General features: G+C 32.4%; 4 protein-coding genes, 1 long non-coding RNA gene and 1 pseudogene across 41 annotated transcripts in view; 3 read left to right on the plus strand and 3 right to left on the minus strand.

The window, feature by feature from the left end:
• Nucleotides 1-11423: 11423 nt before the first annotated feature.
• Nucleotides 11424-22087, plus strand: LOC112741618 (protein ERD1 homolog 1). Of its 37 annotated transcripts, none has more exons than XR_011870685.1 (14): nt 11865-12186; nt 12307-12379; nt 12874-12913; nt 13030-13082; nt 13222-13289; nt 13399-13436; nt 14584-14637; nt 14766-14813; nt 15221-15371; nt 15696-15861; nt 16765-16845; nt 21350-21482; nt 21662-21701; nt 21777-22087. XR_011870685.1 is itself a non-coding variant. In XM_072213806.1 (13 exons), the coding sequence occupies exons 7-13, from the start codon at nt 14629-14631 to the stop codon at nt 21816-21818; spliced, it is 537 nt and encodes a 178-aa protein (XP_072069907.1). In that variant the 5' UTR covers nt 11865-12186; nt 12307-12379; nt 12874-12913; nt 13030-13082; nt 13197-13289; nt 13399-13436; nt 14584-14628; the 3' UTR covers nt 21819-22087. The 37 variants fall into 37 exon arrangements, 10 of the variants coding, with proteins under 10 accessions (XP_072069903.1, XP_072069901.1, XP_072069907.1 ...); XR_011870667.1 differs by lacking the exons at nt 21350-21482; nt 21662-21701; nt 21777-22087 and adding exons at nt 17456-18370; nt 18482-18594; nt 21022-21211 and having other exon boundaries at nt 13180-13289; XR_011870669.1 differs by lacking the exons at nt 21350-21482; nt 21662-21701; nt 21777-22087 and adding exons at nt 17456-18370; nt 18482-18594; nt 21022-21211 and having other exon boundaries at nt 13183-13289.
• A 6113-nt stretch (nt 22088-28200) lies between these two features.
• LOC112741619 (ferritin-like catalase Nec2) lies at nt 28201-31296 on the plus strand. The gene is made up of 3 exons (XM_025790653.2): nt 28201-28590; nt 29322-29547; nt 30707-31296. The coding sequence occupies exons 1-3, from the start codon at nt 28226-28228 to the stop codon at nt 31082-31084; spliced, it is 969 nt and encodes a 322-aa protein (XP_025646438.1). The 5' UTR covers nt 28201-28225; the 3' UTR covers nt 31085-31296.
• A 6555-nt stretch (nt 31297-37851) lies between these two features.
• Nucleotides 37852-40333, minus strand: LOC112740276 (uncharacterized). The gene is made up of 5 exons (XR_003171067.2): nt 40052-40333; nt 39659-39804; nt 38540-38692; nt 38341-38456; nt 37852-38240 (listed from the first exon to the last, which is right to left on the minus strand). It is a non-coding gene; the product is annotated as an uncharacterized lncRNA (long non-coding RNA).
• Nucleotides 40334-51904: 11571 nt separating this feature from the next.
• LOC140178487 (uncharacterized) lies at nt 51905-53588 on the minus strand (annotated as a pseudogene).
• A 92-nt stretch (nt 53589-53680) lies between these two features.
• LOC140178488 (uncharacterized) lies at nt 53681-54444 on the minus strand. The gene is made up of 3 exons (XM_072215583.1): nt 54157-54444; nt 53957-54058; nt 53681-53842 (listed from the first exon to the last, which is right to left on the minus strand). The coding sequence occupies exons 1-3, from the start codon at nt 54442-54444 to the stop codon at nt 53681-53683; spliced, it is 552 nt and encodes a 183-aa protein (XP_072071684.1).
• Nucleotides 54445-70222: 15778 nt separating this feature from the next.
• The window catches only part of LOC140178489 (uncharacterized), a 7287-nt gene continuing 5420 nt past the window's right edge, over nt 70223-72089 (plus strand). Inside the window, exons 1-2 of the mRNA XM_072215584.1 lie at nt 70223-71985; nt 72089. The exon at nt 72089 is cut by the window's right edge and continues 296 nt beyond it. Coding sequence (XP_072071685.1) covers nt 70223-71985; nt 72089 — 1764 coding nt within the window. The remainder of the gene's footprint in view (nt 71986-72088) is intronic.

Here is a 72089-nt window from a genome sequence, read left to right on the forward strand (position 1 = left end):
TTATACATTTTATTTTAGAAATAATTAATAAATATAAATTAAAATAATTTTAAATTAATATAAATTAAGTTTTATACTAAATATTTTTTATTCTACTATATAGGTTAAACCCGTATTTCAAACCTAGGTGCGTTTACAAAAATGCCAACATTGCTAAGCCTCATGGTACAGGTGGCATTTTTGAAAGGGTGATATTCAATTATTCAAATATAGAAAAAGGGTAATTTATTCAGATAAAATAAATAAAATTTAAAATTATGTAAATATTATACTTCTTATTTTAAATATTTTTATATAAATCGAATTAAATTGATTCGATTTACATTATTTATATATAAATTAAATTAGCTTGATTCGATTTATTATGTATGTATATGCCATATAAGTAGTAAATCGAATCAAAACAAATAAGAATAGAAATTTAATTTTTTGTTGTTAATTCAAATTTCAAATAATTTACATTTTTATAAACTTATAAAATCAAAATGGAACAATAAATTATTTTTAAAAATTCATTAAAAATCATTCTTTGACTCGTTAGTTTCTAAATAATCATTATCGAAATTTTTTATGTTGAAAAAATTATTATAAGGTATAGCCCTCTAAGATGGCATAAGAGTTAAAATTTGGATTTTTTCAGAATCAGAAGTAACAATTAGTTATACAATATAAAAAGATGAGTAAATGGTCAAATTAGTCTCCGAAAAATTACTTATTCTCCAAATTAGTCCCCAAAAGATTTTTTTAATCAAATTCGTCTTTCAAACATTTTAAGTTAGTCATTTTAGTCTTTTTGTCACTTCCATTGCTAAAAGCATCAAAATTTGTTTAAGTGATGTAACACCCTAATTACCCAAAACCTTACCTCGCGTCGTAAAGCAAAGGTTAATCAAAGGTTACGACAAGTCTAAGGCTTATACATATAATATATAGAAGAAGTAATATATTTGAGAAGCCCGATGAATGATACAGCTCAAAAACAGAATTCGAAAAGCGCAAACCGTACACACGAAGCTACAAACTTAACTCACAAGAAATAGATATAATATAACAAAATATAAGATTATGATAGTATAAAGATCTAGCCACGGCTCGCGGAGTCTAAGCCGGCTAGCTATACACAGACAGTACAGAATTCTGAAAGTTAAAACAGCTTATACAAGTTTTCTCTCTCAAAGTAAGCCTCTAGACAAAATAAATACAAAAGTGAGAGATTGATACAAAATAATAAAAAAGGACTCCAAAACATATCCAGGATCCTCCGCTCTGTCACCATCGAAACAACTCACTGAGGTGGGTTGCGACCTACATCTGAAAAATAACAACAAGGTATGGAATGAGAACCGGAGGTTCTCAGTATAGTAATAGTACCCAGTAATGTAAGATATAAGACTCTTGGACGCCAAAGGCAATCCTAGAGCTTCATACCAACCAGATATTCAAGCTTAATGAAATAAATAACTTAAACCGTAAATAATAAACAAAGGTATCTAATCTTAGGGGATTTATAACTAAAACTAGTGACCGCTGTCCCACATCCTTCACCAACCTACCCTCCGAGCGACCTTATCGCCACCGCCTACCTAACGTCCTCAACACCAGACAATGACAGCTCAACATCAATAATGCATCCTCATGCAACATTAACTCAAAATCGACACCATCCAATATCATCACCAACAACAAGATTCAAAATCCACAATCATCATCATAATATATCATCACACATCATAATCATCAATATCCTTCAACAAGTATCATAAACATATGTTATGCATTCCATCATTCCCTATAATCCTCTGCATCATACAACATAATTTCATAAATAATTAGGCATACACCAACATCATTCAATCCTATCTTATGGTTCACTAGTCTAAGTTTCCAGAAATATTATATATTACATAGAGGAAACCAAAACCATACTTTGGCTGATTATCCTCCACGCACGAAACCACCAAAAAGCCAAGATAACTCCAAAAGCACCAAAGCTCAAACTTGTCAAAAGGAGATTGGGGCAAAGCCCAACGATTACCCGCTACTAGAGATCACCTAAACAACCAAAATCACAAAATCTACTCAAAAACTATAACAAAAAATGCACAGAAAACTGGAGCTTGAGACGCAATTTCTTACCCAATTTGCTTAGATAGAAACGAAGAACTCGATGATAACTTCGTGTGGCTACAAACGGCTCGTCAATCAGAACTCCATAGCTCAAGTTATGGCTCCCGGAAGGTGATGATGAATAGTAACATCACCATCTTCTCCTCTCTTCTCTATGCAGCGCCCCCTTCCTTATTTTGGGGTGGAAATGAGCTGAAATGCTCATTTAATGAGCATATATATGTTGGGCCTTAAGCCCGGTTTGGTTCCTGCAATAGTCCAGACCACCCGCTAGCACGATATTGTCCGCTTTGGCACACAAGGCCTCACGGTTTTGCCTTTGACGATAGGAATGATAGCTGAAGTCCCCCACACTCACTCGTCAAAACGCGTCATACTAGGGAGAGGTATCCACACCCTTATAAGGCATGCTTTGTTCCCCTCTCCAACCGATATAGGACCTTACAATCCACCCCCCTAAGGGAGCCCAGCGCTCTCGCTGGCACATCGATCCGGGCTCCGGCTCTGATACCATCTGTAACAACCCAGACCACCCGCTAGCATGATATTGTCCGCTTTGGCACACAAGGCCTCACGGTTTTGCCTTTGACGATAGGGATGATAGGCGAAGTCCCCCACACTCACTCGTCAAAATGCGTCATACTAGGGAGAGGTATCCACACCCTTATAAGGTATGCTTCGTTCCCCTCTCCAACCGATGTGGGACCTTACAGGTCCGGTCCAACCCGTTAGTGTTTTTGGTCTGTTTGGCCCACTTTGGGACAAATCTTTTAAGATTAGTGTTTTGTTTTCAATTCTAAATCATTTTTATCCTTTCAAAATAATAAATCAATTTTAAAAATCTTATTTTCCAAAATACGCAGTACTAGACAGACTAGAGCCAGTACTGCTGGCTTTAGCGCCAGTACGCATTTTTACAAAATTTTTCGAAAAAGATATGTTTTCCAACTCAGAAAAATCCATTGAATTCAAATTTCACCTTTATAATTTCAAATTAAAACTTTTAAATTTTGAATCTACTTCGGGCACTTAAAAATTATTTTATTAAAATGGTTTTACGTAAAAAACTCTGGTTCTTACATTCTCCCCTCGTAAAAAAAAATTTTGCCCTCGAAAATTCGAATTACTCAATATATCCTCCTTGAAGCATTCTACCGTGTCGATATTGCCTCTCTCCTTCCGCTGCGTCACTCTGATTATCGTAACTAAGAATCTGAATTACTCGGCTACATGCATCAAAAGTCTGCTTCTCTTGGTCCCTCCAACAAATTTTTAAGTTCGACCAAACTTACGACAACCTTCCCTAAGATAAAACTATGCCAACTAGGTCCTAATAACATATCACAACAACTTTATGTGCTTACCTCTCATCAGCGGATCTGATTCCGTCGCCTCTACTCCTGCATCTGTAGTGAAAACTCGGCCTGGTTGTTGACTCCTGCTCACATCTCGGTTCCTCCCACGGTGGCAGTACTTGGATATGTGTCCAGACTTTCCACAAGTAAAACACAGACGACCTCCCCTCAAATGGTGAAACTGAGCATCGTTGTCCCTTCCGAAGTTCCCATTTCCTTTAAAGCTTTGTCCCCTCGGTGCAAGGTAATCATCACGTTCCCTATTAGTGTTTCCTCCACGAGTGTCCCTCGACGAGGCTACGGTCTTCGCACATTCCTCAATAACTCTCATCTTGTTCACAAGATCGGAGAATATCCAAATCTCCAAAGGAGCCACAGTAGTCATGATGTTATCCTTCAAGCCCCTTTGATACTTAATGCATTTCCAACTTTCATAAGTCTCTAGGGCACCCTGACACACCCTAGAGAACCTACAGAGCTCCTCAAATCAGCTAGTATAGTCCGCCACAGATAAGGAACATTGCTTCAACTGCATAAGCTCCAACTTCTTCGCTTTCCTTGCCGATACAGGAAAGTACTTCTTGTAGAAATCCGTTTGGAATACATCCCAAGAAATGTCGGCATTCTGAAGCTGTAGCAAGCGGCATTCTCCTTGCCACCAATGCTGAGCCTCTCCCAAAAGCTGATATGCAACAAACTCTACATACTGGTTGTTCGGAACATGCTGTGCTTGTAACACACGCTCCATGGCCTGGAACCAATTATCCACTTCCGTAGGATTGGTTGAACCTATGAAACTTGGTGGATGTACCTTGAAAAAGGTAGCCAAAGTCATCGGAGCACCTCCCATGTTATCACCATTTCCTTCCACATTCTTATTCCCGTTTCCAGCTGGTTGACCTAATCTCTGCACAGCTTGCAGAGTCACAGCAGCATTCGCCTCCATGGTATTCGCAAGATTAGCCATTGCCACTATGAACTCGGCATGGTTATCGGCCGGTTGCCCATTTCTATCCTCTCCTCGTGAACGCGTACGACCTCATTTGCGAGTAGCCATTAGGGTTTCCGTCTACACCAAACAATCGATATCAAGGTGATCAGTCTCAATATCAAAAGCCTAGTGCTTCAATTATCCCAAAAAGGTACTCACAAACAAGCATGCTATGCAATATCAAAAAGATAACCTAATAGAATCACAGAAAAAAGACACAGAGTATGCATTGAAGCACAATCGGTCCATCCCTCAGGCTCATGAGGATGAACCTCTAATACCACTAAATGTAACACCCTAATTACCCTAAGCCTTACCTCGTGTCGTAAAGCAAAGGTTAATCAAAGGTTACGACAATTTTAAGGCTTATACATATAATATATAGAAGAAGTAATATATTTGAGAAGCCCGATGAAGGATACAGCTCAAAAACAGGATTCGAAAAGCGCAAACCGTACACACAAAGCTACAAACTTAACTCACAAGAAATAGATATAATATAATAAAAATAAGAGTATGATAGTATAAAGATCTAGCCACGGCTCACGGAGTCTAAGCCGGCTAGCTATACACAGACAGTACAGAATTCTGAAAGTTAAAACAGCTTATACAAGTTTTCTCTTTCAAAGTAAGCCTCTAGGAAAAATAAATACAAAAGTGAGAGATTAATACAAAATAATAAAAAAGGACTCCAAAACATATCCAGGATCCTTCGCTTTGTCACCATCGAAACAACTCACCGAGATGGGTTGCGACCTACATCTGAAAAATAACAACAACGTATGGAATGAGAACCAAAGGTTCTCAGTATGGTAACAATGCCCAGTAATGTAAGATATAAGACTCCTGGACACCAGAGGCAATCCTAGAGCTTCATACCAACCAGATATTCAAGCTTAATGAAATAAATAACTTAAACCATAAATAATAAACAAAGGTATCTAATCTGAGGGAATTTCTAACTAAAACTAGTCACCGCTGTCTCACATCCTTCACCAACCTACCCTTCGAGCGACCTCATTGCCACCGCCTACCTAACATCCTCAACACCAGACAATCACAGCTCAACATCAATAATGCATCCTCATGCAACATTAACTCAAAATCGATACCATCCAATATCATCACCAATCACAAGATTCAAAACCCACAACCATCATCATAATATATCATCACACATCATAATCATCAATATCCTTCAACAAGTATCATAAACATATGTTATGCATTCCATCATTCTCTATAATCTTCTTCATCATACAATATAATTTCATAATAATTAGGCATACACCAACATCATTCAATCCTATCTTATGGTTCACTAGCCTAAGTTTCCAGAAATATTATATATTACATAGAGGAAACCGAAACCATACCTTGGCCGATTATCCTCCACGCACGAAACCACCAAAAAGCCAAGATAACTCTAAAGCACCAAAGCTCAAACTTGTCAAAAGGGGATTGGGGCAAAGCCCAACGATTACCCGCTATTAAAGATCACCTCAACAACCAAAATCACAAAATCGAAACAACTCACCGAGATGGGTTGCGACCTGCATCTGAAAAACAACAACAACATATGGAATGAGAACCAAAGGTTTTCAGTATGGTAACAATGCCCAGTAATGTAAGATATAAGACTCCTGGACGCCAGAGGCAATCCTAGAGCTTCATACCAACCAGATATTCAAGCTTAATGAAATAAATAACTTAAACCGTAAATAATAAACAAAGGTATCTAATCTGAGGGGATTTCTAACTAAAACTAGTCACCGCTGTCTCACATCCTTCACCAACCTACCCTCCGAGCGACCTCATCGCCATCGCCTACCTAACGTCCTCAGCACCAGACAATTACAGCTCAACATCAATAATGCATCCTCATGCAACATTAACTCAAAATCGGCACCATCCAATATCATCACCAATCACAAGATTCAAAACCCACAACCATCATCATAATATATCATCACACATCATAATCATCAATATCCTTCAACAAGTATCATAAACATATGTTATGCATTCCATCATTCTCTATAATCTTCTTCATCATACAATATAATTTCATAAATAATTAGGCATACACCAACATCATTCAATCCTATCTTATGGTTCACTAGCCTAAGTTTCCAGAAATATTATATATTACATAGAGGAAACCGAAACCATACCTTGGCCGATTATCCTCCACGCACGAAACCACCAAAAAGCCAAGATAACTCTAAGAGCACCAAAGCTCAAACTTGTCAAAAGAGGATTGGGGCAAAGCCCAACGATTACCCGCTATTAAAGATCATCTAAACAACCAAAATCACAAAATCTACTAAAAAACTATAACAAAAAATGCACAGAAACTAGGGTAGAAAACTGGAGCTTGAGATACAATTTCTTACCAGATTTTCTTAGATAAAACAAAGAGTTCGATGAGAGCTTTATGTGGCCGCAAACGGCTCGTCAATCGGAGCTCCGTAGCTCAAGTTATGGCTCCCGGAAGGTAATGATGAATAGTAACATCACCTTCTTCTCCTCTCTTCTCTATGCAGCGCCCCCTTTCTTATTTTGGGGTGAAAATGAGCTGAAATGCTCATTTAATAAGCATATATATGTTGGGCCTTGGGTACGGTTTGGGTCCGATCCAACCCGTTAGCGTTTTTGGTCCGTTTGGTCCACTTTGGGCCAAAATCTTTTAAGATTAGTGTCCGGTTTTCAATTCTAAATCATTTTTATCCTTTCAAAATAATAAATCAATTTTCAAAATCTTATTTTCCGAAATACGTGGTACTGGACAGACTAGAGCCGGTACTGCTAGCTTAAGCGCCAGTACGCATTTTTACAAAACTTTTCGAAAAAGATACGTTTTCCAACTCAGAAAAATCTATTGAATTCAAATTTCACCTTTATAATTTCAAATTAAAACTTATAAATTTTGAATCTACTTCGAGCACTTAAAAATTATTTTATTAAAATGGTTTTACGTGAAAAACTCCGATTCTTACAAGTGACACTATAGCACACACCTAGTAGTCCTAATTGCAGCTAACATGATAAATTTATGAAATTAGATTAACCCCAAATTGAAAAATTCTAATACTTCAAGTTCTCCCCTCAATTAGATTTTTATTTGATCTAATTTCATAAATTTATCATGCTAATAGTCAATTAAGACTTCTGTGTTTGGCGCTGTCAACAAAGAATATGATAGAAAAACTAATTCGATTAATTTAAAATTTTTGAAGGACGAATTTGATTAAAAAAATTTTTAGGGACTAATTTAAAGAACGTGTGATCTTTTAGATTACTAGACTAAAAGAACTAGACTAAAAGAATTGAGTTGATGGCTAAGTGATGGCAAAAAATAATAAATTCTGATGATCTCTAGCATTTTTTTCGTAAAAGTGACATCCTTCCTATCTCTTTAGACTTAAATTTGACAAAACTTTTATTTTTTAAAAGTTGTAACATCTATATTTGATAAATTAACAGAACAGGATCAAGCTAGCCAACCAAAGAAACTATTTTTAACACTGATGGCAAAAGAACTTTTAAGAAGGCTCTAATAATGAACCAAAATATTGAGCTAAATCCCATTAAGGGATTAAGTGTACAAGACAGAGAAATTGTAATGGTCGCAGGAGAAGTAAAAGGGAAGGTCAATCAGGATATGGTAGAGAAACTTGAAAAAAGTATCGTTGGAGAGTCTGTCATTTCATTGAAGGCGAAAGAAACCATCCCAAGCTTTTCTATGACTGGCACATGCTCATTTGTGTTAAATATTTGGGATCGTTTAAAATAATTTTTACATTTGACTCAATTGAAAACATGAATGAAACTCTCAAATCATTTTTTCTCCTTAATCATTTTGGAAAGGTAAAAAGATGATTCACAGAGGAATCTAATAGGATGAGAAGAGTTTGGGTGGAGGTTTTTGGAGTTTTCTTACATGCATGGTGTGAAAAAAATTTCTCTAAAATTGCAGGGATGTGAAAAAATTATAAAATTTGATAAAAATTTGAGAAAGGTGGAAACTTTAATTTCGTCAAAGTGTTGGTGGATATTAACTAAGCTCATCATATCAATGATTTGATACATTTGGATCTGAATAGAGAAAAATATGATATTTTTGTGAAGAAAACAGGCATAGAGAATAAAAATATAGGGAGTTTGAAAGGTAAAAGTCATAATACGGAAGAAGAAGACAATGATGTGGCAACACTTTTAATGCGCACTAAGAACAATAAGATAGACGTCATGTACGAAGATCTTTTATCGACTCATAGAGAGGTAGACAAGCAGGTGGAGAGGCAAGATCCTCTCGACTTACAAATGATAGAAAACTTAACCTCCACAAAAGGTTTAATATCAACTAAGTGCATCTATAATGATAATAACTCTGAAGAAATAATACAAGAGACACCACTAGACTTACAAGGGATAAAAAAAGAAGCAAATCTTTTGAAAGCAAATAAGGCAAGACAAGGAAGACAAATTTATTTTAGGACCTTTATTTTCACCTGATTTTGAAGATATTACAGAAAAAAATCTGGCACAAGCCAGATTGGAAGAAAGTAAGAGGTTACATAAAAAATCTGGTGATAAAAAAGTGATTCAAGTGGAGAAAACAAGTTCTAAAAAGGAAGGAAGCAAAATTAAGAAAAGAAAAATAAGAGAACTCATCACAAAAAATAGGGAAGCGGCCACACATCTATTAAGAAGGAAAAGCATAAAAAAAAATAACAAAAAAATACCAAACAAAGAAGAAGAAAAGTGTACAAGATTCAAAGAGAAGAGAAAAAAAATGATCCTATAACAAGTGATGATAGTGATATAAATGACTTAAAGAAAGAAGCAAGAAGAACCTGAAATTTGGGATCTCAACTAGGTTTACAATGTAGTGATGAAAAAGTTGTGATGGAACATTTATGTAACCAGGGACGGAAAAAATATCAACATGGTCAAAGACGGATCTATATGCATTGTAGTGGGGACAAGTGCCTTCACTACAATTTGAAAATTTTTTAAGTAGTATATGATAATAATATTTATTTGTTCCTATTAAATTATTAAATTTGACCCCACAATAATTTTTTACTCAACTTTTGGTACTTAATAGTCAGTTTAAGAATTTCATAATTAGATGTTTATTAGAATGATTAATTCTCAATTTAAATAAAGTTAGTATTCTTTCATAAAAATGAACTCAAAATATATTATTTATCTTTTTTTAAGATTAGTTTTAGTTTTTTTCTGTAACAACTATATTAATTGAAAGAATTTTTTAATTATAAATATAACTGAGAATTGGCTTTTGATTGTATGAGAAGTGAATTTCTAAATAATTATTTAGTAATATATATAAAAAAAAGAGACATTTCGATTGTATTCTTAAAAAAAAGATTACTCAATTTTTTTAAAAATATGAAACTTAAAAAATAGAATTATAAATTATATATTATTATTTAAATTATTATTTTAGTATTTTAATTTGTAAATTATATATTTTGAAGACTAATCATATTTTACAATAACAAAAATAATTATAACAATAATTATGCTATATGTACATAAAAAGTAACTACCTGTATAGAATACATATTGAAATACAAAATACATATTGAAAATTAATTAAACAATAAATATATTTACACACAAATACATAATGGTTAATGAACAATTTTATAGCTGACTTTTATGCAATATAATATTTTTATTATAAAAATTATTAGAATTTATTTATCTTGTGTCCTAAAAGTATATATTAAGATTAAAAATTGAGAATATTTTTATTGGAAATACAAAAAACTTAACTTTTAATGTATTTATTTTATAGTTATTAAATGAAAAATTTAAAATCTTCCACTAATACTAAGTTTGTCATGTGTCTTTAGGACACATATTAGCTAAACCCAAATTATTATTATTATGTTATATATATTTTGCCTTCACTATCAAAATTTATTGAATTTGTCACTAAACATGATTGATACTTGATAGTACAATCAGAAAAAGAACCAGAAGAAGGCGGAGAACAGCACAAAACTAGAACTAGTTTCATTTATACGAAGTAATGTGTATAAGGTATCTTTTGAAGAGTTAGTGTTAGTGCTATGGTGTTTGATACCGTGTTTTGGTTATTTTGTAGGTTGTTGGGCTTGAGTTTTTGGTCTTAATCGATTAGGAGATGTGTATTTGTTTTGGTTTTTGTTTGTGTTGGGTGTTTTGTCGTGCCTTTTGTTAGGATGAGACTTGTTGTTTTGATAGCTCAACTTATCTGTTTCGTTGAGCTTTTAATTTTTGCTCTCCGTTTGTGGTCGAACAACCCAATTAAAGATCGAAAAATAACTTTTAATAAGTATAAGCAATAACAAGTATATTTAGTAAATAGTTTTTAAAATTTAAAAATATTATAATAATAGACAATAATATAAGAATTAAATTTAGATATTAATTACCATATGATGTTATATTAAATTTTTTAATTTTTATAAACATTAACCAATTTTAAATTTCTTTTTCTTAAATGCTTTTAAAAACTCTTATTTTTAAAAAATTACAAATACAAACACATAAATTTTTTAATTTATCAAATACAAAACGAAATACTTAAATCTTTTAAAAAGTACATGCAATTCTTTAAAAAAATTTACCAAAAAAATATTAATTTCTCCACTAAAAAACTATCACTATCATCTATTTTTTCACTCTACAACACTCCATGTTCGTTAGTCCGAACTATTTATACCTTCGACTTATTTTCTATACAAACATAAATAGTTGGCTTTTCTCCGGTTTTGACTTTTTCTCGAGTAAATCGTGGGATATATATATATATATATAGGTTTAATCTCCTGGTTGAATAAATCGTGATTTCATCCTTTGGTCTTTGGGTGCATGATTTTCTGGCCATAAATCGTGGTATAAGAAATTGGTTTATGTGTAGTTTAAAATCTGGACATTAACAATGATTTACTCTTTTTGTTAATCATAAATAGTGGTCTCTTTTTAGGTTTTATATTTTTTTTTTATAAAACTAATAAGATAGCAACTGTTTATATATAAAAAAACTGAAGTATTATTTTAGTCTCTAACATTTAGAGTGAATTTTATTTTAGTCTTTAACGTTTTAATTATCTTATTTTTATCTCAAAATATTTACAATGACATCAATATTATCCTACCATCAAATCTCTTACTAATATATAATGAAATTGATGTACTGTTAATAATATTATTGAGTTTAGAAATTTAAATAACAAAATTGATAATGACAAACATATTGAATTCGAGTTAATAACCCAAGTAGATTTGATAATGTTAATTTAGTGTGCAAGCCCAAACTCTTTATTGCAACCCAAATCTATGAAACCAAATGATCTGAAGCAACTGAATGAAAAATGAATGGGTTGGTTGAGTGGTCAGCTCACTTGCCCGTTTAAACAAGTGTCGAGGGTTCGAATCCTGCCATTACTAAAAAATTAGCTATTACAGACGGAATTTCAGAGAGATTTTTTGTCGAAAAATAAAAAAAATGAATTAGCATAAATTACAGACGGAAAACATTGCAGGAGCTTCTTTCACCGCCGCCGCTCTCTCCATCGCTCCGTCCATGAAGAAGCTCCATCGCTTACAAGCTCCATTTTCTTGCTTCTGTTTGAGCTGTGTTTCAGTCCCCTCCATTTAGATCTGCGCTTCTGAATTTCAGATCGCATTCTGGTAACCTCTATTTCTCTTTTCTTTTTCTGTATTCTCTCTTCGAATTCTTCATTCACTTGCCCTCACTGCACATTCTTCTCATCTCACGCTCTGATCTCATGGCTCCTAACACTGTTACAGACTTTTTTTTCTTGTTAGATTCAATTTGAGACAATAATCACTTCCGTCATTTCAAAGATCGAACGCAGACATGGTAATCCTTTTGTTTCCTCACAATCCCGCACTTCGATATTTATTTTAGGCTTCTCTATCAGCTACAATTTTGATATGTGCATGTAATTTGAATCTGTGATACATTTACATGGGCTTTGTGTTGTGTAATTGTACACACTTGCCTTATAATTGAGATCTATTCATGATGAGGTTTGTATTTGAATGTTCTTCAAGATTACAGTTGGATCTTCTGATTTAGCTTATGATACCTGGTGTTATTTTCTTTCTCCTCAAATTTAGCTATGATAGGTTGTTGTAAATTCTATTTCGTACAAAATTGGTGATGAATTAGATTATATGCAAGTTACTTGCCCATTGAGCGTAGCCAAAATTGTGAGGTTGGGGCAGTGCTGGATTCCTTTGCAAAATGATGCATTTAACTGGATTGGGGAATACTTCAGTCTTTCTTTCTATTTGCTTGAATTATCTTATACAACTTTGAATTTATGTTCTAAATTTTTTTCACCTATATAGGTTGTACTTGCTGCATCCATTGTGGGCAAATCTGGTAAAGGTGAGTTTTCAGATCATGGCTACGTCTTGAATTGATGCTCAGTTATGTGGTGCCTAAATCAATATGGATTAGAAATTGCTGTTGCACTGACAAGGGCTTCTTTCTTTTGGATGCAGTTCTGGTTTCTAGGCAGTTTGTTGATAATGTTGCGCAGATATGTGTACTAGAGGTATATTGTATTCACATTCTAGTTGTAATTGCTTTGCCTAGTTCAATTTCTGTATCCTTATTTATCTTAAATGTTCACTCCTTTATTAATTATTTAGTAGTTCTGTGAAGACAGCTTACCTCTCCAAATTTATGTGAAGACAGAAAGTTATGAGAAGACAGCTTACCTCTCCAAATTTTCTGGATATGAATTGTAGCATTTCTCAAGGTGATAAACTCTTTTCTTGCTAAATGTATACGGATTTGTTTCCGTATGAGTCTTGCTGCTTTGGCTAAGACTTCAGCTCTTCGCGCATCTAATTCGGCCATCTGTCTAGCTCTCCCCATCTGATCAAAAGTGACATTACATGGCGAGGTAAAATGAATTAGAGCTTATAACTTATAAGTTACTAGCAATTTTTTTTGGGATAATTGTGCCTTTTTATTGAATCTCACATGTTAGGGAATGTATATACTTACTTGATAGCCTTTTAATCCCATCTTATCACATATGGCAATAGCTCCCTTTTTCTCATCCGACCTGCACAGAAGAAAAACTCACTTATCATGAGGTTTTATATGTAAAGACTTAACAATATATATTTGTTTGAGTTAAGACTTAACAATGAGAACAATAGGCTTATGCTTTTATTTCAAATCAGTCTCAATTGATTTTCTGATATTTATATTTGTAATTGATTTGCTTTTATTTCAAAGCTTGTCTCTCTAGTATTCCACTCTTTCTTATGTTTCTTGAGTTTTAACACATGCATTAGTTAGTTTATTCCTATCTAATGAAATAAAACCTTTTGCTCATTTTGCATTTGAAAGAACTATAAATACCAGTTCATGAAATGCAATATGCTAAGTATATAGATTGAAATTACTCTGTGACTGATTAGAATGAGATTAACAGCAATAATTTTGTGCCCTATCAATATCGTAAACCATTTCATAAATATGATTACTTTGGCAAATATCAGTTGATGTTAATATTTTACTCCATTTCTTGCATGTGTTAAATTCTGATTTGCAAAGCATTTTTGATATCACAATTATTGCTTTGTATTTAAAAGACTCCTCAACACTCTTATTTCTTGATGAACCAACAAGTGGACTTGACACTGCTGCCTCTTACTATGTCATGAAAAGAATTAAATCCCTTGATCATAAAGATGCCATTCAAAATAAAAAACCAATTGTCAGTTGTCAATCAATAACATTGTCAGTTACACAAAATACACTATTATGTGGACAAGAAAAAAGTAAAAAAACCCTTGAAGAGGCATTGCCACATTGGTTTGAAACTTGTCCTCTCCTTCCTCAGAGATACTTGGGAACTATTGATGTTAAGCTTTAGAAAATTATATTTTTTTCTTTCTTTTTTTTTTAGATTCTTAGGAATTTCATATGTGAGCGTAAACTTTAGCAAACTTCATATTATTCCTTAACCAATTTTTTATTTTATATTTTGTTGGAACTATGTTTGAATATATGATATTTTTGTATTTTCATGTAAACAGGCAATATCATTCTCTGATTTCTTCTTGGCTGATATTTTCACTTCCATGGCAAAGGTCTGCTTTGCTTTTGAAGATATGTTTCTCTAGGAAATTTAGAATCAACATATTTGTTTATCTAAATTTTGGTTTCTAACTTTTTATTAATTCACTCCTTCATTTATTTAGATTATGATTTTATGCAGGTTTTTTCTGATCTGGAGCATTCTATATGTAGGATGGTACATCGGCAGGTTTGGTTCTGATTGGTTGATGTTAATGCCTTTTTCTATTTAGAGTTAACTTTTTGTGATTTTATGTAACTTATGGGACTCCTATTTTGATTATGGCAGAATGTTGTCAAGTTTATGCATATGATTTATATATATACACAAATATATAGCACTGAAGTCATGGAACAAGTTTCCTTGATTTTGTTCAAAATATTCTCGAGAAAAAAACAGCACTGTGGACTCTATATAATATTGATATTTGTAATTTGTCTACAGATTTAAACATTCTTACCATTCTCCTTTTCCATAGAGCTTGTTCATTAATAGTTAAAATTTTTAGTTTCTAGACTTGTATCTTTTGTTCTTGGCTCTCAAGATGCTTGATTGACTTCTCTAATTAGGGGATCCATTTTCTAAAATCTTTGTAGATTGCCACAATTGCTTGGTTGGAAGCTGATTCTGTGTGTGGCAGTCACTCTGTTGCAATCCCTTTAGTGCTTGTCTTGCTTTATCTTTTCCATCTAAACCAATGTCTCCGTCAGTACAAAGATACCGGGGAGAAAACTTGTCTTTTGAATGGTAAGAGCTATTTATTGCCTTAAATCATGCTGTCTTTTTGTTTCCTATTCAGAACTTTTTTTAGTTATCAATTGTTGGTCTAAATTTTGCAGGTTTAGAAAATTGATGTAATACATTATTCTTCTATCTTAGGCTTATAATATGTTAAGAATATTGGTTTTAATGTTGGAGTCTTTTATACTGTTTTAGTTAATCATGTTCTTTTATTTGTAATTTAATTGATGGTTTTCTACGTTCTTTCTTTTATTGATTGAGTTCTTTAATCATTAATGATCAACCTATCATGTTTTCAACTCATCTTTTGTCTTTTGGTTATGGTTTCAGCTTTAAAATATTCAACCGCAGTGCCAGTTATCTTTCTCTCGGCCCTTAAATATCACGTCTTCCCTGATAAGTGGACAAACTTTTATAGGCCTCTCTGGCTTCTGTCAAGTGTTGTGAACTCATCGTACTCTTTATACTGGGATGTGAATAGAGATTGGGACCTAAGGTTTGCCTAATATTTGTTTACCATGCATCTCTAAAATATAGATAGAGACTGTAAAATCTTTAAGAAAATATGAGATGAACTTCTTGCATTGTAATTAAGTCTTTGTAATCTCTCAAAGATAGAATGAAAAACATAACACAAATGAAAAGAAAAAAGAAAGATAGACACCTCAAAGATAAAGGAAGTACATGAAAATTGTGAACAAATTGCAGTACCCTTTTATGCCTTCATTTATTTTCTGATCAATAGATTCTTTATCTGCATAATCTCCAAATCTCTTATGTCTTCTTCTAGATAGAGAAGTTATATGAAAAAAAAGTGGGTGAAGATGATTCTTTTGTTGATTGATGATACATTTTGTGCATGTGTTGAATAAGAGAAAAAAAATTTTGTGGGTCTCTCTAATTATAGTTTTGCATTAGAAAGTTGTAAACAGTATTTTTCCATGATTTCAATGTTTCTGTTTAGTTTAGATTAGGAATTATGAATTTGGTTTATTTAGCAGGTGGAGTGGGACTGATTCAACACAATAGATCACAGTATTATTTATTTATTTGTATATTATTGCACATGAATACTAAAGTAATTAGTGCCACTCATTGCTGTTCCCACTAGTTCATGACCCATTCTTCCACTAATTCTCACACATACAAAATATAGAGTATTTGATGTTAAAATTCAATCTATTAAAAAAATAATATGATTAACACGTGTAGTGAGGTGTGAAGTTTTTCATATTCCTTTGGACTAATTCATTACACCATATTGTCCAATCATGTATCCAATTGGAGCTATCTGATTATGGTTAGTATCTCATACATTCATTTCATGAGTAAAGTAGATTGCTGAACATGATTCAGGCTCAGCTATCTAAATTTGTAAACGATGCTTTATTCTCATCAGTTTCATGCAAGCTGCCTTCCCAGTCACCTCCTCTCATGGTGCCCATTACTGTTATCAATGGAGCTACTGCCAAAAGAGCTGGTACCTACTGTTTCCTCTCTCTAATGACAAAGCTTATCTAGTTTATTGTGAAACGAAATTAGTGTCTCAAATGCTTCAAAATTGATTATTAAGCTTTATATTTTCTTGTGCTACATTTGCAATGTAAGACCCAGAACCTTTGAAAACTCTTTTTATGCGTAAGTCTCAAATCATATAGTTATTTATAGCCTTAATTTCAGAAATTATTTTATTAAAGATAATTAAGGCAATTCTTGATTTATTGGATTTGAGACGAGTTATGATTATTATCCAATTTTATAATTATTGGATTATTTTCTATATTTAAATCATATAGTTGGTAGTTGTGAAATAAAAAGGATTTTTATATGATTTTGGACTAAATAATTGATATTTTAGAATATTGATATTACTATTTTGGAAAATGAAGAAATTAAGTATATTATTTCTAATTTTTGGATTTGAACATTTTATTGAAAATAAAGTGTGAAATTGATGAGCAAATAGTATTTTTATACATTATTATTGTTGGATTAGAATTTATTTCTAATTACTATATTATCCCTATTTTTAAGTGAAATTATCAATTTACCCCTAACCCTAATTTTAAAAAATGAAAACCCTAACCCAGTGACCCGACCCGGTTTCCCCACAACCCAGCAGCTGTACAGCCTTTCCCCAAAATCACGCAGCACCTTCATCCTCCCTCAGCATAGCAACACACACAAGCATGGAGGAAAAGATCGGAGAAGAGGATGGGGGAAATCGGAGAGGGAGGGACGGCGTCACAGCAAGGGCCCGCTGCCATCGCCGTCGAGTCTCCTGCGATCAGCCTCGCCGTCCGTTCTGCTCTCCGTCAAGTCCGCCCTGTTGCTGATGTCGCCGAACCAGGCTGAGAGAGAGAGAGAGAGAGAGAGAGAGAGAGAGAGAGAGAGAGAGAGATCAAAACGAGCCATGAGAGGGGGTGACGAGCGCGAGCCAGGACTGGGAAGGAGAAGCCGCCGCCACTCCCGCCACGAGCTCGCCATCGCGGTGAGGACTGAACGCCTTCGAGGTTCCCGCCGCCACCTTGAAGCCGCGTCGTTGTCGCTACCAGGGTCCCCTCCGTCGCCGTCCTTGGCGGCTCATGAACAGAGAGCACACACGCGGGGTGGAGGGAGGTGCTGCTGTCGCCGCCGTCGTTCGTGCCTCCTCCTGCCGCCAGATCTGCCCACTGAACCCCAGAGCTCCCCATTGCCTTTGCCGTCTGGGGCCGCGCCACCATGCCTGTCTGCCGGAAACCGCCACTGAAGCGGTGTCGTTTGGAGTTACGCGAGTTGCTGCCGCCGGAGCCACCGTTGGAGGTTCTGGTTACTTTTGCCGGTAAGGGTATTATTTGAGATTTCTATTCTTTTTGAATTCAGAGGTTACTATGGTCACTGCCTGCTGGTTTCAGTCGTCGTGATTGGAATTCGTCACCGCTGCCGCTTGAGGTGGCTACCGGGCTTCCGTCGAGCCGGTTTGGAGACCGCCGCTGTTTCGGTTTAGCCGTTCCTTCTTCGGTTCGGTAAGCGTTTCGATCTGAAAGCCCTTTCGTTATTGTTCTGTTATCTCACGCTGAGGTTTGTGGCGTTAATTGCTATAAGATTGAGTTTCACTTGTTGTATGTTGCGATTAGAGTCGTTGAGATTGTTGAGAAAGCAAGTGGAGCCGAGTTGTTGGTTGCCGTCACTTCGCGTTGAGGCGAAAGGGACTCCGTGAGACGTTTGGGTAATGGAATTGCGTTTTGAGGTAGGGGCGCTTTCCGAAAACTAGAGTTTATTATTGGAATTATTACATATGGGTACTGATGTGAGATATTGTGTATTTGGTGATTGTATCTGCCTTATGTATTATTTGATTGACTCGAATGACTATGGATGTTGGTTTGGCTGAATTGTTGTGTGGCTTATGAAATGTAATGTTTGAAGTTGATTCTTTAAAGATTTGAAATGAGTTTAATCCGTCGAGGATTGGTTTGGATTGAGTCAATTATTTTGATGATGTGAAAGATAGAATACTCTCAAAATTCAGCCTGGGTTGCCTTAACTGATTTGGTTTTGATAAATGATTTATTGCTGAACCGATTCTTTAAAGCTTTAGAAATGAGTTAAATCGGTTGATTTCTGAAATGGTTTCCTTGAGATATGCCACTGAGGAGACTGTTGGATTTAGCTTGCTTTTGAATTGATTTTTGGTTTTGAACTGTTGAAAAGGAATGAGAAACGGTTTAGTTGGGACCCGAATCGGGTGCAAAAGTCCAAGTTTTAGGGGGGTGCTGCCGAAATTTCTATAAAATCCGAGTCTTTATTGAAATGTTGTCTGGAAAATGATGAGTTAAAGACTTCTACTATTTTATTTGAATTATCGAGAAAAGGATGATTCATGCTTTCGAAATGAATTATTAAAGAGGAAATTGTGATTTAGTCTTGCTTCTTAAGAAATGCATTGTATCTCTTTCAGGAGAAAGTTATTTAGATGAAACTTGTGTTTTAAAGCTATTTGAATGTGAAAAGGGTTTATGCCTTTGAATTTGACTTGGGGGTTTCAATTAAAGAGTTTTAATGATTTTGAAAAGACCTGACTGTCTATTGACAAGTTTCATTTTGAAATGTTTTGAGAAAGGTTTTAAGTACTCCTTGAATTCTGAATTCTTGCAAGACTAAAACAAACCTTGAACAGTTGAAACGTTCTAGAATTTATCATGGGGATTGAAGTTGGTTTTGCTTAAGTAAAGGAAACGGCTTTGAAAGAAGTAAATGATTACGTGACTCGGTTTGGCTTAGATCCTATTTTCCTACTCAAATCGGAAAGCCAATGTTTTAATGATTTTAAATGAATTTGGTGAAATGAGTTATGTTATTCTCCCCTAAAGACTTGGGACTCTGCCGAGAAATTTTGTTATAAAATTCCATTGTGGAATGGGTGATTTTGATTGTTCCCAAATTGAATCTTTAACTTTCCATGGTTTTGGAAGTCTTGGAAAGAGGATGTCGAGAGTGGCTTTGTTTTAAAAAGGGAACTCACTTTGAGTAAACTTGGCTTATGAGCCTGAGATGATTTGAGAAATGAGATTTCTGAAGCCAATGCTGAAAAGAGTTGAAACTTGATTTCAAAGTAAAGCGATTTGAGAAAAAGTGATTTATGGCTTAAATGCCGGTTTATGAATTTGATGATGTTGGATGGTGGAAGTGCTGTTTTGTTATGGGCCAGAATGGCTGTGTATGATATTGATTTATGGCTGATTGCCGAATGAGTTATGGGCCGTATGGCTGACTATGAATTATGAACTTAAGCCGGATGGCTGAGATGGATGTTGATCCATGACTGGGACTGAATGAATATATACTTGAGATACCTGGGTAGTAGCAAGGGTTGTGGTTCGTCCCACTTGCTCCAGGTCAGAGACTGTGACGCCTGGGTAGTAGCGGTAGTAGTGGTGATTCCACTCGCTCCAGGTTGAGCTGTTAAACACCCGCCTGGGTAGTAGCCGCAGTAGTGGTTATTCCACTGGCTCTGGGTTGAGCGGGTAGTAGCAATTGGGTTGTAGCTCAAACCTACTTGCTCCGCGGTGGGTGTTTCTGTCCATGGTTAGCTACCAGGACGTGTCGGGTTGGCTATATAACCGATAGATGATATCATCAGCCACTAGGGACAGGCATGTATCATATGCATCTATGTGACATTGTTTGGGTGTGTATATTATACTTGGTGTGCCTATGTGATTAATTGCTAATTGTTCTACTTGCAATAACTGTTTGTTTGTGCTTGCATCTTCCTATTTGTGTTTGCTACTGGGACTCTGTTGGACTGTGGTGATTGGTTGATGGTTGGATTGTTTGGGCCTAGGGCCGTGGTTGAAATGAGATGAACCGACGGTTGGTTTTGGTTTTGTGTGTCTCTGGTTTGGAAAAAAATATGAAAGGCTATTTTGGTTCAGCATAGATAAATCCTTTTGAATGGCTTTTGAGTTTTTGAGAATTGAAAGGTTCCTCTTTCAGAAAAGATTTCCGACTTTACTTTCATTGTAAATCGTTGTTTTTGAAAAGAGGCATGAGACGGTTATTAATCACTGGTGCGGTTATCTTCATGTATCCTATTACAGTAATTCCCAAAAACCCTCTACTGAGAACCCTTTCGAGGATGATGTTCTCACCCCCTACATTTTTCCCCTTTCAGGATATGGGCGTAGAAGTTACGAAGAGCTTATTTAGTTGTTGTTGAGAACTCTGTATTGCTTTAGTATATTTTGTACCCTCGCCTTTATCTTGATATGTTCTGTAAGAGGGATAGGAATTGTATTGGATAATGCTTATAATATTATCTATGTATATAAGTGTATATATGTATGTACTCTTTATGAGTTTTTGTAAGTTGTATGGTATCTATGGATGTACGTTATCGAACGAAAGTATTTTTAGGAGCGGTATTGCGGTTTAAAGTTTCAAACAGGCTCATATTTTAGTATTAAATAATATAAGTGTCGTCGTAATGTCCGAGCTATCAGAGTCGCGTAGCCGGAAGCATGAGCTTTGGTAGTTAGGGTGTTACATGCAGTATGTTTGGATGGAACATTGCCTGCCTATCACTTTCATCCTGGATCCGGATCAGGAGCCAATAGTTGGCTCATTGACTTAGAGGTACATTCAAAAAATATATACACTTGATTTCAGCATCTTTTGCCAGTTCTATTTTGAGTCTGGTATGTTATTTTTAGCTTATAATGATGGCTGCATATCAAATGTAATTGAATGTAATAATTATTTGGTCTCTCTCTGACTAACCCATGGTCATATTATTTCTCCTATTAAATTTGCAGCCCCAAATCGAAAGTCATTGGAACTAGACCAGATGTTGAGGTGAGCTTCACTTATTCATCTCAAGAATACATTGTATATAGATTATGTTATCACTATTTTTTTTATTTTTGTTAGAATTTGATACTTGGGAAACAGATGAGAAATAGAAAAATATAAGGAGGCAGAGAAGCCTGAGGCAGAGGATCAATTCATGACCCCACTGTTAGTTTGAATCAATGGACACAATAATGATTAATGGTTTCTGTACAGATGAAGTTCCAATTTTAGAGCCTAATTAAGCAACCTTATTGTATATTTTGACTTAATTAGAGGACAATAGTTGATGTATCAATACACTTTGTTGATGTATGGTTGTTACTTGTTATTATAATTGATGTATCAACACTTTGTTTATATTTTGAATTATATTGACTTGTTTGTTTATAGTACTTTTCTTTTAGTTTGATAATACGATGAATTTGTTTATTTTTTGAAATATTATAAATATTCGAATACAAATTAGATAAAAATTTGTGTTAAATTTATATTTATTTTGTATGAAAATAAGTTTATTTTGTAACTGGAAAAAAAATATTTTACTTTATTGACGGATTTACAGACGGATTTTCTGTCTATAATCAGAGTGTGAGATGATTTTTCAAGGTTCAAATTACAGATGAAAAATCTGTTGGAAAATCCGTCTATAATTACAGACAAAAAAATCGTCGAAAAATCCGTCTGTAATTACAGACGGAAAATCCGTCGAAAAATCTGTCTGTAATACAGATGAAAAATCCATCAAAAAATCCGTCAGTAATTACAGACGAAAAATTTGTCGAAAAGTTCGTCGACTTCAGGAAATAGATGGAGAATTTACAGAGGGAAAATCCGTCGGTAACTGGTAAAAATCTGTCAGTAATTTTCCAACAGAAAAAATCCGTCGGTAAATAATTTCCGATGGGGCTTTTACAAAGGGACAAAATCCGTCGGTAATTTTCTCGGCAACCAAAAATCCGTCTATAACAAAGACTAAATCTGTTTGTAAATCTGTCTGTATTAATCCATTTTCTAGTTGTGCGCCTTGTGCATACAGCAACCCATTGGCCAGCAGCAGACCCTTAAATGGAGCTCAGATCCGCGACGGATTAGTCCTTGACCTGTCGGGTTGGGGGATACCGTGGAAAACTAAAAAAAAATGAATCACAAACCCAGCCCATTAGCAGCCTTCAAACAAAAGCAAAGCAACCCTAAGTTAAGTCTCAGCGTGTGTTTATTTCAGGTGTTGGTCAGACATGGAAGAGAAGTTTACTTTTCAATTCAAAATCAAAGTAGAAGAAAGGGAAAGCTATAATAAAAAAAGCTAATGTCAAATCAAGTGAATCAAAAGTAAGCTAAGAAGAGTTTAGAGAAGTTAAAGGCAATTAGTTTCCTTTAATATGCAAGTTAATTGCTTCACATTTTCTCCTTCTCCTGCACCATTATTTCGGGCAAAATAAAAAAAGTGGTGACAAAATTTTTCTATTATGAATCATTGGTTGAAAATATTTCTTAGAGCTAAAGTACAAATCTAAAAGATTGGATTTGGGATTTTCATTGAGCAAGTAAGTTGTTGCTGTACCTACTTCCTCGGTTAAGCCAACAAATTAGATTTCAAATCCCTAATTTTATGGTCTGAATGGAAAAAAAAGTAAAAGGGCTACAGCTGGTTCAAGGACCAAGTAGTTGACCTTTGAAGAAGAAACTCTAACCGTGACTCAAGGTAGATACAAAAGAAAAATTGATTTTCATTTGAAAACAAGGAGAGAGAACCAGAATCTGAGTTTGAGAGAGAGCTTCCTATGAGAGTTTAACGTTTTAAATAGTATTTCTACATTAAAGGAATATTCCGCCAAGATGGAGAGTTTTATCAGAGAGAGATGAATCCGGTTCAACTTATAGCGTCAAGACTGTGAATCATCATATTCTTCATGGTTTATTGTTTATATATCTGTTTTAAAGTTGTATCTTTCTTTGTATTCATTCAGAAGTAAAAACAAGAAAAAGAGACATTGAGAAAAAGCTATTAAGAGAAAAAGGTTGAGAGAAACACTTGGAGAGAAAAGCCAAGAATGATTTCAGATTTCTTTTGGTTGTATTTCTATTTTGTGTTATGTACCTGAGAGGTATCCCTTACTAAGTTGGATAAGTACTTAGTGTGTTGAGTATAGGTAGTTACATAGCCAAGTTAAGTTTATGTTGAAACTTGTGTGTCTCAAATAGGATTATGTTTGAGTTCTAGAAAATTGGTGTATGTAATACTTGGAAAGATAGTGAAAATTCCACCAACGTTGTGGTGGAGACTGGATGTAGGTTACATTGCACTAGACAACTGAACCAAGATATATGGCTGTGTGTCATCTTCTTCATCTCTACTCTGATTCTATTTTTCACGATTTATGAGACAAAACGAAATTGTCTCCTGCATAATCACATACACAGACCAAACAGAAGTAAACTTAAAAGTTTTGGTTTAAGGCTTTATTAATCAAGTAATTAAAGAAAGTCATAGATTCAACCCTCTTTTTCTAGACTATCAAGAACCTTCAAATACTTTTGTTAAATCTATATTTGCTCAACCCTCTTATTCTACTTTCACTCTTTTAACAAGCTCAAATTTCATTTTACTACTTCCTTGTTCTTTTTTGTTAAATCCCTCTTAGAGAATTAATAGTGTAAAAGAGAAAAAGAAGAGAATAAAAAAATGAAGTTTGAGTTTGTTGAGAGGATAAAAATGAGAGAAGAAAATTAAACAAATGTAGCTTTAACAAAAACATTATTAACAGTACATCAATTTTGTTAATTGTTAGTGAAAAATTTGACGGTGAAATAATATTAATACAATTTTAAACATTTTAGGATAAAAATAGTACGATACTCCATTTGGTTTGTTTAAATAAACTACCCACTGATTTGAAGCGCAAACTTTCCTTTATTTGATGATGTAGTAATGACACTGTGTATATGTCTTAGTTAGAAGCTGCATCAGATAAAACCGGAACCTAATAACATAATAAGCGTTTTCATCGGTGTGGGTCAATTATGATTATGAAAAGCCAACTTGCATTGTAAAATCATTTTACTGAAATTTAGAAAGAAACACACCAAAAAAAAGAACGATGTTCCAAGAAAAATAAAAAACTAAACGGTATATTAAGGTGAATTGTAATAATTACATATTCTATAAATTATTTTTTCAATAATTTTTCAAAAAGTTGGATATCATTAAAGGTCAGATATATTGGTTATATAATTGTTTTTCACTTCCATTTAAAAAGTTTTTATTATAATAAAAAATTCTCTTATACGTTTAAGATCACTTTACGATATATAAAACTTTCAATTAAAAATGTAAACTTTTTACGAGTTAAAACTTTCTATTTTTAATTTTTTTAACCAATATTCTTAGAGTACTCTTTATCCAATTTCTATAAATATTGATCGATATGTTTACCAAAATCTAAAAATTAAATTCTAATTAACCTAGTGTATCTAATAAATAATAATCGACTCTTCCAAATGCCAATCCAAATCCAAAATTAGATAAAACAAAGCACCAGTATCATTGTTATATTTATAGATATTTGCGTGTTAATTAAATGCACATCTATGTGCAATTTGGACCACTATTTACTTATTATGGAAATTGCTTAGTGCTTAGAGCTTCCATGCATGCGTGGACTTGAAAATTAGCTAAAAATCATTGCATGAGAAAGGGTCATTGTTTTCCTTTCGATTCCCATGTCAATTTAAACAACTAATTATTGTAACTTTTATCTGTTTAATCCATGGTTTGTAATCTGTATGAATAGAATAGACAGCATTACAACAACCAAAAAGGAAGCTTTAATAACGTACCAAGTTATCTAAAGAAATTAGGTGATGAATAAGGGACACTAATAAGTATCATTTAACCTAAATATTAAGCAAAATAGTACATATATATTTTTATAAAATAAATAAATCATAGATCATAGGTATAATAATAATACTTAATTAGAAGAGGAGCCAATTGGTATAATTTATCTTGTATCCTCTCGTCTTCCTCTGACGAGTAGCTAGTATTTTGTGGTCCATTTTTATTTATTTTTGTTTTCGTTTTTAGGTTCCAACTTTCTGCCAAGTTGTGTATTTTTCATTAAATTATATATATACTATTTAACAATTTGAGTTTTTATACAAATGATTTCGTGATATAATATTTTACCAGTTAGATAGGTTATGCTTTTTCTTTTGTTGTGCTGTTTTATGCTGGTGTTATTTGTTTGTAAAGTTTTTTTTCCCTAAAACTTTCTTTTGCACTCTGTTTTATTATCTATAATTTTCTTAACTAATTTAATTTTGATACACGTTTTATATATGTATCTAATTACGTAACGTTACATTAATAAAAATAACTATTTTTCACATTAACTGCGTGAAAAGTTATCTAAGAGAATTGATATAATTGCACGACAGTATAAAACGCTTTTATTAGGAATTTGCAATAATTATCTTAGTCTTAAAATTGCTGCTAAATTATGCAATTTTGCAATGAATGATGCTACATTACCAGTAAATATTATTATTTTTTATCAGCAATTAGCTAATAATAATTTGCATTCATATTTATAAATATTTTGCTCACATCAAGCATATATAATTTGCATATATATATTTGTTAAAATTTTACACACATAAATTAATATAATTTATACTCACAATTTCAGAATTTATATACATAAATTAATAAAAAATTTTATTTAAAAATAATTTAATATTTATACGGATCTAATAGTAACAAAAATACTAAAAATTACTGCTTGCAACGCAATCTAAAACTGCTCCATAATCGCTACTATCCTTTTATTTAGTCGCAGTTTCGAAAACCATGTGTTTTCTTTGGCGTTGTAGTGTAATTAGCAATTAAATGCGTTTTGACATCTCATAAAAAATGTATTATATTACTATATAAATTAGATTATATATATGAATTTTAGTAGGTAGATAATAATTTTTGTGAACAATAATGTAAATAATGAATTTTAAAATTGGCTCAATAAAGTAAAAATACACTACACTCTAAATTACCCACTTAACTCTTCATATTAAAATAATCATCCGCATACCTAATGAATTGAACATCTGATATATTAATTGTTTACATTATTTAATATTTTATTGTCTACCTATACTTTTCCTATATATAAACAAGTTTAGTTATTCATTTACTTTAAATTTAGTAATTTTACTATAACAAATTTAATTATTTTAGTGTTTAATTATTTAATTAAAAAAATAAATTACAAATATACTAACTGATTGAATTTTAAAGTACATACAATATTTTTGTTAAAATCAAACCGATATATCTCCACCAATTAAGTGCTAATGCTGACCACACACAATAAAGCAAGCTAAACTATTGACTAATCTTTCAAGTTCTCCCCCCAAAAACATTGAAAAAGAATGTTTAAGAAATATTAATTAATCACAAAACCTAATCAGCTTAAATGCTTGATAATTATGTACCCCTAACAAGTACTTGCGTGCGACTATCCTTTTGCCACATGGCACTTTCTTGGGTTTTTTATTTAAATCATTTAAATATAATATTTATATTTGTGCGCTCTAAATTTATTTCGAATATGACATGTTGTGCATATCAATAAATACATTTTATTTATGTATTTTTATAAATATTATATTTAAATAATTTAAATAAAAAATGTTCACTTCCTTATCCGTTAAAAGAACACAGGAAAACAAAAAAAAAATTGCTAAAAAATTATGAACGACGAACACTTCATTGAGTTGTTGTATTTGTGTGTCGGACACCTTTCAGACACGATACTCATAAACACTTGTCCGACACGCATGTCTGTCATATCCAACCACGTCTTAATAAAAAATAAAAAAATTCAACATGTTTGAACACACTTAAATATCATCACGTATTCGCGAGTCCAATCTTATTCTTAACATGTATTCTTGAAATAAATTTAGAATAGTATATATTATTATTTATTAAAATAAAAAATATTTTAAATATTTTATATAATTAAAATAAGATATTAAAAATAATTAAAAAATTAATTTATATTTTATATATATACGTGTCCCGATATTTTAAAAGATTTTAAAATTTGTGTGTCAGTATAAATAACTTTAAAGTACTCTTATTTATGTGTAGTTTAGACTTTAATTTTTTAGAAGAAAAATTCTTTTATTCAATAATATAATCAATTAATATTTTTGCTTTTAATTTTTTTCTCTTCATTTTTCTCATTTAACAAAATCGTTTTTAAAATATGTAACTTTTATATTTTAAATCTGTTTAATAGTATAAATAAAAAAATATGTTTTGTTAAATTTTCTTTTAAAATGGGTCTTTTGTTGGTATCATTATTATTTAGCAATTTAGGATTGCTAAATCACATATTTTAAAAATGATTTATGTCTTTGTCTTCTGAATCAAACACTAGACAAAAATTAGAGGACTTATTTGCAAATATTTCCATTTCGGTATTATATATAGACGCAAGTGTGAACCAAATAAACCTATATGCATGCATCACACATCATCTTCTTTGAAAAAAAAAATCCACATGGCATTTAACATTATTTCTAATTCCATGAGTTCTTTTATTGTGTTTTTGCTAGTGTTTCTCTTTTATTCTTCTAATGAAATTTTTGTGAGATCATGGGATACTATTCCAAAATCTGATGCTGATTTGATTGAAGTGGCTCTGAATTTGGAGTACTTGGAAGCTGAATTTTTTTTGTATGGAGCCGAGGGTTATGGTTTGGATGTGGTTAACCCTAACTTAACAGAAGGAGGACCTTCTCCCATTGGTGGCAAAATTGCCGATCTTAGTCCCCTTATTAAGGATATTATCTTCCAATTTGGTCTCCAAGAAGTTGGACATTTGAGGTTCATTCTTATTTTTATTTATTCATATTCTAGATTTTTATTAATCATTTCTCTTATTGTAAGACGTTTTTGCTTGTGTATATGTTAATCATCATGGTTTTATTTTAAAAAAAAAAAACTTATTTTTGAATTATCAATCGACCAACTAGACGAGTAAAAATTAAAGGTTTGCATTTTGGATTTTTATAATAGGGAAGGAAAGAGAAAATTAAAAGAAAAAAAATCTAATTTTAATTTAGGTAAATAAAATGAATTCGTTCTCGATCATTTTCCTATTAATATATCAGAAAAATTTAATTCATTATTTTGTATAGACTGTGATTATTGTGTCTTTATTCTTGTTAATTATTGTGAGTATTGCAATCATTCTAGAGTAAAACATATTTGAATTTATAAATCAAATTTTGCAAAATAAAAAAAAAAACAAGCGTAAATATATGGTTAAAATTTGTTCATACAGTAAGGAGGAAAACATTCTTGACTCAATTATCAGTTATTATAAAAGACTACTTGAGAGTAATTAAATTAGAAAAAGTCTTAGAATTGGGGTTAGTATTTTTATTAAAACTTAGTTAATATTTAATTAAAAAAAAGTGTATAATTTTATATTATTAAATATAATTTTATATTATTAAAAATATTAATAATAATTAATCGATAGTTACAAATTACAAAATGTGTTGACGTGTTAGTTTATATATATGAAAGTACTTAATTAAATTTGGTTGCAGGGCCATAAAGAGCACGGTGAGAGGATTTTCAAGGCCATTGCTGAATATAAGCTCAGCAATATTTGGACAAATAATAAATAATGCCTTTGGTAAAAGGCTGGAGCCACCATTTGATCCCTATGCTAATGACATAAACTATTTAATTGCATCTTATGTGATTCCTTATGTTGGTCTGAATGGCTATGTTGGTGCCAACCCGCTTCTGCAAAGTGCCACTGCCAAAGCGGTAATTAAAACCTCCAAACTAATTCGGTGGATCAAGTAATAATTAATATGGTTGAAAATTAATGAAAAATCAATTCACTTATTATATAATACATACGTGTGGGACAATGATTCAAAATATTCACAGAGGGAAATAGTACAATTTGGGGTTTTTATTTATTTGATTAATTAAAGGTTTCTTGGTTTTTTTCATTAATAATTTAATCTATTTTGACCTTTATTCTTAAAAAACTTGTTGTTTCATTATTTAATAAAAAAACTGTTCACTTTTTTTATTGGTTCATCTATTTTTGGTGGTTCATCCATAGTCACATTTTTATTGCCCAAATTTAAGCTTAGCAAAAATCTATTATTATTATTATTATTATTATTATTATTATTATTATTATTTAAGTTAAAGATTAATATTTGTATTTATAAATAAATTTTTAAGATGAATGTAAAATACTTATTAAAAAACTTTTGGAGACCAGCAATTTTTAGTATTTTTGGTCATCATTTGACTAGCATAAATACTAAATTATCATTTTACTAATTTATATGTACAAATTTTAAAAAATGTAAGTACAAATTGTATTAATTTATGAGTGCAAACTGTATTAATTCATATGTGCAAAATTCTAATAAATATATGTACAAATTATATACTTATGTGTAAAATATATGTAAATATAGGTACAAATTATTGCTAGTTAACAATTGGTTAAAAATAATATATTTATTGGCTATGTAACATTACTCATAATTATTTCCTCTGAATAAAAAATTATTGGTTTCAGAGATTAAAAAAAAAAAAAAAAGGAAAGTCAGTAAAAATGAGCTTATAAGTTTTCCTGTTTTTTATTAGTTGAGATTTGAGCCCATGAGCTTATAAAATTTAATTGAAGTTAATATATGCTTTCATGGATTGTTTAAATTAAATGTGCTAAAAATAGAATTTATATCATGCATTCAAACTAATTATGCAAAAATAAATTAAGTAAAAAAACAAATAAAATATTCAATCAGATACAACATTTTAACCTAAAATCTAATAAAAAAAACATTTAATTCTTTCATATTATATACTTTGTCCTTTTTAAAATAAGTGTTTTTTTTTTAAGATTTATTGAAAAATGAATGTATCTAAACATATAGTGTGATATTGCATGCATGTACAGCTTGTTGCAGGACTATTAGGTGTGGAGTCTGGTCAAGACGCAATAATCCGAGGTTTGTTATACGAACGGCGAGATGAGATAGTAATCCCATATAAAGTGAGTGTGACTGAGTTCACAAATCGCATCTCAAACCTTAGAAACAAATTAGGGAGGGAAGGTATTAAAGATGAAGGTCTTGTGGTACCTAAAGAGCTTGGTGCTGAAGGAGAAGTCACAGGGAATATTCTTTCAGCCAACGATTATTCACTTTCATATCCTAGAACTCCAAAAGAGATATTGAGAATAGTGTATGGAACAGGTGATGAACATGTTCCTGGTGGATTCTACCCTCTTGGAGCTAATGGTACCATCGCTAAATCTTACTTGGAACGTAATTAAAGCTATGGCAGCTTTAATGCCTTTTCTGGGGTAAAAAAGTATACAACAAATATGTCTCATATCGTATAAATATGTAAAGTCTCATCTAATGAATAAATAACTGCCATTTGTTATATATTGTACTCGATTTATTATTGGAAAAAAAAAATCAATGTGTGTGTATTTGTATACAAGTAAAAGGATAATAAAATATTACTGTTCTAGACCTAAAATTCGAAATAATGTTTTATTTTTATCTTTAAAGATTATATATATGTGTGTGTGTGAAATATTTAATATTGTTAGAATGCTGCAGTGGAAATTAAATAATATTAATTAACTAATTCCTCTCTTAATATTGTTATTTACTTCTGTATGATATTTGGCCACTTGTTTATGAATTTATTATCATCAAATATAAAAGGTTAAAGTTATATTTATATATGAGCAAGACCACCAACTTCATTATGTTACATAATCTGTCTCAAGTTCGAATAAAATTAAGAAAGATGATTGCGTTAGATCTTTGATAATCAGTATAAAAATTTAATCGAATCATCATAAATAGACTAAAAATATATATTATTGTGCTAAAATTAGGTAGTTGCTCCAAAGTAACGCGCTATAAAAATTATTTTAAAAATACTACTCTTAAAATATATATATCCTTTTATTGAGACTCACTTTAAAAATATTTATATAATTTCACTTATAAAAATATATAATACTTAATTACTTGCCATAATCATATATTTGTTAGTAATTATTAAAGATATTACTAAAGATATTTTTAGAGATATCTAAGTTATTTTTATGTAATAAAAATCATATTTTTTAAAATAATTTTTCACAATTTTTATTTTTAATAAAAAAATCTACTTAATATACTAAAATTGGATTTTCTCCCAACTAATAAAGCCGAGATATCGATTTCTCGTGACTCCGTTTTTCCTCCAAAATAAATACACTTTTCTCTATTCTAAATTATTTATACAAAATATCTTTATTATAATCATATTATAATTAATATTTAATGTATAATACATAATTATACTAATTTAGAAACATATCTTTATTATAATTATGTGAAATCATATTTAATGCATTATTAAACTACTTATCAATTATCAATCGAAATTTTTTTAATAATAATAATAATAATATATGATAATTATATGATAATAGCACCGGTTATTAATAACCAATTTATATTTCTCATAAATAAATTTATTTTAAAAAATATCTTTATTATAATTATATTACAATATTACAATTAATATTTAATGAATAATGCACAATTATACTAATCTAAGATAATGTCTTTATTATCTATCTATTCTATTATATAAAAATAAGATTTTTGCACTTAATAACAGAACTGATGCGACATACTCTTAAAGTGTTTCCTGATTTATTTCATTTAATTCGTTAAAGCAAATCAATTATAATTAATTAATTATATCAATTAATTAATTTGATTAGATATTCAAATTTTATCATTTATTATAATTAATTATATTAATTAATTAATTTAGTTAATTATATTAATTATTTGATTTGATTGGAGTAAATATCGAATTATTTAATAAATAATAAATATGATAACGAAATATATGAATTAATTTAATTAGTTTATTTTTTTCAATACCCTCTATTTATACAAGATCAAATGTTTTTTACTCATTCGCTTTTTTTTTCTTTCTCTCTCTCCCTCCCTCCCTCCCTCCCCCTCTCTTTTTCTCGTGTTTAGGTACAATTTTTGTAATTTATTAAATTTTTGTTTCTTTTATCTTTATTTATACATTTTATTTTTTTATGTTTTTTAAAATTTTTGTTTATTTCAATTGCTTATTATTAGGCGCACACTTTTTTTTATTTTAACTTCTGATTAACAAAAAAATGTGTGATTTTTATGTTGTTTTTAAATAATCTTACTATAATTTTGTTTTGTAATATTCTATTTTGTCATGTGTACTTCAATTCATATATATATATAGTCTTTTTTTTGTGATTCACAATTAATATATACATTATTCGTGTATGTGGTTTATATGTTAATGTTTTTATTGATTCTCTTTATTTTATTTTATTTTTTTGTGTGTCTCTTTGTTGCTCTTTATTTTAGTTATATATATTCATTAATTTTTCTGTATTGATACTCTTTTTATTTGAAATATCATGACAATTTAGAGTGTATGTTGTGACCCATGTGTGATATTCGTTAATTTGCTGTATCTTTTTAGATGGTTTATGTTATAATGTGTTTAAGGAGTTGACTTAAAATTATAATATGATATATAAATTTATAATATGATTTATAGTATGCTAAAATATTAGGACATTATCATATAAATATTTTTTAATTTGTCCGTTAGATTTAACTATATAGGATATTGAAAATTATGCAATTATGTAATTAGTTATTTTTTTATATAATTATTGTATTGATCATTTACATTAGTGAGATTATTTTCAATATTAATATTTATAAATATGCTATTATTTGTATAATTGATTGAATCATCTTATTCGTTTAAATTTAATTCTATTAAATTAATTATTCAAGGTGTCATTGCTATTTCTATTTTTAAAGAATTTTTTTAATATTATTTAACAATTCTAATAATTAGAAAAGGTAAGACGGTACAAAATTACAATGACGATAAGATTGAAATATCCATGATAAAATTATGTTGATAATATACACTTGGATATTACTAACAACTATGTTAGTAATTACTTAAAATAAATAATAAAATAAGTTATAGGGTATTATTTTATTTAAATTATTAATAATTAAAGAATAAAAAGTCAGTAATTATTTTTAAAAAAGACATTAAATTTAATTTTATGGTACTAATTTATTTGAGTTGTTAATAAAATTTATAATTTTTAGATTTATATCTACTCAATTTATATATTTTATTTTATTTTACTTTAACGAAAAATTGAGACGTGCATTTTTAATTAATTATTTAGAAAGTATAGCGAAATGAGTTATATCAATTATAATTAATTATCGATCATTGATATCAATAAATTGATTATATTAATTTATAAGATGAATAACGTGTAATAAATGTTGTGAAATTAATTATAATAAATTAATAATTAATAAATAAAAAACTAAAAAGGACTTTTTTTTATTATTTTTTAATGGATATACATTTTTATAATTTTACTTTTTCTTTATCTCTTTCTTTCACATTTATTTCTTTTAATTTATTGAAATAAATCAATTATATTAATTATTTGTATTAATTAATTAAGTACTTTTTAATGTATTATTATAACTGTGTTTTTAAATTAAAGGTTAAAAATATTATAAAATTTTTTTTATAAAAGTTGTTGCAAAATAAATATTTTTAAAATGTGTCTTTAATACACAAATTAACTAAATTATTTTTCAATTTAATATGTTTGATTCATTCAATTGTATTAATTATAACTAATCAATTATGTAATTTTATTTGATTAGGATAAATATTTCGTTATTTAATATTTTATTTGATTCATTAAATATTACATTAATAATAACTTTAAATATTTAATTTAATTAGAGTAAATATCAAATTATTTTAAATTTTGTTTGATTCATTAAACCAAATTAATTATAACTAATTTATTATTTAATATGATCGAGATAAATATTAAATTATTTAATAAATAATATATAAAACAATAAAATAAATGAACTCAATTAATTTAAATTATTATCTTATTATTTTATATATCCCTTTTCTCCCTCTCTATTTTTTTCTTCAGGTAAAATATTTATAATTTTATATTTTTGTTTTTTTATCTTAATTTTACTAATATTTTTCTATGATTTTGTTTTATATTAATTTTTTTATTTATTTTGATTAATAATTCTTAAGGGTATTATTATTTTATTTAAGATAATTTAAATTTTTTGTAATATTTTTATAAAAGTTGATTAATAGGTTTTTTTAAATATTTTTTTGAAATTTTTTTAATAAGATCATATTTTGATTTTTCTCTTTCATCCTTTGTATTAATTAATTATATTAATCTTCTATTGCAATACATTTTTTATCTACTCCACACATTATCTTTTCTATCTTCTTTTACTTTTTTTTAATTGCTCTTTTTACTTTATTTTTAATTGTTTATTTCACTTTTACTTCTCATATATAGATTTATTATAATTCATCACAGGTTCTTTTTGAATTTAAGTGATTTTTTACGTTATATTTTACCATTGATGCTTTTATTTTGTTTAGTGTATTTTTTTAGTCTATGTTTAATATAATAATCTGTAAATATCTATTCTATTATATAAAAATTAAATTTCTACACTTAATGATAAAACTGTCGTAACATGTTTCTGATGGTGTTTTTCGGTTTATTTCTTTAAACTCATTAAATTCATTTTATTATAATAAATTAATTATATCAACTAATTGATTTGGTTAATTTTTTAAATATCATACAATTTATTATAATTTCTATCAATCAATTAATTGTAATTCAAATTGAATGATTATTTTGTTACGAAATTATTATTTTCTAATCTATTTATGGGCAATACATATATTAATTATAATTGTAAATTAAGCTATTTTACATTAAATAACTTATATAATGGTCATCTCATTTATTATCATAAATGCTGAATTAAATAAGTTATTATTACTTTTGATTTAGAATTAAATGAGAATAAAACCACAAATACTATTTTATTTGGTCTTTCGGGTTTAATGGGTGTGACACTCAAATATAAATAGTGACTTCCGAATTTTGGTCTCCAACACATCAAAGCCATCTCCGTAACTCTTTTTCCATAAAAGAAATTTTGATTCAACTCTATTAGGGATACAGAAGGTTTTCAAAGAACAAATGAATGGTCTGAATTTGCACGAATTCTAAATGTTCGAACTTACGACGTTGTTTTAGTTCGTTGTCGTTACGAGAATGACTCTAATCTATACGTGTCTAACGACTAGAATAGATTAAATATTATTTAAGTAATTTATTTCTAATATTGGTATTTGATTAAATTAGTTTTAGAGAAATTTAAATTGTTGACTCAATTCATATATTACGACTATTCTTTTCGAATATATTATTTTTATATTTTTTAATATAAAATTTCTTTTTTTTCTTCTGATTTTTAAGTTTATTTTCTTTCTCATTTTATATTTTAGATTAGTAATGTAATTATTAAAAAAATATATTTAAAAATAGAAGAAAAAGAAATATTAAAACATCACTATTTAAAAAAAAGAAAGATACGTAAAAAAAAGGAAAATAAAAAATTAAAACATCACTATTAGAAAAAAACTGTTAATATACGTATGAATGGAGTCGGAATTGAAAAATATATATAGATATAAAAATAAAAAATTATTTCATGATTGTAGAATAAAAAATAATCATATATATAAAACGAAATAATTATAACAAAAAATAATTAATATATGTGATTTAGATGTTTTTAATAACTGGTAACATAGAGTTTAACAAAATATAATTAGAGAGAGAGAGAATTATTTAACAAAATTAATATATAAGGTTACGAAAGTCTCATCCAAATTTGACAAGAACAAGACGATTTACATAGAAATGGTTCTCATGGATGATAAGGTAAGTTGATTATTTTTTATTATTCTTTCTAGGTCCAATTTATAAATATTTTTTGTCGTATTTTAAGTTTATTTGATAAGTAAACCCTTGCACGCGAACAAAGACAGTGCGATTTTATAGATTTATAAGTGCTAATAGCCTTTATATTTAATCTGTTTTATAGTGTGAAAATAACTAATATATTTATTGGTGGATTTAACTATTACTATATTATTTATGATCACATTCAGTATATATGTCTGATTTATTGAAAAAAGTAGATTATTAAAACTGATTAATAACTATTTTAGAGTTAATCCAATTAACACTAAATTAAAAAAAATACATAACATGTTACTTTTTTATTAATCAAATTATTATAATTCAAATTAATTTTAAAAAATAATTTAAAATTATAATTTCAATCTTATCACGTGCATGGCACGGGTAATTATACTTGTTATTATATAAAAGTGAGTCTCAAATAAAAGGAATATAATTTAAAGTTATTATCAATATAATTTTATTTTAGAAAAAAATTATTAAATAACACAACTAGAAAATGGCTTAATACAGATAGATTTACAAACAGATTTAGTCTATATTACAAACGAATTTTTGGTTACCGACGAAATTACCGACGGATTTTGTCCCTCTTAAAAGCCTTGTTGAAAATTATTTACCGACGGAATTTTTTCGTCGGAAAATTACTGATAGATTTTTACCAGTTATCGATAGATTTTTCCTCGGTAAATTCTCCCCTCCATTTTCCTGAAACGTTGAACTTTCCGATGGATTTTTCATCGGTAATTACAGACGAATTTTCCGACGAATTTTTCATCGGTAATTATAGACAAATTTTTCGTCGAAAAATCCGTCGGTAATTAGAGCCTTGGAATACCATCCCAAACTCTGAATACAGATAGAAAATTCGTCTGTAAATCCGTCAGTAAGATAAAATATAATCTTTTTTAGATTTTTTCATTGCAAAATAAACCTGTTTTCATACAAAATAAATATAAATTTAAACAAGTTCATTGTATTATCAAATCAAAAGAAAAGTACTATAAACAAGCAAGTCAACATAATTCAAAACATAAACAAAGTATATTGATACATCAACTATAATAATAAATAACAACCATACATCAACAAAGTGTATTGATACATCAACTATGATTCAAAATATAAACTTACTGTATTGTTCAACTATACTACATCAAAAACAAAAGAAGATTCTGTTTTCAAAGTTCCACAGCTCATTGGCAGCGTGCAGAAATTGAATTATGGAAGTGGTTCACCAGTGTAGCCTTTCCTTCGATTCGTGCATATGCCAGGGAAGCAACTTTTTCACTATTAAACTTCTCTCACTTCTTCCCATTAAATGTCTGCAAAATCAAATACTTCTTCCTTCTCAAGTTTATGCCGATGCATGATGGCAGTAATGAATTCATAATAGTCAATGGCCCCAATCTGGACAAACCAGATTTCAGTTCTTCGAAAGTGATTGTGCCGATGCGATTCGTATCCATATTGTTGAACATTTGTTCTAGGCCCTGATTTCTTCCTCTGAAAGATTTTATGCTATCACCTTCCACGTCAAAAGATAAAGTATTTGTCATATCACACACAAGAAATAATATACTATAATCAAGTGATTTTTCACATTTAGAATGGAATTGTAAAGGCACCTTTAAAGCAAGTTTCTTCGTCTTGTTCATTGCTCTGAATTGTTTCATCCTACTTAAAACCGCATTGTCTATAGGCTTGTCAGATGTTTCCCCCACTTCCTTCATCCAAGGGTGTTCTGATTCATATTCATAATGTGAATAACCTTAGTAACCATTATGATACATAGCTAGCTTCATACTGGAAATGAATGAAATTTACCAAGGGTAGCAGAAGCTGTGATGCGTTTCTTAGGTTCATAGGCTAACATTTTCCTGATCAAATCTTTTGCAGCAGCTGAAATAGAAGGCCATGGTGCGCTTTCTAGATCTAATTTCCCTTCCAAGATAGCATCAAAGATCTGCTTCTCAGTTTCTGAAATTGTCCAACAATGATAGTGGTGAGTGAGTCCGAAACAGAGCGACAGAGGAGTCGAAAATAATAAGTATAAAAAGCTTAAATAATAAAGGTAATAATAATAACAATCAATAGTGTAAATCAAAGCAGTGGTAACCAGAGATATATCCAAAGGTATATCCAAATACAAACCTGAACACACAGTCACATTTTAGTATACATTTCTTTCAGCTCAAAAACTGAAAAAGTATTTTACTAGCTTCACATAATTATGCAGAAAATACTTGAAAACAGTAGAATGAGATAGGTACCTACCTGAATAAAATACAGGGCACCATTTATTGAAATATAAACTATATGACACATAAAATAGTTATAAAAAAGTAGTTAATGTAGCTGAAAGTAGAGTTCAAAACACATAAATCATCTCAACCTCTTAGTGCATCTGGAGGGAAGGAAAGTGACTCCGGTAAAGTAGAACAGTTGTTGGATTTTGGACCACAAATTAATGGATTTTCGACAATCTTGGAAGTAAATAATCAATCAAGAAATTAGTACACCATTTTTTTGTTAACTTGAATACAGAGCTAAAGTCAACATTTAACTAGAAACGCTAAATGATCTTACTTTAATGTTCTTGCTGGTATTCTTGGCAAGGAACCACTCAGATTATTGTAGGAGAGGTCTTTACATATATTTTTCAATTCATTACAATTAGTATTCAATTTTATACCTAGAAATCATTAGTTTTATAAGGAAAAGATAACATTAATGCCAAGGTAACAAAGACCTACACAAGTGTTAAACCTTCTATGTTGCTTAAAGACTGAGGACACAGTCCTGTAAAGCTATTATTATTCAACCGCCTAGCACCAACAAGAACACATTAAATGGAGTAAGAAACCAAATTTCATAAGTCCGAATAGAAATAAGTATCAAACACAATACTTTGAACATTTAGAATCTATAATATAAGTAACTTACAAATAATTCAGGTTCTTGAGAGGCCTCCCAAAGAATTTGGTATCTCGCCACTAAAATCGTTATTGGAGAGATCAAGTGTCTGAAGCTTTTCTAGGCTTCCAATTGCTGTAGGAATCTGACCGGAAATTGCATTGTTCTGAAGCAACCTGTACCAATTAAGCATCACTGTAACTGCATCTACTTTGAGTGAATATGCCACTATGTAACAGGTAATTAGGAAGTACTTAAGAGATAAGATTCTCAAGGCAAAAAAGAAAAGGAAATAACAAGTCACAGAATAGCATCATCATCAATCTTTCAGCTATCATTCCTAGTAATTTCCAGCATAATTAACTTGACCAAAGATCAAAATGAAAAAGGGAAGTGGGGAAGAAAATTAAAGAAAAGGTTAACCTTCATAGTTTATGCTAGAAGGAGAAAGAACAGCAGCAGAAATCTCCATCATCAACAGAAGAAGTGATCATAACAGCCATGAAACCAATCTGCTTTGTTCCATGCTGTATTCTCAATTCAATAACAATGCATTCCTCCACACATAACAAAATAAAACCACACGATTACAAATTTTTTAACTATATGGACTTATTTGAAATTTGGTTACTATCCAAACCAAATATTATTCTATCGTATATATGCAGGAGGATTTAAGTAGAGACAAGCTTGCCTTGGTTAGCTTTATCATCAGTAACAAAATTTGCTATTAGTCTATTACTTTTAACCACAAATACAAAAAGCCTTACCCTTGAGCAAAGATGCGGCCAGCACCAAGAGCATTGTGACCAATTTCACTGTTGCCCATGTCATCCTCTGTAGGAAGTCCCACTGCAGTACCATGAGCCCTCACCAATCTCCACCTTTCAGGTGCACCCAACAACAACAAAAACCAACCAACCCCACCATTCATTTCCATTTCTATCTCATCAATAATCATACAAATCCAACACATTCAATAACACCGGAATTTCCAACTAAATAAACTTCAAATCAAGAGAAGGCCTCTCACCTACTGGTGCACGAAAATCGTGATTCACACTTTTCACATCTCCGTACAACTAACCAGCAAGTGCACTGGGTCGTCCAAGTAATAAACCTTACGTGAGTAAGGGTCGATCCCACAGAGATTGTCGGCTTGAAGCAAGCTATGGTCATCTTGTAAATCTCAGTCAGGCGGATTCAAATGGTTATGGGTTTTGATAATTAAAAGATAAATAAAACATAAAATAAAATAAAGTTACTTATGTAGTTCATTGGTGGGAATTTCAGATAAGTGTCTGAAGATGCTTTGTTGCTTCTGAACCTCTGCTTTCCTATTGCCTTTTTCCAACCATACGTGCTCCTTTCCATGGCAAGCTGTAAGATCCTCTCAGTGAAAATGGTCCTCTACAATTTCTGCATGGCTAATCAACTATCGGATTTCTCGTCTCGGATGAAAAATACCAGGTACAGCTACCGCATGGCTAATCATTTGTCAGTTCCCGCTAGCGTCGGAATAGAATCCATTGATCCTTTTGCACACTGTCACTGCACCCAACATTTACAGGTTTGAAGCTCGTCACAGTCATCCCTTCCCGGATCCTACTCGGAATACCACAGACAAGGTTTAGACTTTTCGGATCCCAGAAATACTGCCAATGATTCTAGCCTATACCACGGAGATACTAATCTCACGGACTCGGTCCGTGTATTAGATATCCAAGAGAATATACTCCGGCTGTCGTCCAATGACTACGTTGAACATCATGTAGACCGATTTGTGGTTGTCAGGCACGCGGATCTTGGCTAAGCAAGTAACGAAGATTGGGTGATTGTCACGGGTCACCCCTTCATTCTGACTTAACTGAATTAAGAACAAGAGTATATCTTGGAGAAGAAGTAGGTGTGAATTGAAAGAAAAACAATAGTACTTGCATTAATTCATGAAGAACAGCAGAGCTCCACACCTTAATCTATGGGGTGTAAAAACTCCACCGTTGAAAATACATAAGTGAAAAAGTTATAAGCATGGCCGAATGGCCAGCCTCCAAACGTGAACAATGGCATTAAAAGCTATAAAGATGATCCAAAGATATAAAATAAATCTCTAAAAGTAGTTTTTATACTAAACTAGTAACTTAGGTTTACAGAAAATGAGTAACTAAGTGCAGATAGTGCAGAAATCCACTTCCGGGGCCCACTTGGTGTGTGCTTGGGCTGAGCATTAAAGCTTTCACATGTATAGGCTGTTCCTGGAGTTAAACGCCAGCTTTGGTGCCAATTTGGGCGTTTAACTCCAATTCTGGTGCCGGTTTGGATGTTTTACGCCAAGATATTTTAGGCTGGCTTTGGACGCCAGTTTGGGCTATCAAATCTCAGGCAAAGTATGGACTATTATATATTGTTGGAAAGTTCAAGATGTCTACTTTCCAACGCAATTAAGATCGCATCAATTGGGCTTCTGTAGATCCAGAAAATCCACTTCGAGTGCAGGAGGGTCATAATCTAACAGCATCTGCAGTCCTTTTTCAGCCTCTGAATCAGATTTTTGCTCAGGTCCCTCAATTTCAGCCAGAAAATACCTGAAATTACAGATAAACACACAAACTCATAGTAAAGTCCAGAAATGTGATTTTTGAATAAAAACTAATAAAAATATAATAAAAGTAACTAAAACATATTAAAAATTATGTAAAAATAATGCCAAAAGGGTATAAATTATCCGCTCATCACAACACCAAACTTAAATTGTTGCTTGTCCCCAAGCAACTAAAAATAAAATAGGATAAAAAGAAGAGAATATACAATAAATTCCAAACTTATCAATGAACTTAGTTCCAATCAGATGAGCGGGACTTGTAGCCTTTTTGCTTCTGAACAGTTTTGGCATCTCATTTTATCCTTGAAGTTCAGAATGATTGGCATCCATAGGAATTCAGAATTCAGATAGTGTTATTGATTCTCCTAGTTTAGTATGTTGATTCTTGAACACAGCTACTTTATGAGTCTTGGCCGTGACCCTAAGCACTTTGTTTTCCAGTATTACCACCAGATACATAAATGCCACAGACACGTAACTGGGTGAACATTTTCAGATTGTGACTCAGTTTTGCTAGAGTCCCCAGTTAGAGGTACCCAGAGCTCTTAAGCACACTCTTTTTTGTTTTGGACCACGACTTTAACCACTCAGTCTCAAGCTTTTCACTTGACACCTTCACGCCACAAGCACATGGTTAGGGACAGCTTGATTTAGCCGCTTAGGCCAGAATTTTAGTCCTTTTGGGCCCTCCTATCCATTAATGCTCAAAGTCTTGGATCCTTTTTACCCTTGCCTTTTGGTTTAAAGGGCTATTGGCTTTTTCTGCTTGCTTTTTCTTTTCTTTCTCTTCTTTTTTTTTCTTTAAATTTTTTTCGCCCCTTTTTTTTCATATTTTTTTCGCAAGCTTTTGCTTTTTACTACTTTTTCTTGTTTCAAGAATCAATTTTATGATTTTTCAGATTATCAATAACATTTCTCTTTTTTCATTATTCTTTCAAGAGCCAACAATTTTAACATTCATAAACAACAAATTCAAAAATATGCACTGTTCAAGCATTCATTCAGAAAACAAAAGGTATTGCCACCACATCAAAATAATTAAACTAATTTCAAGATAGAATTCGAAATCATGCACTTCTTGTTCTTTTGCAAATAAAATCATTTTTCATTTAAGAAAGATGAAGGATTCATAGGACATTCATATCTTTAAGACATAGACACTAGACACTAATGATCATGTAATAAAGACACAAACATAGACAAAACATAAAGCATAGAATTCAAAAAACAGAAAAATAAGAACAAGAAAATTAAAGAACGGGTCCACCTTAGTGATGGCGGCTAGTTCTTCCTCTTGAAGATCTTATGGAGTGCTTGAGCTCCTCTATGTCTCTTCCTTGCCTTTGTTGCTCCTTGTTGGAACTCAATTCTCCTAAAGAAGTGTTGAGTTGCTCCCAATAGTTGTTTGGAGGAAAACGCATCCCTTAAGGCATCTCAGGGATTTCTTGATGACGAATTTCCTCATGCTCTTGTTGAGGTCCATGAGTGGGCTCTCTTGTTTGCTCCATCCTCTTTTTAGTGATGGGCTTTTGAGATGAATCTCTCCATCTTTGATGACTCAGAGTTGGAAGCAATTGCCTTCCCTTTCCTTTTTCTAGAGGTTTCTCCGGCCTCAGGTGCCATTAATGGTTATGGAAAAACAAAAAGCAGAGCTTTTTCCACACAAAACTTAAAAGGTTTGCTCGTCCTCGAGCAAAAGAAGAAAGAAAGGAGTAGAAGAAGAAGAAATGGAGGAGATGGAGGGTTGTAGTGGTTTCGGCCAAGGGGGGTAGTGATGTGTATGATGTGTGAAATTAAAGGTGGTGATGAGGGGTATTTATAGGATAGGAGAGAGAGGGAATTCGGTCATGAAGGGGGTGGGTTTGGGAGGGAAATGGTTTGAATTTGAATGGTAAGGTAGGTGGGGTTTATGATGGATAGATGTGAGTGGTGAAGAGGATATGGGGAAGAGGGTAGGATTTGATAGGTGAAGGGTATTTAGGGAAGAGTTATTGATGGGATTGGTCAAGGGTATTTGGGGAAGAGTGTTATGGAAAGGTGTGAAGAGGAGAGAAGAAGAGGTGGGGTAAGTGGGGATCCTATGGGGTCCACAGATCCTGAGGTGTCAAGGAATTCTACTCCATGCACCATTCTGGCGTTCAAACACCCTCTGTGTTCCAATTCTGGCGTTAAACGCCAGCTCTGCTACCTTTCCTGGTGTTAAACGCCAGTCTGCTGCCCCTTTCTGGCATTTAACGCTAGCCAGACATCCTTTTCTGGCGTTAAACGCCAGTCTGTTTGCCATTTCTGGCGTTTAACGCCAACCAGACGCCAAACACCCTTTTCTGGCGTTAAACGCCCATAGTGCTGCCTATTCTAGCGTTTAACGCCCAGAATGCTGCCAGGCTGGGCGTTAAACGCCCATTCTGCTATCCTTACTAGCGTTTAAATGCCAGTAAGCCTGTCCTCCAAGGTGTGCTGTTTTTTATGCTATTTTTCATTTTGCTTTAATTCTACAGCTATTTTTATGACTTCACATTATCATCAACCTAAAGAAAACATAAAATGACAATGGAATATAAATAAATATAATTAAATAACATTGGGTTGCCTCCCAACAAGCGCTTCTTTAATGTCAATAGCTTGACAGTGAGCTCTTAAAGAGCTTCACAGAGACTCAAAGCTTGATGATGGCCTCCCAACACCAAACTTAGAAGTTGAGTGTGGGGGATCTGTTTGACTCTGTATTGAGAGAAGCTTTTCATGCTTCCTCTCCATGGTTACAGAAGAAGATCCTTGAGCCTTAAACACAAGGTAGTCCTCATTCAATTGAAGGACTAACTCTCCTCTGTCTACATCAATCACAGCTCTTGCAGTGGCTAGGAAGGGTCTTCCAAGGATAATGGATTCATCCTCATCCTTCCCAGTGTCTAGGATTATGAAGTCAGCAGGGATGTAAAAGCCTTCAACCTTCACTAAGACATCCTCTACAAGTCCATAAGCCTGTTTTCTTGAATTGTCTGCCATCTCTAGTGAGATTCTTGTAGCTTGTACCTCAAAGATCCCTAGTTTCTCCATTACAAAGAGTGGCATGAGGTTTATACTTGAACCAAGGTCACATAGAGCCTTCTTAAAGGTCATGGTTCCTATGATGCAAGGTATTAAGAACTTTCCGGGATCCGATTTCTTCTGAGGTAATTTCTGTTGAACCAAGGTATTTAGTTCATTGATGAGCAATGGAGGTTCATCCTCCCAAGTCTCATTACCAAATAACTTGGCATTTAGCTTCATGATTGCTCCTAGATACTGAGCAACTTACTCTTCAATAATATTTTCATCTTCTTCAGAGGAAGAATACTCATCAGAGCTCATGAATGGCAACAGTAAGTTCAGTAGAATCTCTATGGTCTCTATATGAGCCTCAGATTCCTTTGGTTCCTCAATAAGGAACTCCTTAGTGGCCAGTGGGTGTCCATTGAGGTCTTCCTCACTGGAAATCACTGCCTCTTCCTCCTCTACAGGTTCAGCCATGTTGGACATATTGATGGCCTTGCAATCTCTCTTTGGATTCTCTTTTGTATTGCTTGGGAGAGTACTAGGAGGGATTTCAGTAACTCTTTTACTCAGTTGACCCACTTGTGCCTCCAAATTTCTGATGGAGGATCTTGTTTCAGTCATGAAACTGAGAGTGGTCTTAGATAGATCAGAGACTATGGTTGCTAAGTCAGAGAGGCTCTGCTTAGAATTCTCTATCTGTTGCTTAGAAGATGATGGAAAAGGCTTGCTATTGCCAAACCTATTTCTCCCACCATTATTATTATTATTAAAGCCTTATTGAGGTTTCTGCTGATCCTTCCATGAGAAATTAGGATGATTCCTCCATGAAGGATTATAGGTGTTTCCATAGGATTCTCCCATGTAATTCACCTCTTCCATTGCAGGATTCTCAGGGTCATAAGCTTTTTTCTCAGAGAAAGCTTCTTTAGTATTGCCGGATGCAGCTTGCATTCCAGTCAGATTATGAGAAATCATATTGACTTGCTGAGTCAATATTTTGTTCTGAGCCAATATTGCATTCAGAGTATCAATCTCAAGAACTCCTTTCTTCTGAGTTGTCCCATTATTCACAGGATTTCTTTCAGAAGTATACATGAACTGGTTATTTGCAACCATTTCAATGAGTTCCTGGGCTTCTGCAGGCATCTTCTTCAGATGAAGAGATCCACCAGCAGAGTGATCCAATGACCTCTTGGACAATTCAGACAAACCATCATAGAATATACATAGGATGCTCCATTCTGAAAGCATGTCAGAAGGACACCTTCTGATCAATTGCTTGTATCTTTCCCAAGTTTCATAGTTGGAATTCCACTCTAAGCTTGCTCAACTTTTAAGGTGGAAAGAATTTGGCCAAGAAAGCATTGACCAACTTTTCCCAAGAGTTCAGGCTTTCTTTAGGTTATGAGTCCAACCATATCCTAGTTCTGTCTCTTACAGCAAAGGGGAAAAGCATAAGCCTGTAGACCTCAGAATTAACCCCATTGGTCTTAACAATGTCACAGATTTGCAAGAATTCAGCTAAGAACTGATGAGGATCTTCCAGTGGAAGTCCATAAAACTTGCAATTCTGCTTCATTAGAGAAACTAATTGAGGCTTAAGCTCAAAGTTGTTTGCTCCAATTGCAGGAATTGAGATGCTTCTTCCATAGAAGTCAGAAGTTATTGCAGTAAAGTCACAAAGCATCTTCCTTGCATCTCCACCATTGTTGTTATTTTCGGCTGCCATGTCTTCTTCTTTTTCGAAAATTTCTGTAAGGTCCTCTCCAGAGTGTTGTGCTTTAGCTTCTCTTAGCTTCCTCTTCAGAGTCCTTTCAGGTTCAGGATCAGCTTCAACAAGAATGTTCTTATCCTTGTTCCTGCTCATATGAAAAAGAAGAGAACAGAAAAGAATAGGAATCCTCTATGTCACAGTATATAGATTCCTTTATGTGAGTAGAAGAATAGAAGAAATAGAATGAAGAAGGGAGAAGAAGAATTCAAACACAGAGAGAGGGAGAGGGTTCGAATTATAAGAAAAAGAGAAGTGTTAGTAAATAAATAAAATAAATAGAAGGAGAGGAGAGAGAGAGTGTATTTGAATTTTAATTTAAAAGAATAGAAAAATATTTTTGTTTTTATTTTAATTATAAGTTAGAATTCAAATTTATTAAAAGAAATAAAATAAAATTAGAGTTTAAAACAATTAGTTAATTAAAAAGAATTTTGAAAAAGTTGTTAGTGATTTTCGAAAATTGGAGGTAGAGAAAAGTAGTTAGGTGATTTTGAAAAAGATGAGAAATAGTAAACTTTTAAAATCAAACAAAAATTCAAGTAGTTAATTGAAAAAGATTTGAAAATTAATTTTGAAAAGATAAGAAGTTAGAAAAATATTTTGAAATTAAATTTTGAAAAAGATATGATTGAAAATCATTTTGAAAAAGATTTGAAAAGGAAATTAAAAAGATTTGATTTTTGAAATTAAAGTTGATTACTTGACTAACAAGAAACTAAAAGATATGATTCTAGAATTTAAAGATTGATCCTTTCTTTTTTATGAGCAAAATAAGGGAAAGATATTATTTTTGATTTTTTTTTAATTTTTAATGAGAGAGAAAAACAACTAAATGATTCAAGACATAAGAAATTAAAATCAAAACAACTAATGCATGCAAGAACACTTTGAATGTCAAGATGAACACCAAGAACACTTTGAAGATCATGATGAACATCAAGAACATATTTTTGAAAATTTTTAAGAAAAGAAAGACATGCAAGACACCAAACTTAGAAATTTTTAAGGCTGAGACACTATGAATTCGAAAAAGCACAAGAAAAACAAGAAAAGACACAAAACAAGAAAATTCAAAGATAAAACAAGGAAAATCATCAAGAACAACTTGAAGATCAAAGAAGAACACAATGCATATATTTTCGAAAATTTTAGAAGCATGCAATTGACACCAAACTTAAAATTTGACATTAAACTCAAACAAGAAACACAAATTTTTTTTGTTTTTTTTATGATTTATTTTTTTTTTGTATTTTTCGAAAATTATTTTAAAAAAGAAAAATAAAGAAATTCAAAATTTTTAATAAGAATTCCAGGATTCCTGTAATGTTAGTCTAAAGTTTCGGTCCAAAAGATTAGACATGGCCAATGGCCAGCCAAGCTTCAGCATAGAATTATGAATGAGAGTCCAAAGGCTCATGCAATGTGATTCTAAAGCTCCGGTCCAAAAGAATTAGACATGGCTAAGTGGCCAACCAAGCTTTAACATAACACATACAAGCATGTCCTTTTTACAATGGAAGGTGGAAACCTCGGTCCAAAATATTAGACATGGCTTAACAGCCAGCCAGGTTTCACCATATCTCATGAAGCTCTAGAATTCATTCTTAAAAATTCTGAAGAATATTTTATTATTATTTTTTTGAATTTTTCGAAAATTAAAAATAAAAAGCTCAAACATAAAATAAAATTACCCAATCTAAGCAACAAGATGAACCGTCAGTTGTCCAAACTCGAACAATCCCCGGCAACGGCGCCAAAAACTTGGTGCACGGAAATTGTGATTCACACTTTTCACATCTCCGTACAACTAACCAGCAAGTGCACTGGATCGTCCAAGTAATAAACCTTACGTGAGTAAAGGTCGATCCCACGGAGATTGTCGGCTTGAAGCAAGCTATGGTCATCTTGTAAATCTCAGTCAGGCGGATTCAAATGGTTATGGGTTTTGATAATTAAAAGATAAATAAAATATAAAATAAAATAAAGTTACTTATGTAGTTCATTGGTGGGAATTTTAGATAAGTGTCTGAAGATACTTTGTTGCTTCTGAACCTCTGCTTTCCTATTGCCTTTTTCCAACCATGCGTGCTCCTTTCCATGGCAAGCTGTAAGATTCTCTCAGTGAAAATGGTCCTCTACAGTTTCTGCACGGCTAATCAACTGTTGGATTTCTCGTCTCGGATGAAAAATACCAGGTACAGCTACCGCATGGCTAATCATCTGTCGGTTCCCGCTAGCGTCGGAATAGAATCCATTGATCCTTTTGCACACTGTCACTGCACCCAACATTCGCAGGTTTGAAGCTCGTCACAGTCATCCCTTCCCGGATTCTACTCGGAATACCACAGACAAGGTTTAGACTTTCCGGATCCCAGGAATGCTGCCAATGATTCTAGCCTATACCACGAAGATACTAATCTCACGGACTCAGTCCGTGTATTAGATATCCAAGAGAATATACTCCGGCTGTCGTCCAATGAGTACGTTGAACATCATGTAGACCGCTTTGTGGTTGTCAGGCACATGGATCTTGGCTAAGCGAGTAACGAAGATTAGGTGATTGTCACGGGTCACCCCTTCATTCTGACTTAACTGAATTAAGAACAAGAGTATATCTTGGAAAAGAAGTAGGCGTGAATTGAAAGAAAAACAATAGTACTTATATTAATTCATGAAGAACAGCAGAACTCCACACCTTAATCTATGGGGTGTAGAAACTCCACCGTTGAAAATACATAAGTGAAAAAGGTCTAGGCATGGCCGAATGGCCAGCCTCCAAACATGAACAATGGCATCAAAAGCTGTAAAGATGATCCAAAGATATAAAATAAATCTCTAAAAGTAGTTTTTATACTAAACTAGTAACTTAGGTTACAGAAAATGAGTAACTAAGTGCAGATAGTGCAGAAATCCACTTTCGGGGCCCATTTGGTGTGTGCTTGGGCTGAGCATTAAAGCTTTCATGTGCATAGGCTGTTCCTGGAGTTAAAGCCAGCTTTGGTGCCAGTTTGGGCGTTTAACTCCAATTCTGGTGCTAGTTTGGGCGTTTTACGCCAAGATGTTTTAGGCTGGCTTTGAACTCCAGTTTGAGCCATCAAATCTCAGGTAAAGTATGAACTATTATATATTTCTGGAAAGCCCAAGTTGTCTACTTTCCAACTCAATTAAGAGAGCACCAATTGGGCTTCTGTAGCTCCAGAAAATCCACTTCGAGTGCAGGAGGATCAGAATCCAGCAGCATCTGCAGTCCTTTTTCAGCCTCTGAATCAGATTTTTGCTCAGGTCCCTCAATTTCAGCCAGAAAATATCTGAAATCACAAAGAAACACATAAACTCATAGTAAAGTCCAAAAATATGATTTTTGAATAAAAACTAATAAAATATAATAAAAAATAACTAAAACATATTAAAAACTATGTAAAAACAATGCCAAAAAGGGTATAAATTATCCGCTCATCACCTACCAATCACAAGGTAACAAAAACCTAGGAATCATAACAATACATGAGCATCAAGTGAATCAAGCAAACGTGTACACCCTGAAAAGGGGGACCAATATTAGATCTTATCATTATATGAATGAATATATCATAATATATGCAAAAAGAAAAAGATTTCAGATTCCACAAAAGGGTGCATATACAATGCAATATCTATATCTATATATCTACCTTTTTGAGGGAATCCATGGTTGGATTTTCAGCAGTGTGGATACAGTTGTATTGATCAGCGTTGGCTTCACCCCATCCATCCAAAACCACCATAGCAACTGGCTTTCCCTTTGGCAGCTTTGGGTGATCAGTCAATTTCCACTTGGCATCTGTGCTTCCCATATTCCTAACACAATAAAAAGAAATCAAATTTTTTTCATTCTCTCTTTAAATTTCAGATCCAAATCAAATAAAATCAATCCAAAACATTTTAGAAACCACCAGTAACAACAACAATAAATGGGTAACATTGTCTATATAAAAGAATTAATAATTATTGCCTTAGAATTTTTTAACAAACCGTAGCAGTATTTTTAGTTAGTAAATGAACAAAAACATAACAAAAAGGAATCTAAAGTCAGAAAGCAGAAGGCCATAAACTATAGAACAATAAAGGAGCACAAAAGCAACCTGATATCTTTGGCAATCACTATATCGCCATTTGCAGCTCCAAGATGTCGTAGAACTACCTCCTCAAGACGACCATCTCTATATGCATGCTGTAATTGAGACATAAAACGCAATTAGGCTGCTTCCAATTTTTAAAAGATGCCTTTTACTCACCAATCAAGCATCAATTTTAACTTGGTTGTAAAAGCAGTACCTTTTCAACTATTTTGAGTTCAAAAAATTTGCATTCATGTACCAATTTCATGTAATAATGTCTCAAATCTAACTAATCAGAAAACAACCTAAAAATCCTATTTTAAACATTTCCCAGCTATTCAGAATCAAAACCTAATCTAATCCTATTTTAACAACCTAAAAATCCACTAATCAGAAAACAAATCTAACTAAACTAATTACTAAAATCAAACTAACTAAACAAAATTAATTGAACTCAACAGAAATTAAAAGGATTTTGAAAACAAAACCTGGTCTCTACGGTTCGAGCAAGGGGAAAGAGAGAGGTGGAACCGCGGCTGACGGAGGAACCGATTTCGGTCACCACGGAGCTAGGACTTGCGCGAAGGTAGCTGCAGCATTGACTGAAGGAGATGATGGCTGTAGCGCTGGAAGAGATAATGGATATAGCCAGAACTGAGGGGGATAAAAGGAGAGAGAGGCGCGGCGGCGGTGGAACTTGAGCTTGCTTTGTTCTGCGAACAAGAAAGAACGAGAGAGACATGGGCTGTGTTCTACTGATTCAGTGTTTAAAAAAGAGGAGAAGAAGGAGAATGTTTAAAAAAGAATATGTACCCTTTGGTCTTTCCTGATCGCTTGTCCCTCACAACTCTCGCCATGTTAAACGAAAGGAATCTTGTGAAGGCCTTCGACAAAACGTCGTCGTTCACCTCGTTCCCTAGGTCGCCGCAGAACAAGCAATGGTCGTTCTCCGGCTACTCGGCCAGTGAGGGATCCTCCCACGTCTGCCCGGTGGCATGGCAGGAAACTGCCTTCCGCTTCGCGTTGGTCTTATGGTCGACGTCGCTGCTGGCTATGGCGGCCTTCACGCTCTCAAGAGCCTTCGGGGTGATGGTCTGGGTGTCGCGCTGGAAGAGTTGCTGAGCGTCGCACTGGAATTGGTGGTGGTGTGACGGTGGAGGAGGATAGTTGCATGCGTCAGCAGCGGGGGCAGCGGCGACGGTGGGAGGAGGGGGATGAGGGGGTGGGGGCATAAGGCGGTTGTTGAAGGTGGAAGGGGGTGGGAAAGTAAGAGGGATCGGAGGAGTAGGTGAATTGAGACGAGGAGGAGGAAGATGAGGAAGCTAAGGCACTACTAGAAATAGGGCTTTTTTGGACGAATTTTGAGACGAAATTGAAATAAATTTCGAACAAATTATAGACAAATTTTTTCTTTCAAACAAAATTGGGACGGATTTTTTTTGTCCCAAAAAGCCTTGTTGCTAATTTAAATTTTGTCTGAAATTTCGTCCGAAATTTTTTTCAGACGATTTTGTGACAGATTTCGAATAGGCATTTATCTGCTAGATTTTTAACTATTATGATGTATTTTAGACAAATTTCAGACAGATTAGCTAACATAAAAATAACGTATTTCAGACAAATTTCAAACAAAAAATATACTTTATTTCAGACAAATTTCTAACGAATTTAGTCAAATATAACAAATTTTTTTCGAACAAATTTTAGACAAATCAAATATTTCTTTTCAATTAAATTTCAGACAAATTTAATTTAAAAGAATTTAAGTATTTGAAACAAATTTCATACAAAACAACCAATTATTTTCGCACAAATTTTCTACAAATTTAATATAATATTTCAAATAATTTTCATACAAAATAATTTGCTATTTAATAGATAAATATTTTAGAAAATAAATTGTATTCGATTTGCTTTCTATATTAAGACCATCATAATCATTTTTTTCATATTACATCATCCAAATTATAAACACATAATAAAATCATGAAAAAGTTAATTACCATAAAAGAGTTAAAAAAATATTTATTATTAAAATACTTTTGTCCATAAATGTAATCAAACTAAAATAAGAAAAAAAATACTTAAACTAAAACAAAGAAAGCCTTTAAAAAGGTCAAATATCATGAATAAAATAAAATGTACTAACTAATTCACCTAAAATTCCTTAATCTAAATCAGAAGAAACATATACTCCAAATATCAATCACTCATGTTATCATCACTAGAGCCTGTCCCAAGCTCATCTTCCGTAGGATCAGACAAGGTTGAAGGAAGTGGGAGATTCAACTTTTTATACAAAGCATGAATTGTCTTTTCAGTAGAACCAATTCTTTTCTGTTGAACTTTTAGTTGACGTCCTTGATCTTTTAACTTGTGCTCAGCATCTTTCAACTTAACCTTTTGCTCTTCATTGATCATTTCTTGCTCTTTTGCTTTTTCTTTCCACATGTGAAGTTCTTGCTCAATATTTAGATTGTCTTTGGATGTCTCTGAACAATTTCTGGAATCCAACTTTGAAGAGAGATCTAAACCAAAAGAACCTAAACCAAAAGCAGCTTTCTTTTTCCCTTTGTCACAACTTCGTTCCAAACAGTATAATCATCTGGTATATCTAGGCCTTCCTTAGATGCCTCAACATCTCCCTCATTATCCAAGGATAAAGCTACTTGAGAAAGTTCTGTCTTTCGCTTTTTGAATTCACCCTACAAAATCAATTCATGTTAATCGCAACTAAATATGCCATGAACAAATACTAACATATAGTGAAAATTAGCAGTTGAAAAAAATAAAAAGAAGAACAAATTAGCATCACATACAATGACTTTCTCAGATCTTTCATCAATCCAACTTTTGTCTTTTTTGGTGTGGCATTTAGTATAAACCTCTTCTAGAGAAGGTTTTACTCCCATAGCTTTCTCCTATAATATAACAGTTTTAATCGATAGGAAAAAAAAGAATAAGAGAACATTGCAAAAATAATAAGAATAAGACTATAAATAAACTATTTTTATCTTACCATTCTGCGTGCATGTTCACCCATAGATATGGAACCACCAGTATGCATAGAACTTCCAGCATTTGATGCTCGATTCACAGTATTTGCTGCTGACCAGTTCTTAAATTTTGAATCTGTAGCAAAATAATGTAATAGTTGACGCCAAACGGGTTCAGGAATATATTTTGGTACATGGTTAGGGTCTTTTGAATAATTGCGTCTCTCCTGATTCATCAACGATCTTAATCGATCACTCCCTTTAATCTCAAAAATTTGACGAATTCTTGCATTGTGTTGAAGTTCCCACATACAATTTTTCTATAAAAGAAAACAAACATATACATTGAATTACCCACTATGTATAATATCCGGATTTAGTTGCCATAGCCTATAGTACACTCATGATTGAGATTGATGAGGAAGATGAATCAAGTTTCACATTATTCTTCAAGATAGGAAGAAAGGATTATAGGCTAGATGGTGATGAGTTAGCCACCATTTGGGAGCTGCCAAATCAAGGTGACTTGTTTCAAGGTGGTAAAACCCCAATTGATGAATGGGGTTATTCAAAGGACAATGCCATGCATTTGTTCAATCTTGTACAAGGAGCTCATTCCAAAATTAGTTGCAATTCAATGAGTGCGGAACATAGAACTTTGTTATATCTAGTCACCTATGTATTGCAACCTAGAATATCCGGGCATGCGAATGTAAATGATGAAGATTTGATTGTCATGTGGGCTATGATGAATGGAATTAAGATTAATTGGCCATACTTTATAATACAACATATGGTTAGGCTCAAGATGAAGGATAGGAATGGTGGATTAGGATTCCTTTGCCTATGGTCTAAAGTCTTTGATTATGTTGGTATTGATGTATCAAATGAGATTACCAAGGAAGTACCACCTCAATCTTGTATCAACACTCATATTCTCAACAAAATGGGAAGAAGAAATGTTGATGAACAAGGTCCTCAAGAGGAAGCTCCTCCACAAGCACCTCAAGCTCAAGAACCACCCTCCTTGGTTGATATAATGAGAGAATTACAATCCATCAACCAAAACATCCAACGGATTGACGTAGAGCATGGTAGGCAGCTTGAAGCACTTAATCGTCGTGTGTGAATTTAAAGTATTTTTTAAAAAACTATAGATTCAAAACTATAGATTCAAAACCGGATGAATAAAGTATAAAATTATTGTACGAACAACTCATAATTTGTGAATTTAATATGATTTAATAACAAAACTCTTTTTATTATTAATAAATTTAAAGTATTTTTTATTCAACAACTTAATAATTTATAGTTCTTCTATGTGTTCCTAATATGTTGTTTTTTCTTATAAAAGAAAAAGATAAACACAACTAAAAAGATAAATTCTTCCTAAACTTTTACAAAAAATATTTATCATTTGTACTCTGCCACTCTCTCCATTTCAAACTTTATCTCAATAGATTCTTAAACATTCTTTTTGGCATATAATATTTTTGGCATAAATTATCTCTAACTTGCTCTCCATTTCAATACATTTCAAGACCTTTTGGCATAAATAAAATAATTTGTGCCACTTGCCAATTCCAATTCAAGTTCAGGAATTTTTACACTTGCAGTATCAGACTAAAAAAAGAAGATAAGCGTGCAAAAGAATGAAGAATTCATATGTAACAATTATTGAGGGACAATTATATTTTTAGGACTCATACCACAGAAAATCAACAGTTGACAATAGATAAGCGTGCAAAAGAATGAAGAATTCATATGTAAGGTACTACATTTTTTTTACAGGTTTATCTACATAAGTATCATAAAAGCAGTTAACACAGTTGAAAACAGAATACATTGATAGCAGGAAAGCCATTTGTGACAAAAGCTCTTAATAAAACCATCAATTTGAAGCTTCGGAAATACAAAACTTATGATTCAGTCTGCTCATAGCAATTATAGTTTCATTGAAGTATCATAATAAATTAATAACAAATCATAAATAAAATAAAATAGACATTTACAATTTTTGAAAGCAAAACTTCAAAAGAATCCAGGGAGCTGGTTTCTCTTTACTGAAAGCAAAACTTCAAAAAAAACACATTCATTCACCATAAGATACGAAACAAAATAAAATAAAATAAAAGCATGTATAGATCGGTGGAGCATTCCTCCTCTATGGAAGACACCCCACTCACCTCTACTTACCAGATTCTTTTCCTTTCTCACGTCAAGAATTAGGGAAGTGCTTTTTCTATGATTCGCTTGTCGGGCAAAACTCTTCTCTTCGCTATCCAGATCCCAGGCTTTAACTACCTGCACGGAAGCCTTCCCTTACTGGCGCGCTAAGACCGGAAGAGGTGGCCACATGCAGGAGGCAGAACGGTGTGAGCAAAGCAGTGTGAGCGACTGGGGTTGTAGCCTTGAGCGCGACGCACGAGCGTGGAGGTTGCCTGAGGTGTGAGGTCCGAGGCTTGCCTAGCGTTCGTCCCGGAAGATCACCGGCGGCCACAAGCAGGAGGCAGAGCACGCAGAAGAAAGTGACCCTAGCTGTGATATGAGAAGGGAGAAGGCACTCTAAATCTGAAATCCCTGGAACCCAAATGGCGGTCTTGATTAAAAATTTTGGATTTTTGGCGCAGGTAAATAAGTGGCTTTAAAATAACTATATATAATAAATTTTAAAATTAATATTATATCTACTTTTTACTATCAATTTTAAAAAAGATAAGATTATAACGAAAATATTTAAAATTAATATTATATCTAAATTTTACTTTTAAATTAAAAAAAAAAGATTATAACGAAAATATCCAAAAATAAGTTATGGAATATTGATTTTTAAAAGATAGATATTTTAAAAAATTATATCTAATATTAATTTTAAAGTATTTGAATTAAATTATGTTTTTAAATTTTGTTACATAATAATCTTAAAAACTAAATATTTAGAAGATCAACATAATTAAATACATATTTTATATTAATGGATAAGATAGATAAGATAAAATAAGATAAGATAATTATTGTCTCAAATTATATAAAGAGGTGTTAAAGACTCCTCAATTATATTACTCATTCCACACACATATACTTTTTAAATATATTCTGTGTTGGAGTATCTTTATAAGTACTCACCCCATCGTTCCAATAAGACAAATTGTCTTAAATCGCAAATTTTCGATCCATCTAACAATCCGTACATAGGTAAAATTTTTTTTAATATCTATCATTATGTGATTTAATGTTTATTATTATAATTTTTCATTATTAATAATTTATTATTTACCGATTAGTTCTTTATTTACTTTATCTTGTTTAGTTGAATTAATAATTTTTAAGATAAAAAGTTATTTGTGTCTTTTTATAAAAAAAAGAATAAAGAATAAAAATTTTTTTAATATCTATCCGAGACAGTTTTTTATACTTTTGTGTCCACTCTTTTACGAAGGACAGTGATGGACACAGGATTTTGAAGGATGGGCATAGACTTTTTTAAAATTTTTAAAATTTTTTTATGTTCACTGAAGTATATTTTTATAATTTTTTACATGAATTTTTATTATTCATTGTTGATATAAATTTTTTTATCATTATTATCGATATATATTTTTTTATAGAATAATATTATTATTTTGTTTGACTTTGTGTAATTTTTACCTTGTGTTTTTAAAATTAGTATATATTTTATTTATTATTATCATTTTTTCATATTATAAATTTCAACACATACATTTAAGTTTTTTTCCTAAAAAATTATAGTAAAATAGTGTAAATCATGTTGCTTGTATGCGAAGTTTGTATTCATAGGTTTTGATGAATGACAAACCAACAAACGACATGAAAGACAAACCAACAAACAACTTGAATGAACAAGCATATTGAAAGATCAACCAACATTCAACGTTGAGGAATGAAGAGTTGAAAGCAACACAACAACAACAAGAAACTCAAGTCCACAACATTTGAAGACAAGTATAGTGTCTTAGGACTTAGGTAACTTCTTGTTAAGAACCAATTGCTAAATCTCTCAACACACACTCACAAAATGTTTTGATGCACATCTTGCAATTCGATGCTAGCCAAATGGTTTAAAAACTTGTTTTCAAAGGTACAAAAGCATAGGAATTGACTCCAACAAGTTTGAGATCAATCCTAAGTAGTTTGAAGTGATTTTAAGCCATTCTTTAAGGTTTGCATCGATGCACACTCATCTTGCATCGATGCAAAGCATGCAACGACTTGTTGCATCGATGCAAAGATGTTTGCATCGATGCAACCTAGCTGAAAATTCAAATTTCAGCTTCAAAGACACATTTGCATCGATGCAAAGTGTTATGCATCGATGCAAATGATTCAAAAACATAAAAAACGGCTAGTTTTAACAAAACGGCTCCATCCCATTAACTCCCAAACGTTTCTAAGGTTTGGGAAGTCTATAAATAGATGGATTAAAGCCTTATTTCAAATACGTGAGTATTTGCAAACTATCTTGTTCATATTCTTTCATTCTACACATTTTAAAGGTGTTATAATACACAATTTGAGAGAGCAATATCAATTGGTTCAATAGTGCTAAACTTGTAATCATACACTCTTCTAGAGAGTACTCATTTCATCTCAACAATTCTTTGAGAATTGTTTTCTTGTAACACTTTGTAAATTGGAGTGTGATCTCCAAGGTTGAGTCAAGAGTTATAAACACTATAGTCGGTGAGGATACCAAAGAAGTATACTAAGTACTCAAGGCAAATCTTAGAGGAGGTATCTCTAAGTGGAGTGGGTTAGTATACGAGTGGTGATCATATACCGTGAGGTGTTAGAAACTAAGGACTCGGATTGTAAAAGGTTTTGCGCGAGCACCTTGAAGCTTGGCAATAGTGGAACTTCTCAATAGCGATTGAGAAAGAAAGTGGACGTAGGACAAGGATTGTGCCGAACCACTCTAAATAGCGTTTGCATCTCTCCAAACTCATCTCTTCTATATTATTGTCTTTTACCTTTGAGCAAATAAATTGTGATCGAAAAGTAGCTTCGTAAGTACTTAAGAAATAGCTTAAGTCCGATTGGTGAAAAGCTTGATCAATTTATTTGAGTTGGTGTCTATTGGAAAGTAAAAGCTCCTTATAAATGCTTAGCAATTGAGTTAAGCTCTTGGAAAAATACTAGTACAATAACACTTTTGTATATTGTCTTTAACTTTCGCAAAAAGATTCATTGTTGTTGCAATACTCAATTCACCCCCCCCTCTTGAGTAATTGTGCATAGGTTCTACAAGTGGTATCAGAGCTTAACCCTTTGAAAGACTTAACCGTTTAAGGGAAAAGATCATGGCAAGCACAAGCTTTAACAACAACAACACTAATGAAGGTAACTCAACCGCTAGACCTCCTCTTTTTAGCGGAACAAATTACTCTTATTGGAAAAATAAGATGAGAATTTGGATCCGTTCTCAAGATGTGAGAATTTGGAAAGTGATTGAGAATGGAAATCACATTCCAACAAAGACAACAAGCGCTAAAGAAGGAGAAGTCTCCGTCTTAAAGCAAGTACCGAAAGGAGAAAATGAATATAGTGACGATGATTGGAAGAAAGTGGCAATGAATGATAAAGCCATCAACTTCATTCATTGTGCACTTAACGAGCATGATTATATGAAGATTTCTACATGTGAAACCGCTAAAGAGATTTGGGATAAACTCCAAATCACTTACGAAGGAACCGACTCCGATGACGACGAGGTTGCAAATCTTTGCTTAATGGCAAGCGAAGAAAAGGTTAGTAATGACAACTCCACTTCTTTTAATTTACAAGATGAATATGATGCCTTACTTGAGGTGTACACAAAACTTACCCAAGATTATTCTCTCCTAAAGAAAAAGAATATGGATCTTTTAAAACAAAATGAGATGTTGAAAAACGAGAATATCAATCTTGGAAAAGATAAGTGTAGCACAAGTAGTGATCCATACAAATCTTGTAAAATGCATGAAAATGAAATTACAAATCTTAAGAACACTTTAGCTAAGTTCAATGAATCTTCAAAGAACTTAGATAAAATGTTGAAAAACCAAAAGCATGTTCATAATAAGGAAGGTTTAGGTTTTGAAAAAGGAAAATTTAAAAATACTAAAACTCCTATTAGGCAACCGCAAGCCCAAAAGGCAAGCATGCCTAAAAAGAATGAAGCCTTTAAACATCCTCCTCAACATGCTTCATTTAGAAATTATAATCACAATGCATATAGATCAAAAGATGTTGCATTTAGGAAACAACCTAGGCAACCATTTAGAAACATGCATAGGATGCATAATCCAAATGTCATATGTCATTATTGTAATAAAGTAGGTCATATAGCACCCGTATGCTTTACTAGAATTAAACATATAAACTTTCGTAGTCAAGATACGAGATTGGCACCTTATGGGCATTATGCTCATACTAACCATCAAGGACCCAAATTCACTTGGGTACCTAAATCCCAATTTTAATTGTTTTGTAGGTACGTGTTGGAGCTAAGGATACAAATTGGTATGTTGATAGTGGATGCTCCAAACACATGACCGGCGATGAATCAAAGTTCACCGCAATAGAGCCTACAAACGGAGGAAACGTGATCTATGGAGACAACAACACCGGCAAAGTAATCGGCGTTGGAAAAGTTGGTAAAAATTCTTCTACCTCCATAGATAATGTTATACTTGTCAAAGATCTCAAACATAATCTCATTAGTGTTAGCCAACTTTGTGACAAAGGAAACTCAGTCACCTTTGATTCAAAATGTTGTTTGATAAAAAGGCAAGACACTAATGAAATTGTGCTAATTGGGCACCGTGTTGACAATGTATACATGATTAATCTAAATGAAGTTTCCTCAAATGATGTGAAATGCCTTGTTAGTAAAAATGATGAAACTTGGTTATGGCATCGTAGAGTAGCTCATGCTAACATGGACCATCTTAGCAAGTTGGTCTCTAAAGAGTTAGTAATTGGCTTACCAAAGCTACATTTTGAAAAAGACGTCCTTTGCGACGCATGTCAAAAGGGAAAACAAGTAAAGGCCTCTTTTAAATCCAAAAACATTGTTTCAACAACAAGGCCATTACAACTTTTGCACATGGATTTATTTGGTCCTTCTAGGACTATGAGCTTTGGTGGCAATTACTATGCTTTAGTTATTGTTGATGATTACTCTCGATTTACATGGACCTTGTTCCTAGCAAACAAGAGTGATGCATTTCGAGCATTCAAAAGATTAGCCAAAGTTATTCAAAATGAAAAGAATTTGCATATATCATCTATTAGAAGTGATCATGGTGGAGAATTTGAAAACAATCTTTTTGAAACTTTTTGTGAAGAAAATGGCATTGAGCATAATTTTTCCTCTCCTAGAACACCACAACAAAATGGTGTGGTTGAAAGGAAAAATCGTCATTTAGAAGAAATGGCGAGAACTATGCTCAATGAGGCTAATATTCCTAAGTACTTTTGGGCGGATGCGGTTAGTACCGCGTGTTATGTTATGAATAGGATTATCATTCGACCTATTCTTAAGAAAACACCGTACGAATTGTACAAAGGAAGAAAGCCAAATATTTCCCACCTTCACGTCTTTGGTTGTAAATGCTTTATTCTAAATAATGGAAAAGATAACTTAGGCAAATTTGATGCTAAGGCTGATGAAGGAATCTTCTTAGGCTACTCTTTAACTAGCAAAGCTTTTAGAGTATATAATAAACGCATCATGACTATGGAAGAAAGTATTCATGTCGCTTTTGATGAAACTAACCGTTGTTGTGCTAGAAAAGATTTTGATGAAAATATAGAAAACTTTGATTCACTAAATTTGAATGGTGAAGACAAAGAAAAAGATTTAAATGAAGCCTCTACAAGCTCAACAAAGGATAGTGTTCAAGTTGAAGAAATTGAACCATCACAAGCACAAATAAATGCACTTCCAAAGGACTGGCGTACTTCAAAGGATCATCCTCTAGACAACGTCATTGGTGATGTTTCGAAAGGGGTAACAACTCGATCCACTTTTAGAAATTTATTTGCATATAGTACTTTTGTTTCTCAAATTGAACCATCTACCATTGAGTCCGCAATTGATGATGAACATTGGGCTATGGCAATGCAAGAGGAGCTTAACCAATTCAAATGAAATGACGTTTGGGAATTGGTGCCTAAACCAAGTAATCAAACAATTGTAGGAACAAAATGGGTTTTTAGAAATAAACTCGATGAAAATGGTACAATTGTTAGAAACAAAGCTAGATTGGTAGCTAAAGGTTATAATCAAGAGGAAGGCATTGATTATGACGAAACTTATGCTCCCGTAGCTAGATTAGAAGCTATTAGGATGTTACTTGCTTTTGCATCCTCTTATAACTTCAAACTTTATCAAATGGATGTTAAGAGTGCCTTTCTTAATGGTTTCATTCAAGAAGAAGTATATGTTGAACAACCTCCCGGTTTTGAAGATTATGAAAATCCTAATCATGTTTTTAAACTCAAGAAAGCTCTTTATGGTCTTAACCAAGCTCCAAGAGCTTGGTATGAACGTTTGAGCAAGTTTTTAATAGAAAAGGGTTTTAGAAGAGGGAAGGTTGATACAACTTTATTTATCATGATTGAAAACAAAAATATCCTTTTGGTACAAGTTTACGTCGATGACATAATATTTGGTTCAACTAACGAATCACTTTGCAAGTTTTTCTCAAACCTCATGCAAAGTGAATTTGAAATGTCCATGATGGGCGAACTCAACTTCTTCCTTAGTCTTCAAATCAAACAAGGAAAAGAAGGAACTTTCGTTGGCCAAACCAAATATTGCAAGGAATTGCTCAAAAGATTTGGAATGGACAATGCTAAGGCAATGGACACACCAATGAGCACTACTTGCTACCTTGACAAAGATGAACAAGGTAAAAACATAGATGTAAAGAAGTATAGAGGCATGATAGGATCATTGCTTTATCTAACGGCAAGTAGGCCAGATATCATGTTTAGTGTATGCATGTGTGCGAGATACCAAACTAATCCTAAGGAATCTCACTTAAGTGCGGTGAAAAGGATTATGAAGTATCTCCTAGGAACATTAAATGTTGGATTGTGGTATCCGAAAGGATCCACTTGTGATTTGATTGGTTATTCCGATTCCGATTTTGCCGGTTGCAAATTGGATAGGAAAAGCACTAGCGGCACTTGTCACTTGCTAGGAAACTCTCTTGTTTCATGGCATAGCAAGAAACAAGTAAGTGTAGCCTTATCTACCGCCGAAGCCGAGTATGTAGCCGCCGGTAGTTGTTGCGCCCAAATTTTATGGATGAAACAACAACTTGTGGACTATGGACTCATGCTTGATCACATTCCTATCAAATGTGATAATACTAGTGCAATAAATTTAACCAAGAATCCGGTTCAACATTCAAGAACCAAGCATATTGAGATTAGACATCACTTCATAAGAGACCATGTTGAAAAGGGTGATGTGGTTATTGAATTTGTCGAAACTAGTAAACAACTAGCGGACATCTTCACTAAACCTTTATGTAAAGAAAGTTTTTTTAACATCCGAAATGAACTTGGTATCTTGGATTCTAATCTAATATGATTTGTTTGAATTCATTGCATTGATATTACTATTTTTGTATCTCTTACTAACTTAAGCATTGGAGATATCCAATTAGCCATTGTTTTGTAGGTTTATGAGTTGATGAATGAGTGATTAATCTTGAGGTAGATTGAAGTATTTGAAGATTATAAACAATGGAGGATCAACAAATTGAAGTTTATAATAGTTTAAATGAGTATATACATGATGGAACTCAAAGGATTGAAGAAAGAACCACCAAAGGATGAAAATTTGGTGATTTTGGGCAAAATGATGCATGTTGCATCGATGCAACCAAGCTTTGCATCGATGCAAAGCACACGACGTGCTATGTGCATCGATGCAAAGCCCATTGCATCGATGCAAACACGACCAAATTGCATAAAAACACGTGTATTTGGCATTTTTGAGCAACAAAACCCCACTTTTTCATCATCTTCAACCTCACAACTCATATCTCCACCTCCAAACCTCCATTACCTCCAAAACAAGCTCACATATAGCTTCATACAACTCACAAAACTTAGATACCCACTACAAACAAATTACATATTTGAAGTCCCCACATTCTCCTCTACAAAACCCATAAAACAAAATCATCCACAATGCCTAGAATCAAGAGAACCGTCAAGAAGTCAAAAGGTTCTTCAAGTGTGGTTCCACCTCCAAATGATCATCCTTTGGCAAGGTACTTTACTTCTAATGAAGATCTTCAATTCTATGAGGCAAGGCTCGCCGGAAGAAAGGAAATTCCTCCGAGGTATTTGGATCCGACCCTTCTTGTCATTCATAACTTTGATACTCTTAAGGCTATTCTAGTTCATCAAGGTCTCATGGATTTTGTTCAAATTAAGAGTAAATTTTATCCGGATTTAGTTGCCATAGCCTATAGTACACTCATGATTGAGATTGATGAGGAAGATGAATCAAGTTTCACATTATTCTTCAAGATAGGAAGAAAGGATTATAGGCTAGATGGTGATGAGTTAGCCACCATTTGGGAGCTGCCAAATCAAGGTGACTTGTTTCAAGGTGGTAAAACCCCAATTGATGAATGGGGTTATTCAAAGGACAATGCCATGCATTTGTTCAATCTTGTACAAGGAGCTCATTCCAAAATTAGTTGCAATTCAATGAGTGCGGAACATAGAACTTTGTTATATCTAGTCACCTATGTATTGCAACCTAGAATATCCGGGCATGCGAATGTAAATGATGAAGATTTGATTGTCATGTGGGCTATGATGAATGGAATTAAGATTAATTGGCCATACTTTATAATACAACATATGGTTAGGCTCAAGATGAAGGATAGGAATGGTGGATTAGGATTCCTTTGCCTATGGTCTAAAGTCTTTGATTATGTTGGTATTGATGTATCAAATGAGATTACCAAGGAAGTACCACCTCAATCTTGTATCAACACTCATATTCTCAACAAAATGGGAAGAAGAAATGTTGATGAACAAGGTCCTCAAGAGGAAGCTCCTCCACAAGCACCTCAAGCTCAAGAACCACCCTCCTTGGTTGATATAATGAGAGAATTACAATCCATCAACCAAAACATCCAACGGATTGACGTAGAGCATGGTAGGCAGCTTGAAGCACTTAATCGTCGTGTGTGAATTTAAAGTATTTTTTAAAAAACTATAGATTCAAAACTATAGATTCAAAACCGGATGAATAAAGTATAAAATTATTGTACGAACAACTCATAATTTGTGAATTTAATATGATTTAATAACAAAACTCTTTTTATTATTAATAAATTTAAAGTATTTTTTATTCAACAACTTAATAATTTATAGTTCTTCTATGTGTTCCTAATATGTTGTTTTTTCTTATAAAAGAAAAAGATAAACACAACTAAAAAGATAAATTCTTCCTAAACTTTTACAAAAAATATTTATCATTTGTACTCTGCCACTCTCTCCATTTCAAACTTTATCTCAATAGATTCTTAAACATTCTTTTTGGCATATAATATTTTTGGCATAAATTATCTCTAACTTGCTCTCCATTTCAATACATTTCAAGACCTTTTGGCATAAATAAAATAATTTGTGCCACTTGCCAATTCCAATTCAAGTTCAGGAATTTTTACACTTGCAGTATCAGACTAAAAAAAGAAGATAAGCGTGCAAAAGAATGAAGAATTCATATGTAACAATTATTGAGGGACAATTATATTTTTAGGACTCATACCACAGAAAATCAACAGTTGACAATAGATAAGCGTGCAAAAGAATGAAGAATTCATATGTAAGGTACTACATTTTTTTTACAGGTTTATCTACATAAGTATCATAAAAGCAGTTAACACAGTTGAAAACAGAATACATTGATAGCAGGAAAGCCATTTGTGACAAAAGCTCTTAATAAAACCATCAATTTGAAGCTTCGGAAATACAAAACTTATGATTCAGTCTGCTCATAGCAATTATAGTTTCATTGAAGTATCATAATAAATTAATAACAAATCATAAATAAAATAAAATAGACATTTACAATTTTTGAAAGCAAAACTTCAAAAGAATCCAGGGAGCTGGTTTCTCTTTACTGAAAGCAAAACTTCAAAAAAAACACATTCATTCACCATAAGATACGAAACAAAATAAAATAAAATAAAAGCATGTATAGATCGGTGGAGCATTCCTCCTCTATGGAAGACACCCCACTCACCTCTACTTACCAGATTCTTTTCCTTTCTCACGTCAAGAATTAGGGAAGTGCTTTTTCTATGATTCGCTTGTCGGGCAAAACTCTTCTCTTCGCTATCCAGATCCCAGGCTTTAACTACCTGCACGGAAGCCTTCCCTTACTGGCGCGCTAAGACCGGAAGAGGTGGCCACATGCAGGAGGCAGAACGGTGTGAGCAAAGCAGTGTGAGCGACTGGGGTTGTAGCCTTGAGCGCGACGCACGAGCGTGGAGGTTGCCTGAGGTGTGAGGTCCGAGGCTTGCCTAGCGTTCGTCCCGGAAGATCACCGGCGGCCACAAGCAGGAGGCAGAGCACGCAGAAGAAAGTGACCCTAGCTGTGATATGAGAAGGGAGAAGGTACTCTAAATCTGAAATCCCTGGAACCCAAATGGCGGTCTTGATTAAAAATTTTGGATTTTTGGCGCAGGTAAATAAGTGGCTTTAAAATAACTATATATAATAAATTTTAAAATTAATATTATATCTACTTTTTACTATCAATTTTAAAAAAGATAAGATTATAACGAAAATATTTAAAATTAATATTATATCTAAATTTTACTTTTAAATTAAAAAAAAAGATTATAACGAAAATATCCAAAAATAAGTTATGGAATATTGATTTTTAAAAGATAGATATTTTAAAAAATTATATCTAATATTAATTTTAAAGTATTTGAATTAAATTATGTTTTTAAATTTTTGTTACATAATAATCTTAAAAACTAAATATTTAGAAGATCAACATAATTAAATACATATTTTATATTAATGGATAAGATAGATAAGATAAAATAAGATAAGATAATTATTGTCTCAAATTATATAAAGAGGTGTTAAAGACTCCTCAATTATATTACTCATTCCACACACATATACTTTTTAAATATATTCTGTGTTGGAGTATCTTTATAAGTACTCACCCCATCGTTCCAATAAGACAAATTGTCTTAAATCGCAAATTTTCGATCCATCTAACAATCCGTACATAGGTAAAATTTTTTTTAATATCTATCATTATGTGATTTAATGTTTATTATTATAATTTTTCATTATTAATAATTTATTATTTACCGATTAGTTCTTTATTTACTTTATCTTGTTTAGTTGAATTAATAATTTTTAAGATAAAAAGTTATTTGTGTCTTTTTATAAAAAAAAGAATAAAGAATAAAAATTTTTTTAATATCTATCCGAGACAGTTTTTTATACTTTTGTGTCCACTCTTTTACGAAGGACAGTGATGGACACAGGATTTTGAAGGATGGGCATAGACTTTTTTAAAATTTTTAAAATTTTTTTATGTTCACTGAAGTATATTTTTATAATTTTTTACATGAATTTTTATTATTCATTGTTGATATAAATTTTTTTATCATTATTATCGATATATATTTTTTTATAGAATAATATTATTATTTTGTTTGACTTTGTGTAATTTTTACCTTGTGTTTTTAAAATTAGTATATATTTTATTTATTATTATCATTTTTTCATATTATAAATTTCAACACATACATTTAAGTTTTTTTCCTAAAAAATTATAGTAAAATAGTGTAAATCATGTTGCTTGTATGCGAAGTTTGTATTCATAGGTTTTGATGAATGACAAACCAACAAACGACATGAAAGACAAACCAACAAACAACTTGAATGAACAAGCATATTGAAAGATCAACCAACATTCAACGTTGAGGAATGAAGAGTTGAAAGCAACACAACAACAACAAGAAACTCAAGTCCACAACATTTGAAGACAAGTATAGTGTCTTAGGACTTAGGTAACTTCTTGTTAAGAACCAATTGCTAAATCTCTCAACACACACTCACAAAATGTTTTGATGCACATCTTGCAATTCGATGCTAGCCAAATGGTTTAAAAACTTGTTTTCAAAGGTACAAAAGCATAGGAATTGACTCCAACAAGTTTGAGATCAATCCTAAGTAGTTTGAAGTGATTTTAAGCCATTCTTTAAGGTTTGCATCGATGCACACTCATCTTGCATCGATGCAAAGCATGCAACGACTTGTTGCATCGATGCAAAGATGTTTGCATCGATGCAACCTAGCTGAAAATTCAAATTTCAGCTTCAAAGACACATTTGCATCGATGCAAAGTGTTATGCATCGATGCAAATGATTCAAAAACATAAAAAACGGCTAGTTTTAACAAAACGGCTCCATCCCATTAACTCCCAAACGTTTCTAAGGTTTGGGAAGTCTATAAATAGATGGATTAAAGCCTTATTTCAAATACGTGAGTATTTGCAAACTATCTTGTTCATATTCTTTCATTCTACACATTTTAAAGGTGTTATAATACACAATTTGAGAGAGCAATATCAATTGGTTCAATAGTGCTAAACTTGTAATCATACACTCTTCTAGAGAGTACTCATTTCATCTCAACAATTCTTTGAGAATTGTTTTCTTGTAACACTTTGTAAATTGGAGTGTGATCTCCAAGGTTGAGTCAAGAGTTATAAACACTATAGTCGGTGAGGATACCAAAGAAGTATACTAAGTACTCAAGGCAAATCTTAGAGGAGGTATCTCTAAGTGGAGTGGGTTAGTATACGAGTGGTGATCATATACCGTGAGGTGTTAGAAACTAAGGACTCGGATTGTAAAAGGTTTTGCGCGAGCACCTTGAAGCTTGGCAATAGTGGAACTTCTCAATAGCGATTGAGAAAGAAAGTGGACGTAGGACAAGGATTGTGCCGAACCACTCTAAATAGCGTTTGCATCTCTCCAAACTCATCTCTTCTATATTATTGTCTTTTACCTTTGAGCAAATAAATTGTGATCGAAAAGTAGCTTCGTAAGTACTTAAGAAATAGCTTAAGTCCGATTGGTGAAAAGCTTGATCAATTTATTTGAGTTGGTGTCTATTGGAAAGTAAAAGCTCCTTATAAATGCTTAGCAATTGAGTTAAGCTCTTGGAAAAATACTAGTACAATAACACTTTTGTATATTGTCTTTAACTTTCGCAAAAAGATTCATTGTTATTGCAATACTCAATTCACCCCCCCCCCCTCTTGAGTAATTGTGCATAGGTTCTACAAATAGTTCATTTTAATAGTATGATATACTAATTTTTTAATAGTAATATAAATTATCGGTGAAGTGTGGTACATTTTTTTTACATGATTTATTATTTATCAAAATATAATATTATAATTTTGTAACATTAAATTAATTATACTCATAGTTGGTTATCTCATAAAAATATAATTTAATTAATCTAATTTTTAATATATTTTATATGTAGATATGGAAATTCCAGAACATCGAAAGTGGGTGTACAATAGAAATTTGCCAAATCGAGGAGAATTACAACAGGAATTTGTCAATGGCGTTCGAAATTTTATTGATATAGTTACAAAACAACCTCAATTTGTACTTGAAGGCAGTGTACTTAGATGTCCTTGCAACAAACATAAAAATAAGATTTTCTTAACTCCGGATGAGGTTTCATTAGATTTATATAAATATGGTTTCATGCCAAGATACTGGTGTTGGGATTCACATGGAGAGAGTCCTTTGCATTTGAATTTAGATCAAGATAATAATCAAGAAGGTACATGTTCTTCTCCGCATGCTAATGTGCCAATAAGAAATTCGTATGAATCTATGGTGGTTGATGCTGCTGGACCAGAATTTATGAGTCAATTTGAAGAAAACATGGAGGAGCCTCCGAATGCAGAAGCTAAAAAATTTTATGATTTATTACGGTCGGCTCAGCGCCCATTATTTGAGGGATGTATTGATCATTCAGAATGATCAATGGCAGTTAAAATGTTGAGTATAAAAGCTAAAGGGAATGTATCTCAACAAATCTTTGATGATTTCGTGAAAGCTATGAAAGAAGTGATGCCGAAGGATAACTTACTTGTCTCCAATTTTTATGAAGCAAAGAAGCTAGTATCGAAACTTGGCATGGAAAGCAATAAAATTGATTGTTGCATTAATGGTTGTATGCTGTATTACAAGGAGGATGATATACTAAGAAAGGAATGTAAATTTTGTCATTCTCCAAGGTACAAGATAGGTAAAAAGGGTAAACAAGTTCCTTTGAAACGAATGCACTATTTACCACTTATACCTCGTTTAAGAAGACTTTATGCTTCAATGAACACAGCATCTCACATGCGATGGCATTTTGATCACGAGTTTAAAGGAGTTCTTGAGCATCCATCGGATTCAAAAGCATGGAAGTATTTTGATAGAAAACATCCACAATTTTCTCAAGAACCACGCAATGTCAGACTAGGATTATGTGCTGATGGATTCACCCCTTTTGGTCAATCCGGTAAACAATATTCATGTTGGCCAATAATTGTCACTCCGTATAACCTGCCTCCTTCTATGTGCATGAAAACTCCTTACATGTTTTTATCCATGATTATCCCTGGTCCTCGTAATCCCAAAACCAGGATTGATGTATACCTGCAGCCCTTGATTGATGAGCTAAAACTACTATGGAAAGATGGCGTTTTAACTTATGATATTCATTCCAAGTCAAATTTTGTAATGCGAGCTGCATTGTTGTGGACTATTAATGATTTTCCTGCATATGGAATGTTGTCTGGATGGATGACAGCAGGCAGGCTAGCATGCCCATACTGTATGGAACGAACCAAGGCATTCCAATTAAAAAATGGGGGAAAGCCATCATGGTTTGACTGCCACAGACAATTCTTGCCAAATAATCACATGTTTAGAAGAAACAAGGATGCATTCTATAAGAATAGAATTGAGAGATCAGAACCTCCTCCAAGATTGACTGGAGATCAAATATGGTATATAGTTCAGAATTATGATAAGATAAGTGATGCTGAGCAACTTGAGATAGAAGGATATGGAAGTACGCATAATTGGACCAAAAGAAGCATATTTTGGGATTTGCCTTATTGGCGTCATAATTTAATCCGTCATAACCTTGATGTAATGCATATTGAGAAGAACGTATTTGATAATATATTCAATACTGTCATGGACATCAAAGAGAAGACTAAAGATAATGTAAAGGCTAGAATGGATCTGTCATTATACTGCAAGCGAAAAAATTTAGAACTGCCAGAACAAAGTGGAGGTAAAATTATAAAACCCAAAGCAAACTACACATTTACCCTCAAGCAAAAGAGGGCAATATGTGAATGGGTGAAAGAGTTAAGGATGCCTGATGGGTATGTTTCAAATTTAGGGAGATGCGTTGACATGAAGGAGGGCAAGTTATATGGAATGAAAAGTCATGATTGTCATATATTTATGGAACGTTTACTGCCAATTGCTTTTAGTTCATTGCCAGAGCAGATATGGAAGCCAATAACAGAGTTAAGTCAATTCTTTCGAGATTTGTGCTCAACATCGTTACGAGAAGATGTTCTAAATAAGCTAGAAGAAAATATTCCAATTGTGCTATGCAAGCTAGAACGTATTTTTCCTCCTGGATTTTTTGACTCAATGGAACATCTACCTATTCATTTGCCATTTGAAGCATTGCTTGGTGGTCCTGTGCAATATAGATGGATGTATCCTTTTGAGAGGTACCTTATTTACACCTCTATATTTACTCTCAAATTTCTTTTTACTATTTTATTAGGTCAACTATTTGTTATTTGATTTTTGTTATGAATTTTTTCATGATAGG

Source organism: Arachis hypogaea, chromosome 14, assembly GCF_003086295.3.
Source record: "Arachis hypogaea cultivar Tifrunner chromosome 14, arahy.Tifrunner.gnm2.J5K5, whole genome shotgun sequence".
Classification (NCBI taxonomy): Eukaryota; Viridiplantae; Streptophyta; class Magnoliopsida; order Fabales; family Fabaceae; genus Arachis; species Arachis hypogaea.

What these genes read in the sequence shown, in the direction of transcription:
- LOC112741619 (XM_025790653.2), top strand. Translation starts at nt 28,226, where the DNA reads ATGCATCACACATCATCTTCTTTGAAAAAAAAAATCCACATGGCATTT. An exon ending in CAAGAAGTTGGACATTTGAG is followed by an intron (nt 28,591 to 29,321) that starts GTTCATTCTTAT and finishes ATTTGGTTGCAG; the next exon opens with GGCCATAAAGAGCACGGTGA. An exon ending in AAAGTGCCACTGCCAAAGCG is followed by an intron (nt 29,548 to 30,706) that starts GTAATTAAAACC and finishes ATGCATGTACAG; the next exon opens with CTTGTTGCAGGACTATTAGG.
- LOC112741618 (XM_072213798.1), top strand. An exon ending in GTAGGATGGTACATCGGCAG is followed by an intron (nt 14,814 to 15,220) that starts GTTTGGTTCTGA and finishes AAATCTTTGTAG; the next exon opens with ATTGCCACAATTGCTTGGTT. An exon ending in AATAGAGATTGGGACCTAAG is followed by an intron (nt 15,862 to 16,764) that starts GTTTGCCTAATA and finishes TATTCTCATCAG; the next exon opens with TTTCATGCAAGCTGCCTTCC.
- LOC140178488 (XM_072215583.1), bottom strand. Translation starts at nt 54,444, where the DNA reads ATGTGGGAACTTCAACACAATGCAAGAATTCGTCAAATTTTTGAGATT. An exon ending in GTGAACATGCACGCAGAATG is followed by an intron (nt 54,059 to 54,156) that starts GTAAGATAAAAA and finishes GTTATATTATAG; the next exon opens with GAGAAAGCTATGGGAGTAAA. An exon ending in AAAGATCTGAGAAAGTCATT is followed by an intron (nt 53,843 to 53,956) that starts GTATGTGATGCT and finishes TTGATTTTGTAG; the next exon opens with GGTGAATTCAAAAAGCGAAA.